The sequence below is a fragment of the Schistocerca cancellata genome, chromosome 6 (assembly GCF_023864275.1).
Source record: "Schistocerca cancellata isolate TAMUIC-IGC-003103 chromosome 6, iqSchCanc2.1, whole genome shotgun sequence".
In the NCBI taxonomy this organism is placed as follows: Eukaryota; Metazoa; Arthropoda; class Insecta; order Orthoptera; family Acrididae; genus Schistocerca; species Schistocerca cancellata.
In genome coordinates this window covers 613,481,484-613,542,431 of record NC_064631.1, presented here as the reverse complement: position 1 = coordinate 613,542,431, position 60,948 = coordinate 613,481,484, and the positions used below count along the sequence as shown (strand labels likewise).

Below are 60,948 nucleotides of genomic sequence, written 5' to 3'. Positions count from 1 at the left end.
GTGTTGTGTAGCTAAAAGATTGGGGAATAACCTGGTGTATTTCAATGCTGAATAAAACAACCCCTGTTTCAGAAAAAAAATGTGTTGCATTACTTATTGAACTGCCCTCGTATATAGCATTTCACTGCTTTAATTTCAAAGTTCAGTTAAAGTATTCATAGCTGGCTACAATATTTATATTACACAAGCACGAATTAAGAGTGCGAGTTTTGTTACCGTATTTTAGCTTACCTGTGACTGCAGCTCAGCTTGGTACGTACTAAATTTTACTATTGTTAATTGTTCAGAATCATTTAATTCAAGTTCAAAGTTAAATCTCTTATTTCTAAATTGCGTAGATTCAAGTAGCTTTTGAAATGATTGTTGAGGTAGTCCAAGACTAACCGCATTTTACTGAATTTCGTTGTGCTTCAGAAACAAAGCTCACTGTTAACTTCAGTCACTAAATTAACTTTCAATTTTTCGGTTTTATTAATTCTTTTGCTAAATTAAGTCAGAGTGTAGCGAAATTTATTACTTCTGACAAACTTTCAGTTTTCACACTACACGTGTCAACCTTCAGTTGCCACGCTTCTCCTGCTAATTATATGTGTAATAAGCTTTCTTTTTCAGTTACTATAGTAATTGTCCTTAGGACTGGCGACCGTAATTTCCCCCAAATCTCAAATACCTAATTACCACTAATTAATTGTTAACGTAATGTCCGCACATTTACTTTCTATTTCAAAATTAATTTCCACCAGTTTCATTAGCATTTTTCCTTTCATTTAGATGTAACCCTTTCCTCTCTCTTTACCGACAAATTAACCTCGATGACGATTGCTTTTCCCAAATTTCCATTAGGTACACGCAGTTTAATTTTTCACTGTCATTAAGGTCGGTAAGTGAGGGGGATGTTACAAGGCTAACCAGCTCTCAGACCGAACACGCTGAGCTATCCTGCCGGCATCCATCAGAGCCACCGAGGACACAGAGGATAGTGTGGCTGCAGGGACTTACCTCTGGCACGCCTCCCGTGAGAAGCACATTCGCAACTTATTGTCCCGCACTATATCCATAGTGCCCCTGCCCATCATACTCATTACTCGCGGTTTTTCTGCTGATTCCCATAAGAGTTCGGGCGCTGTTTGTGCATCGGAACAGACGAGGATGGTCAAATGGCTGGTGAGCCATAACTATATACATGTGAAGATGGTATCTGTTCTTTCGGACATGTGGCCAGTGTGTCGGATTAAATGAGTAGTTTCATGAAAAAATACTGTCGAATTATTCAATATTTTAACAAGTGTTCTCACCGATGAAAGCATTTTGATAGGTCAAATATTGTTTTTTATTTCAGATTTTGAAACAAAAATTGGAAAAATCTGTTGAAGTAATTAGTGAGTAAATGCTTAACTCCATTTACCTGTATATCATTTACCTAGACTGGTTTATTGGTTTATTTCAAAACATTATGAGACAATACGGCAATTTGAGACACAGGGAAGTTTATTATTAAATTAAGAGCTAAATAAATATCAAGTACATGTCAAACAATTAGTTTCAAGTAACGTGTAGCTTGAAAGGGTACAGTACCGCCCGACATTGAAAATAGGTACAACATTCTTCGTTATTCTTGTCAGAACAACATATTTTTTGTAATAATAACTCAATTTCACTTAATACACCGAACCCGGATACCAGTGTAGGAAAGAATGACAATTTATTTATTTAATTGATCACATGTGCACTCCCACAAAATAAATCCCTACATCCAGTTTGGGCAGATCTGCGAAATGAATGAATGTATGGTCGTCTGCTAACCACAGACAGTAAATGTGCAATATATGATCATCTTTGAGACGGTCCTTCGGTCACCTTTGGTGGAACCAAAGAGATGAAATTTACCTGAGCTTTGAGTGCCTGAAATGTGGCTGACCAATACGGTAACACGGTGCGCCCCCACCTCGACGGAGGTGCGAGCTGACCTGAAGAACGACCATGTTTTCGGCACTCTGCCGCTGGGTCTAGTGTTGGTAAGACCTGTCTTAGGTGTGCTCCGTAAAGACAAAAGAGTGGAGACGTGGTATGCATGTGAAATACTTAAGAGTAGTTTGGAATATTAATTTCTCTATTTCAGGAACTTTTGTGGGGAGAATTAAATGTCAGGCAGGTAATATTAATGGGATCGTAGTAATCTTCGGAAGTGACCAACGGTCACAATGAAACCACGTGTAGCAATAAGTTGAAATACTTCCGAGTGCTTAAGTTAAGCTGAATTACTAGCGTGTGCACTATAAGTTGGAAATATTTAAGAAATGGCGTGTGCAGGACTTGAAATTAGAGACGAGTACTTCCACGTGGTGAGTACTGTGTGAGTCTCAATCTGTGTATGAGACAAAGGATAAAGAGAAGTACTCACCCATGGTATCAGTTGAGGACTCTCGTGTGTGATGAATATGTTCCTAATACTACTTTGCGTGTTATGTTTCCGTGTGATGCTTGATTCAAACTATAATACTCTGAGCGAGAAGCAAGGTGAGTCAGCCGTCTATCCAGCAACGCCACTTGGCTTGCATTGGACAGGAAGACATGCATAAATCCTCCAGAGTTCATAGTAGGAAAGAAAAGTTACGAAGTGGGGCAGTGTCGTGTGAAACTGGGATAAATACTAATTGAAGTGGGAAAGCTGAAAGTGATGTGATTATAATGTTGTGACTATTCTTTGTATTGTATGTTGCCAGTGTGATGTATTTCATGAAATTTAAGTATGTGTGGTTGGCATGGAAGAGTAACAAGATAGTTTCAGAGGCAGTGGGTTACGCATGTTCCTTTTTGTACCACTCGGTCTGGAGGAAATTTTCGTGATGATGGGTGTGAGAGTAGAAGTGTGAGATATACCAAAGATCCGCCATCCTATCCAGAAAGTGCAGTGTAGCGTTAAATAATTACGAGAACATAAGATAGAGAATCACCAATGTAAAACCATGCCCTCTGGGCGGAATTTCTCATGTGTTATTGTTGTAGGTTATAGAATTTGTGTGTTTAGGTTATAGAATTTATCGGAATAAATAAGATAGTGAAAAGAAACAGATTGGTGGCCTTTTCCTTCGAATAGTATGTTGTCATGATACCCAGGATTTATAATGTGTGCGCCATTCATATTCAGTGCGATGGCCACGTGTTGATCAAAGCCGTTAAATAAGAAAGAAAATGTGGTATTTCCAGTGCGTAGTGAACAGTCAGAGTTCTGTAAATTACTGATAGTCAGATGTGCGTTTCCGTTTCCGTTGCGTAGTATTCAAACAGGAGAATAACTTGTAACTTAATTGTGAGTACTAGAGTTCATGTTACTCGATAAATAAGAATGAGTCCACTCGCTTGGCAGACCACTCACCTTGCAGGCCTGACTCCTTGATGCCACAGTATGAGCAAGGCATGTGGGTGCCTCTCAAGCTTTCAGTTATTTTTAATCTGTTGTCATTGCTGAAGATCTTAAGGGACATTAGAAATTCGGTGCCTTTGAAAGAAGCTGATAACCAATGTTTATTATAGCCTTTGGACAATCAGTAACCTGTCAACACCGATTTAATGTAATGACAATTAGAGTAGAATGAGATTTTCATTCTGCAGCGGAGTGTGCGCTGATATGAAACTTCCTGGCAGATTAAAACTGTGTGCCGGACCGAGACTCGAACTCGGGACCTCCTTTACCTTTCACAGGCAAGTGCTCCACCAACTGAGCTACCCAAACACGACTCACGCCCCATCCTCACAGCCTTACTTCTGCCAGTACCTTGTCTCCTACCTTCCAAACTTTACAGAAGCTCTCCTGCGAACCTTGCAGAACTACCACTCCCGAAAGAAAGGATATTACGGAGACATGGCTTAGCCACAGCCTGGGGGAAGTTTCGAGAGTGAAATTTTCACTCTGCAGCGGAGTGTGCGCTGATATGAAACTTCCTGGCTGATTAAAACTGTGTGCCGGACCGAGACTCGAACTCGGGACCTTGGCCTGGTTGAGCACTTGCCCGCGAAAGACAGAGGTCCCGAGTTCGAGTCTCGGTCCGGCACACAGTTTTAATCTGCCAGGAAGTTTCAAAATTAGAGTAGTTTGAAAGAAGGTAAACCGATGAGAGGGTTTAAAGAGAGGAGTAAAGTTACTGGTTCCGTATAAATAACTGCCTTTCGTCTCAAGTAGAGGAAAATAATATCCATAGTTCTGAAGGTTTATATTAAATTCATTTATTAAAAATCCTTTTAACAATGTGGAAATATACGTAAAAATTGAGAAAGAAAGACAGTACTGTGAAGAACTTAATATATAAATAAATAGTTAGTCTAAGAGTCGTGTATTGCAGATTATATCGATGAGATATGCGAATGAGAGCACCAGCAAGGCGGCAGCTGCCCGCGATGGAGCGGTGAGGCGCGTCGCCCACTTCTCTCCACGCGCCGTCCGACGTCGCCTCACGTGGGTGGCGCGGTGGCTCCCACCGAGTTCCCTGGCACAATCACCACACGAACCGCGGCTGGAACACGACACCACACACCGCCACTGAGACAGGCAGCTGCACGCAGCATGTAATAATTAATTCTGGCTTTCATCACACAATGCTGGAAGACACCGTCAGAGGCTGCAAGGAGATCGTTTGTCGCTTTTCAAACTCAAACTCAAACACACCGAACTGAAATTAGACAAGTTTTGCACATTAATAGACCAAACGGCACTGACTGTTGTGCAGTACAACGTCCGTAACACACGGCGAGAGTATGTCGATGAATTTACAGCCCGAAGCTGAGAAGGGATGTCGTTGCCACATTAAAAGCGGTGGATCGTTATTTTAAGGTTACTATTTCTTGATGTAAGGGCTGTGATTTTTGATATTTTGTCTAAACCAGCAAGGTAAAACAGAGGCCACTACTTCCACCACATCAAGTGGATTTAGTGTTCACACTGAGCCGTGAACACTTCCCAGTTTATCAACGGGGAGTAGTTGAACATGATTACTACTGTTATCGGTGCGATGCGTGCAATGGTCGTGCCAGGCGCGCGATATTGAATCTTCATCCTATCGTTAATGGCGCGAGACCTGCACGACCTTATAGCAACCGTTGTAGTTCTGCATTATTCTATGACACTAGGGGTGATTTCACGTAATGAAAGGGTGAATGTAAGATTATAGGACTCATTTATTAAACAGTTGAAAATTGAACAATAATATAACCAGATGGAGGGCGGGGGAAGAAAGATTTGAGTTCAGCAGCCTGCCCCAACGTTCGTTCATAACAAGCCACGATAGCAGGAGAAAAGGAATTTTAGCAACGATCGCCGTATTATCAAATGGGGTCCAATTTACTAAAGGAAGGGGTTGCAAGCATGCAACGACCACCACCACGAATCAGCCAAAGACTAAGAAAGATGCTAATGTGCGTGAATCGCTAGGTAGCCTCCCGTACTAAAGGAATAAAACGCGAAACTATTCACAATGACCAATAAGGTTCCCTCTGGGCCGCAGGGCGCGAATCTACAGAGCACATCGGCGCTCATCTTGCCGAACTTCATCTGCTGGAAGCAGCGCGTTCAGTCTCTGGCACGGTTACACTAGGACTGTCTTACTGCCCCTTTGTCCGCTATCCACCCGCGGAGGGCGGCTGGCGCCTACCCGTGCGCACCTGAACTGGCCAATCAGAGGGTCGGAATCTCTCAGGGAGGCGACCTCGCGACGTTAAAATCGAGCACAAATAGCGGTTGCTAGGTTGGTAAGGCAGATTGGGGAACTGAGAACAGGAGAAACTTTGGCCACTACTGAACTTTCAAACGACACCACGTGCTACCATGGCGATCGGAAACGGGAAGGCATCATGGCTGCTAGGAAGACTACTGCCCTCGCCCATAAATCCCATAAATAAAGAAAATTCCTGGCGCCAAGCACCTGTCACAGATCAGTGTGAGACAAACTGTAAAAATCGTCAAATGAATCAGGCAACCCATAGAAATTATTAATATTGCCTGAATTATTATTTTACCGAATACCACAATGCTCGGATTAGATATATGAAATGAGAGAACTGAATGGTGAGTGAAGTACACGTCTTTCAACATAGACTCGAATGGTCCGGTGTTTAAGATCATTTATTTGCGTGTAAATAATATGAATTTAGTGGGATAGTGTTTATATATCTATCTAGTAAAAATACGTTGCTACCCAGATTTACGACTTGAAAGACAAAGATTTTCGGACAGCACTATGTTAATGTCTAACTCATTACAAGCATTTTCCCGACAAACAGCTTTTTCTAACGAATTATGCGTCTTCAGGCGACGGTTTTCCAGTCGTCTAGGTCCCAGACGATATGGTCACGATCCCAGAAGAGGCATGCGGGCGATGTCGTACTGCTGGAAAAGGCACTCGCAACATTCGTCTGCCGCCATAGCCCATAAACTTCAAATTTCGGCGCACTGTCCCAACTGATACGTTCGTCGTACATCCTACATTAATTTCTGCGCTTATTTCAAGCAATGTTGCTTGTTTGTTAGCACTGACAACTATTCGCCAGTGCCACTGCTGTCGGTCGTTAAGCGAAGGCTGTCAGCCAATGCGTTGTCCTTGGTGAGAGGTAATGCCTGAATTTTGGTATTCTCAGCACAGTCTTGATACTGTGGATCTCAGAACACTGAATTTCCTAACGATTTCCGTAATGGAATTTCCCATGCGTCGAGCTCCGACTACCATTCCGCGTTCAGAGTCTGTTAATTCCCATCGTGCTGCCATTATCAGGTCTTCACCCTTTTTACATGAACCACCTGAGTATATATGACAGCTCCGCCAATGCACGGCCCTTTTATACCTTGTGCACGCGGTACTACTGCCATCTGTAGATGTTCATATCGCTATTCCATAACTTGTCACCTCTGTGTAATAGTCACACTATACCCAGTGAAGATCTCAGTAAGTTCGTGTCTAGTGTAAACAGCCGTGGCAGACAAAAAAAGCTTCGCGTTCTGACCCTGATGTCTCAGTCGGGACAGACCGACCGCCGTGTCATCCTTTGCCCGTGGCCTCATTGGATGCACTATGGAGGCAGGTGAAGCCAGTCACCGCTCTCCCAAACGTTGTCGCCTTTCTTGACTTTGGAGCCGCTACTTCCCACTCAGTTAGCTCCTCGACTGGCATTACGAGACTGAGAGCATCGCGTTCGAATCCTCCCACCAAGGAAAAACCGCTGACAATATCGTGAATCGAACTTGGGTCCCTCACATAGAATCCAGATACGCTGCACACCGAGCTACGGAAATCAGGCGTATGTAGGACTTCAAAGTTTTTCTATTTTTGACTTTTCAGTTCAGACTATTATCTTCCGCTAATTTAATCAGTACAGATGGGTCCAACAACATGCCGAATGGACCGCTCAGGATTGGCATCACGTTCTCTTCACCGACGAGTGTCGCATATGGCTTCAACCAGACAATCGTCGTAAACGTGTTTGGCGGCAACCCGGTCAGGCCGAACGCCTTGGACACACTGTCCAGCGAGTGCAGCAATGTGGAGGTTCCCTGCTGTTTTGGGGTGGCATTATGTGGGGCCGACGTAAGCTGCTGGTGGTCATGGAAGGCGCTGTAACGGCTCTATGGTACGTGAATGCCATCCTCCGACTGATAGTGCAACCACATCGACAGCATATTGGCGAGGCATTCGTCTTCATAGACGACAATTGGCGCCCCCATCGTGCACATCTTGCGAACGATTTCCTTCAGGATAACGACATCGCTCGATTAGAATGGCCAACATATTCTCCAGAAATGAACTCTACCGAACATGCCTGGGATAGATTGAAAAGCGTTGTTAAAGGACGTCGTGCTACCACTCTGAGGGACTAACGCCAAATCGACATAGAGGAGTGGGACAATCTGGACCAAAAGTGCCTTGATGAACTTGTGGATAGTATATATATATATATATATATATATATATATATATATATATATATATATATATATATAACATTACCGCTGGATATATTTCGTAAACCACATCAAATACTGACGAATCGATTCCCCAGACCATACTTGAGGAGAGGGGCTAGTGTAATTGGTTAATACAAACCATAAAAAAATGCGCGGAAGTATGTTTTTTAACACAAACCTACGTTCTTTTTTTAAATGGAACCCCGTTAGTTTTGTTAGCACATCTGAACATATAAACAAATACGTAATCAGTGCCGTTTGTTGCATTGTAAAATGTTAATGACATCCGGAGATATTGTAACCAAAAGTTGACGGTTGAGTACCACACCACTCCTCCGCTGTTCGTTCGTGTGTATCGGAGAGCTCCGAATTACGTAGGGATCCAAAGGGAACGGTGATGGACCTTAGGTACAGAAGAGACTGGAACAGCACATTACGTCCACATGCTAACACCTTTTTATTGGTCTTTTTCATTGACGCACATGTACATTACCATGAGGGGTGAGGTACACGTACACACGTGGTTTCCGTTTTCAATTACGGAGTGGAATAGAGTGTGTCCCACATGTCAGGCCACTAGATGTTCAATGTGGTGGCCATCATTTGCTGCACACAATTGCAATTTCTGGCGTAATGAGTGTCGTACACAACGCAGTACATCTGGTGTAATGTCGCCGCAGGCTGCCACAATACGTTGTTTCATATCCTCTGGGGTTGTAGGCACATCACGGTACACATTCTCCTTTAACGTACCCCACAGAAAGAAGTCCAGAGGTGTAAGATCAGCAGAACGGGCTGGCCAATTTATGCGTCCTCCACGTCCTATGAAACGCCCGTTGAACATCCTGTCAAGGGTCAGCCTAGTGTTTATTGCGGAATGTGCAGGTGCACCATCATGCTGATACCACATACGTCGACGCGTTTCCAGTGGGACATTTTCGAGCAACGTTGGCAGATCAAACGCGATGTATGTTGCAGCTGTTTAGGTCCCTGCAATGAAGTGAGGACCAATGAGGTGGTCGCCAATGATTCCGCACCATACATTTACAGTCCACGGTCGCTGTCGCTCTACCTGTCTGAGCCAGCGAGGATTGTCCACGGACCAGTAATGCATGTTCCGTAGATTCATTGCCCCGTGGTTTATGAAACACGCTTCATCGGTAAACAGGTAGAACTGCAACGCATTCTCTGTTAATGCGCATAGACAGAATTGCACTCGATGATTAAAGTCATCACCATGTAATTGCAGATGTAGCGACACATGAAACGGGTGAAAGCGGTGACGATGCAGTATGCGCATGACACTACTTTGACTCAGTCCACCGGCTCTCGCAATGTCCCGTGTACTCATGTGTGGTTTCATGGCAACAGCAGCTAACACACCAACTGCACCCGCTTCTCCTGTGACGGGCCTGTTACGGACCCGTTTGCGTGCTACGACCATACCTGTTGCATACAGTTGGCGATAGATGTTTTGCAATGTGCGGCACGTTGGATGCTCTCTGTCCGGGTACCGTTCTGCATACACCCTGCAGGCTTCAGCTGCATTTCGTCGACACTCGCCATAGATGAGTATCATCTCCGCCTTTTCAGAGTTCGAATACACCATGGTCACAGTTCCTACAACACTGCACTATCACAGACGTCTGGTAACACGGTGTACTACAGTTGGTCTGCGTGCGGAGACGAATGCAGAATAACAATAGCAGCAAGCGCTACATGCGGACACTGCGACAGCTAGACCAAACCACAACAGTGCACTACAGCCACACTCGTAAACACGGTCGTCAACGTAAACATGTCCCTGCAGATGCTGCTCGCCGACCGTGGCCCGTGTTTGTTACAACACGCACCTGAACGTCGGAGGTTCCAAGCGTCAACTTTAGGTTACAATATCTCCGGATGTAATTAACATTTTACAATGCCACAAACGGCACTGATTACGTATTTGTTTATATGTACAGATGTGCTAACAAAACTAACGTGGTTCCATTTAAAAAAAACGTAGGTTTGTGTTAAAAAACATACTTCCGTGCATTTTTGTATGGTTTGTATTAAACAATTACACTAGCCCCTCTCCTCACGTTCGGTCTGTGGAATCGGTTCGTCAGTACTTCATATTTGATGTGGTTTACGAAATATATGCAGCGGTAGCGGTAACTTTATATATATATATATATATATATATATATATATATATATATATGTTGTATGCAGATGACATTGTTATAGTTAGGATAAAAAGCTGGAACGTGAGGAAACTGTAGTCAAATGATGGGAGACGTGCAGGTGATTGATGATTGTTTAAGGATTGGCGGCTGCCCTCAAACGTAAATAAATGTTCAAAAATGGGTTCAAATGGCTCTGAGCACTATGGGACTTAACTGCCGTGGTCATCAGTCCCCTAGAACTTAGAACTACTTAAACCTAGCTAACCTAAGGACATCACACCCATCCATGCCCGAGGCAGAATTCGAACCTGCGACCGTAGCGGTCTCGCGGTTCCAGACTGCAGCGCCTAGAACCGCACGGCCACTTCGGCCGGCCGTAAATAAATGTAACGAACTGTACACAAAAAGGTGACAAATCATCGGAATGAGTAATAATTGGAGTAGCCAGCCATCTGTAGCAACCTAAAGCGGGGCTATTACATAAAATTAGTTGTAGCAAAACCAAATAGTTAAGCAAGTAAGTCAGGGTAGTTCAACGGGACCGTTTGTCATACAGTCCCCCATCTAGCACCGATGGGTCCGAGGGTGGAACTGGACCCTTTTGGCCAGCGTCCTCATCTGTCGCTGGACGTCGACAGCCAGACGCAAGGGGTCGGAGTCGCTGCCCGCATGACACCGCCTTCGCCGCAAGCCGCTGCTGCGCAGGCTAGCGACCCAGTTTACTTGTCGTGTGACCGTGAAGCATGGCTTACCCGCTGTAACGACACCGTGATCGATAAGCTTACCAGCTAGTGTCCTAGCAGCAGCCTCTAGCTGGTGATCGTTAGCTTCAAGAACAGTGTTTCGGTTATTATCCACTCACAGGGAAAATTTAATTTTGTGAGTCGTTTTGGCCGAGCGGTTCTAGGCGCTTCAGTCTGGAACCGCGCGACTGCTACGGTCGCAGGTTCGAATCCGGCCTCGGGCATGGATGTTTGTGATGTCCTTAGGTTAGTTAGGTTTAAGTAGTTCTAAGTTTTAGGGGACTTATGACCTCAGATGTTAAGTCCCATACTGCTCAGAGCCATTTTTTTGACAAAAGGGTTCAACTGTGTATTCGTCAAGAAACTAAACTATTTTTAAAAATCTTTACTGTCGTCTCAGTTCCGTAAGTCTGTAATAGTGATTACAAAACTTACCAAAAGCTGCATTTTTTTAAAGTACTGCTTTTAGAAATGACACAATGTGGTGGAGGTTACAGCTTGTGCAATGAATGTGTGAACAACATCTTCCTCAAACTGTCCACCAACTACACATATACTTTCTACCGCGTATCTGAATGACAGTTAAACTGGGACATGTAATTATGTCACATATGCTTACATGTGTCATAAATGGCTTCTCCAAATTGTAGGTAGTTTCCAACAGAAACCAGAAATTGCTTCATTATTCACTTCGTAATAATAAACGAACTAACTGCCAGCACAATACAAAAACTATGTGACGGGTACTGGCTCTGAGCACTATGGGACTTAACTTCTAAGGTCATCAGTCCCCTAGAACTTAGAACTACTTAAACCTAACTAACCTAAGGACATCACACACATCCATGCCCGAGGCAGGATTCGAACCTGCGACCACAGCAGTCGCGCGGTTCCAGACTGTAGCGCCTTTAATCGCTTGGCCACTCCGGCCGGCTGTGACGGGTACTACACCGGTGTTAAAGTCTACAGTGTATTGTTCGTACTTCTGCTACCACATTGCAAACCTAGAAAGAAATGATGCTGGCAATGTTATTGAACTGTAAATTTCAACACATCCGCCATATCTTTTTTTTCTTTTGTGACTAATCTTCCATCCGTATAAGCTGTTTGAAAGTGACGCGGAACAAAGCTCACTGATAGGTGATCAGCGCTCCTTTCAGAATCACACACTTTTCTCAAATTAAGCTCCTGGAATTCAGCCTTGTCATTCAGGGTTTATTTATATAACAAAAACAGAGGTTCCGTACGCTTTGTCGTACTTGATACGACGCTTTTTGAGCCAGTGCCAGTTGCTTCCATTTTCAGCAACATTGTACTTGGTGGTTATAATTAATTACGGCCTTCAGAGCGTTCCAGTGCGGACTATGCATCGCAGGATTCTGAAACATCGTAGTTATGTTCATTAATCGGTGTGCTCACGGCGTATACTGAAAAAAATAATAGTTCCACTTTCTACCACCAGGTGAAAATATGGCGCTGCAAGCAGTCAGAACGTTGTGTAGATACAGGAAAAGAAGAGTCACGATTAAATACAAGATAACGGTCGTTCTGGCGCGTTTATCAGGATAAGAGTACGAGTTACAACATGTGTTCAATACGATCTGCCGACTCAGCAACATGCTGCATCCATAATCTACATCTGCATCTACATCTGCATCCATACTTCGCAAGCCACCTGACGGTGTGTGGCGGAGGGTACTTTGAGTACCTCTAACGGTTCTCCCTTCTATTCCAGTCTCGTGTTGTTCGTGGAAAGAAAGATTGTCGGTATGCGTGGTGGTGGTGGTGGTTAGCGTTTAACGTCCCGTCGACAACGAGATCATTAGAGACGGAGCGCAAGTTCGAGTTAGGGAAGGATTGGGAAGGAAATCGGCCGTGCCCTTTCAAAGGAACCATCCCGGCATTTGCCTGAAACGATTTAGGGAAATCACGGAAAACCTAAATCAGGATGGCTGGAGACGGGATTGAACCGTCGTCCTCCCGAATAGCGAGTCCAGTGTGCTAACCACTGCGCCACCTCGCTCGGTGTCGGTATGCGTCTGTGTGGGCTCTAATCCCTCTGATTTTATCCTCATGGTCTCTTCGCGAGATATGCGTAGGAGGGAGCAATATACTGCTTGACTCCTCGGTGAAGGTATGTTCTCGAAACTTCGACAAAAGCCCGTACCGAGCTACTGAGAGTCTCTCCTGCAAAGTCTTCCACTGGAGTTTATCTATCATCTCCGTAACGCTTTCGCGATTACTGAATGATCCTGTAACCAAGCGCGCTGCTCTCCGTTGGATCTTCTCTATATCTTCTATCAACCCTATCTGGTACGGATCCCACACTGGTGAGCAATATTCAAGCAGTGGGCGAACAAGTGTACTGTAACCTACTTCCTTTGTTTTCGGATTGCATTTCCTTAGGATTCTTCCAATGAATCTCAGTCTGGCATCTGCTTTACCGACGATCAACTTTATATGATCATTCCATTTTAAATCACTCCTAATGCCTACTCGCAGATAATTTATGGAATTAACTGCTTCCAGTTGCTGACCTGCTATCTTGTAGCTAAATGATAAGGGATCTTTCCTTCTACGTATTCGCAGCACATTACACTTGTCTACATTGAGATTCAGTTGCCAGTCCGACATGATGAACTGTTGCTCGCGGAATACCCAGTGTACAGTGTACATGTCGTCGTATGCTATCCTTCAGATCAGGAAGAGTCTGGATACATCGTTGATAGACGAGATCATTCAGATATCTCCACAACCAGAAGTCACATGGATTTAGGTCGGAGGATCTGGAATGCCACACATCTGGAATTTGCCTAGAGGTGATGCGGTCGTTACCAAAGTTTCTTCGAAGCAAGTGTTACACCTGGCAAATGACAGGTGCTGTCGCCCCATCTTGCATGACAATAGTGGTGTGGACGCATGTGTTCTTGCAAAGCTGGAATCACGTGTTGCAAAAGGAATTCTTTGCAACCTGCAGGTGTCACTGTACACCCAACAGAGTAGCGAGGTGACATCTTCTCTAAGAAAAACAGACCGAGGATGAAGGTGTTTGTGTGCAGTCAATTAAGCCGAGCGCAGTGGATGTTTCCTGACGACATGAGGCGAAGTAGAACCCCACATGCGACAGTGATTCGCATCCGCGACACCGTGCAGAGTAAACTGTGCCTCGTCCGTCCAAAGAATATCTCAAGTCGCATGTCACACATTTCCATGAGTGGAAAAAAACAAAGAGCATAGTCACGGCTTCGTAGCCTATCTTGGGGGTTTATTTGGTGCACATTCTGAGTCTGAATAGCAGTGTAAAATGTGTGCAGCACGGTCGGCTGTAGTTATAGCAACTTCATCAACAACTGCCATGAGAATGGGCCTCCTCCCTCTCCCGCTGCACAACATACTTCAACTGTTCCTTCAAATTTCTTGATCGTATTCCTGAACCGTTTTATTGACATGGGACCTCTTGGCAGCAGTTTCTGTCGGCGGTATTCCCGCATTGCAGCGCTTTTATTGCTGCTGTTCTGATAAAACAATTTTACCAGCAGCGCACAGTCTTCCTTCTTAACAGCCATTGTTCTTCGTACGGAAAAATTCAATAATCAATAACTGGACGTATAAGTGTTTGTACAAGTCGCTTTTTCAGGTCGAAAGGGTAAAGCTTCCTACACAGAAGAGCCAAAGAAACTGGTACACCTGGGTAATATCGTGTAGGACCCCAGCGAGCACGCAGAAGTGCCGCAACACGACGTGGCATGGACACGACTAATGTCTGAAGGAGTGCTGCAGGGAACCGACGGCGCGGTCCTGCAGAGCTGTCGGTAAATCTATAAGAGTACGAGGGGATGGAGATCTCTTCTGAACAGCACGTTGCAAGGCATCTCAAATATTCTCAATAATGTTCATGTGTGGGGAGTTTGGTGGCCAGCGGAAGTTTCTAAACTCAGAAGAGTGTTCCTGGAGTCACTCTGTAGCAATCCCAGACGTCTGGGATGTCGCATTGCCCTGCTGGAATTGCCCAACTCCTTCGGAATGCACAATGGACATGAACGGATGCAGATGACCATACAGGATGCTTACGTACGTGTCACCTGTCAGAGTCGTATCTAGACGTTTCAGGGGTCCCATATCACTCCAGCTGCACACGCCCCACACTATTACAGAGCCTCCACCAGCTTGAACGGACACTGCTCACATGCAGGGTCCATGGTTTCATGAGGTTGTCTCCAGACACGTACACGTCCAACCGTCTGATACAATTAGAAACGAGACTCGTCCCACCAGACAACAAGTTTCCAGTCATCAACAGTCAAATGTCACTTTTGACTGGTCCAGGCGAGGCAGTCATCAAGGGTACGCGAGTGGGCGTTCGGCTCAGAAATCCCATATCGATAATGTTTCGTTGAATGGTTCGCACGCTGATACTAGTTGATGGCGCAGCATTGAAATATGCAGCAATTTCTGGAAGGGTTGCTCTTCTGTCACAATAAACGATTCTGTTCAGCCGTCGTTGGTTCCGTTCTTGCAGAATCTTTTTCCGGCCGCAGCGTGGTCGGAGATTTGATGTTTTATCGGATTCCTGATAGTCACGGTAGCCTCGGGAAATGGTTGTACGGGAAACACCCCACTTCATCGATACCTCGGAGATGCTGTGTCCCATCGCTCGTGCGCCGACCATAACACCAAGTTCAAACTCACTTAAATGTTAATAACCTGCCGTTGTAGTAGCAGTAATCGATCTAACAACTGCGCCAGACACTTGTTGTCTTATATATTGGTTGCCGACCACAGCGCCGTATTCTGCCTGTTTACAAATCTCTGCGTTCGAATACGCAAGACTATACGGGTTTCCTTGCTACTTCATTGTATATTTTTGTAGGACATGGTGAGACGCTGATGCCTTCTTGCTCATTGCAGTTACGTCCTCAGTGTAATTTAGATTTTCGACTGTTATTACTCCTCGACTCTTTACTGAGGGAGGGAAGTTGGTATTTGTCCCATTTAGGGTTAAGTTGGTATGGATTCCCAATATTGCAGGCTAATGAACCTAGAGTGACCAGCTAACACCGCTTGGTTTTTGGATGGTTTGAGCTTTAACCGTATACCCTGCGCCCACTTTGATAGCGCACACAGGTCGGATATCGAGATCCTCGACAGCTATCTTCAGTTTTATTGGTTTCGCACTTAGGTCTCTTTCAAATTGTTACGTTGTGGTGTAGAAATTATTAACGTAGTCCTTGGCTGAGACTCTAGAAATACGTAAATTAATAACGCCAGTATGCAACTTTGATGTACTGGGAAGTATACTGTAGGAAATCTCAGCTTACAGAGTTGACTTACCTTTGGACTTCTTGTGCTTCCAGATCCTGATGCCGATGGCGAGGCCTATTATCAGTAGGATTGCAATCACTATGCCCGCGATAGCTCCGGCACTGAAAATGAAGATGCACGAAATGACTACATAAAACCAACGGGTAATACTAGTGATATATTTAATCATTTTCATAAAGGTACGTCCAACCGCACTTGCACAAGGTCAGAGAAAGAAAAAGATGATTAAGGTTCAATATCCCGTCGACGACGACATCGACAGACGGTAAAAACGCTCAGATCCGGGAAGGAGCCACCTCGCCGTTTGCCAATTTAGGAAACCACGGCAGTTCTCATTCTCAATCTTGATGGCTGTACGAGGATTCTAATTACCCCCCCCCCCCCCCAACTGCCCATCCAATGGTGACACCCTATGATATTGGCTGTCACTGGATACGTTAAATTATCCCTCTATTTAGCACGAATGCATTGTTTCAAGCCGGCTGGGGTGGCCGAGTGGTTCTAGGCGCTACAGTGTGGAACCGCGCGACCGCTACGGTCGCAGGTTCGAATCCTGCCTCGTGCATGGATGTGTGTGATGTCCTTAGGTTAGTTAGGTTTAACTAGTTCTAAGTTCTGATGACCTCAGAAGCTAAGTCCCATAGTGCTCAGAGCTATTTGAACCATTTGAACCATTGTTTCAAGCCGAGATCCATGCATATTATAAAAATGGACATACTTTTCTATATGCGTATGTATGCTCCACATCACCTCCTAAACCACTGTGCCGATTTCAACCAAACTTGGTGCACAGATTACCTACTATATGGAAAGAACTGTTTTGGGGGTAAAAACCTAATAAAGGGGTGAGGGTAATAAAGGTGTGTTGCGCACCACAGATGAATATCCTCACTTTATTCAGCCATTTTTTGTGAATAAGAACATTTAGTGACTGGCAACAAACTTCACACATAATTTCAAACCTTTATGAAATTTTCTCTAGCTCACAACCCTTACAAAATGATGAAAGGAAAGAAATTTCTTGCTTATTCTATTTTCGATTTTCATGCAGCAAAACTGCCCCATAAAGCATGACGTCTTAATTTATTATTTCTTTACTTCTAACTGTATTCGCGACACATTTTGCACACAGTATTCACCACTGAATGCACCAGCAAAATTATATCATTGTACGGCACATATTTCAGCAGATACGATGTAATAAACATTAAGATGTGTGAAAAACTGCCGCATCGTGCATCCCATTTTGATTTATTACTTCCTTACTACTATCCACATATTCCGCTGCATGTACGCAGAAAAATGTATCATTCTAGGAGACATAGACTATGTGATCAAAAGAATCTGGACACCTGGCCGAAAATGAGTTAAAAGTTTGTGGCGCCCTCCATCGGTAACACTGGAATTAGCCTTGACGACAGTTTTCACACTCGCAGGCACACGTTCAATCAGGTGCTGGAAGGTTTCTTGGCGAATGGCACCCCATTCTTCACGGAGTGCTGCACTAAGGAGAGGTATCAATGTCGGACAGTGAGGTCTGGCACAAAGTCGGCGTTCCAAAACATCCCAAAGGTGTGCTGTAGGATTCAGGTCAGGATTCTGTGCAGGTCAGCCCATTACGGTGATGTTATTGACGTGTAACCACTCCGCCACAGGCCGTGCATTATGAACAGATGCTCGATCGTGTCGAAAGACGCAATCCCACCCCCGTATTGCTCTTCAACAGATGGAAGAAAGAAGGTGCTTAAAACATCAATGTAGGCCTGTGCAGTGATAGTGCCACGCAAAACAGCAAGGGGTGCAAGCCCCCTTACACGAAAAACGAGACCACACCGTAACACCACCGCCTCCGAATTTTACTGTTGGCACTACACACGCTGGCAGACGACGTTCACCGGGCATTCACCATACCCACGCCCTACCATCGGATCGCCACATTGTGTACCGTGACTCGTCATTCCATACAACGCTTTACCACTGTACAATCGTCCAATGTTTACGCTCCTTACACCAAGCGAGACGTCATTTGGCATTTACCAGAGTGATGTGTGGCTTATGAGCAGCCACTCGACCATGAAATCCAAGTTTTCTCCGCTCCCCCCTAACTGTCATAGTACTTGCAGTATATCCTGATGCAGTTTGGAATTCCTGTGTGACGGTCTGGATAGATGTCTGCCTATTACACATTACGACCCTCTTCAACTGTCGGCAGTCTTTGTCAGACAACAGACGAGGTCGGCCTGTACGGTTTTGTGCTGTACGTATCCCTTCACGTTTCCACTTCACTATCACATCGGAAACAGTGGACCTAAGATGTTTAGGAGTGTGGAAATCTCGCGTACAGACATATGACACAGGTGACACCCTATCAGCTGACCACGTTCGAAGTCAATGAGTTCCGCAGAGCGCGCCATTCTGCTCTCTGACGATGTCTAATGATTACTGAGGTCGCCGATATGAAGTACCTGGCAGTAGGTGGCAGAAAAATGCACCTAATATGAAAAACGTATGTTTTTGGGGTGTCCGGATATCACATAGTGTAGCTCAGGAGGTATGACATCATAAACAATGAAATACATGAGAAACTGTCTCATCATGCATGAAGTTTGAATTTTTTCTATTTTTCATCTGACACTATTCACAATACTTTTCGCATGCAGGTGCCACATGCACCGTTGGATTTACCTACAAAGTTACGTAATTGAAAAGATACGACGTCATAAACATTCACCTGCGTGAAATGGAACTGCAGGGCGAGATTCACTACAGATAAAACTGAAATATATCTGAAAATACTAGTGAAATATGTTAAATTCATTTGAAACATATGTAACGTGTGCATGGGCGCAAAGCCACTGGTAAAATGCTCGTCCTAAATCTTTGGAACGATTTCAGTGAAATTTGGTTCGCACATTAGATATAATCTGGAAAGAAATACTGTGGGATAAGAACCACTAGTTGAGGTGGGAGTGATGCCGTAGAGAGTGAAGGGAGGAAGAAGATGCGGAAAAAGAGAGGGGAGAGAAGGAGTTGGACACAGATATTGGGGAGGAGGAGATGGCCAGAGGGAAGGGAAGGGAAATGGAAAGAGAGAAGGAAGAGGAGAAGGTGGAGAGAGAAAGGAAAGAGGAGGAGATAAACAGAGCAAAAGAGAGGAAGAGCTGTATAAGGAGAGGGGAAGAGAGGATTCTCAGAGAGAGAGGAAAAGAGAAAATGGAGAGAAAAGGAAAGATGAAAAAATGGACAGAGACAGGGGAGGGGAAGACATGGTCAGGGAGAGGGGAGAAAGAGATGGATAATTTTACAGGGAGGAGAAGATGGGAAAAGTGAGGGGCAGTAGGATATGAACAGAAGGGGTGGAGGAGATGGACAGAGGGGAAAGGAAAAGACAGACAGAGGGAGAGGAGCAGATTGACAGAGGGAGAAGGGAGGATCAGATGGACAAAGAGAGAGGTAGGACGATATGAACTGAGAGAGGGGGTGAAGGACATAGACGGAGAGTGTGGGTAGAGGAAATGGGCAGTGAGAGAAGGTGGAGATGGAAAGAGGGGGGAGTAGGAAGGCGGAGATGGACAGAGAGAGGGAAAGGAAGAGATGGACTAATAGAAGAGTGGAATAAATGCATACCTGGCCAACGCCTTGTACGTAACTGGAAAGCTTATAAAGTCCTCACAGACGTCCAGCCGCGTTGAGTGGTTTAAATCAAAATCCCAGCTTTCTACAGAACGGCCCTCAACCGCTGCCAATTGGAAACTGGAGCTGTTACTGCTGCCGTCCTTGTACTGATCTCTTTGCTGCAAAATTTGGGCAGTGAGACCACTTTCATGTATGTGAACAGTACAACCCATCAAAGTGGACGTGCTTAGGTTTGTAGTCCGTGCACTAATCAAATAGCACAATCGTAAAAGCTTAGTGGGTTTATTGGACTTCACTACTGAAGACATAGCATCAAGTCAGTCCACAACTGCAGTGTTGTAGCATACCACTTAGGAGTAAGACAATGTCCCGGACTACGTACAGACACATCTCGCGGCTGTCTGGTTCGATACGTCCCTGTACGTAGTAAATACACTCCTGGAAATGGAAAAAAGAACACATTGACACCGGTGTGTCAGACCCACCATACTCGCTCCGGACACTGCGAGAGGGCTGTACAAGCAATGATCACACGCACGGCACAGCGGACACACCAAGAACCGCGGTGTTGGCCGTCAAATGGCGCTAGCTGCGCAGCATTTGTGCACCGCCACCGTCAGTGTCAGCCAGTTTGCCGTGGCATACCGAGCTCCATCGCAGTCTTTAACACTGGTAGCATGCCGCGACAGCGTGGACGTGAACCGTATGTGCAGTTGACGGACTTTGAGCGAGGGCGTATAGTGGGCATGCGGGAGGCCGGGTGGACGTAAAGACGAATTGCTCAACACGTGGGGCGTGAGGTCTCCACAGTACATCGATGTTGTCGCCAGTGGTCAGCGGAAGGTGCACGTGCCCGTCGACCTGGGACCGGACCGCAGCGACGCACGGATGCACGCCAAGACCGTAGGATCCTACGCAGTGCCGTAGGGGACCGCACCGCCACTTCCCAGCAAATTAGGGACACTGTTGCTCCTGGGGTATCGGCGAGGACCATTCGCAACCGTCTCCATGAAGCTGGGCTACGGTCCCGCACACCGTTAGGCCGTCTTCCGCTCACGCCCCAACATCGTGCAGCCCGCCTCCAGTGGTGTCGCGACAGGCGTGAATGGAGGGACGAATGGAGACGTGTCGTCTTCAGCGATGAGAGTCGCTTCTGCCTTGGTGCCAATGATGGTCGTATGCGTGTTTGGCGCCGTGCAGGTGAGCGCCACAATCAGGACTGCATACGACCGAGGCACACAGGGCCAACACCCGGCATCATGGCGTGGGGAGTGATCTCCTACACTGGCCGTACACCACTGGTGATCGTCGAGGGGACACTGAATAGTGCACGGTACATCCAAACCGTCATCGAATCCATCGTTCTACCATTCCTAGACCGGCAAGGGAACTTGCTGTTCCAACAGGACAATGCACGTCCGCATGTATCCCGTGCCACCCAACGTGCTCTAGAAGGTGTAAGTCAACTACCCTGGCCAGCAAGATCTCCGGATCTGTCCCCCATTGAGCATGTTTGGGACTGGATGAAGCGTCGTCTCACGCGGTCTGCACGTCCAGCGCGAACGCTGGTCCAACTGAGGCGCCAGGTGGAAATGGCATGGCAAGCCGTTCCACAGGACTACATCCAGCGTCTCTACGATCGTCTCCATGGGAGAATAGCAGCCTGCATTGCTGCGAAAGGTGGATATACACTGTACTAGTGCCGACATTGTGCATGCTCTGTGGCCTGTGTCTATGTGCCTATGGTTCTGTCAGTGTGATCATGTGATGTATCTGACCCCAGGAATGTGTCAATAAAGTTTCCCCTTCCTGGGACAATGAATTCATGGTGTTCGTATTTCAATTTCCAGGAGTGTAGTTGCTCCTCCTAATTTTAGGCTAGAATTTTTTCTCAGTGACACTCTACCTGTCAGCAGTGAAAAGCTTGTCTTCTGGGTCGCTATTACGAGTTTTGTTATCTGTGTACCACAGATGAACCATTGCTAGAACTTTCGCGAATCTTGTGGGGATCCTTGGTAATGCGTTTGCTTTCCTTTAGCTGCGCAGCCTGTGCTTAATAACACGTCCACAACAGTATTCCATGTGACAATTGTGTGTGCTACGACTTTCTTGAAGCAACTGTCTACACCTGTCAAATACCTGAAATAATTCATTGTAAATTACCAGCTGCACCAACACGACTTTATTCTTCCGGCGATTTCGGTTCACAAAACCATCATCACTGGTGGGCTATAGCAACGCGATAAACGCAATGTTGTATGCAGAGAGAAACATAGAAAAAGATTATGTCATAAGGTTACTTACAAAGGTGTACATTGGTGTTTTATACGTACATATCGCTACCATGGCGCCTCACTATGAACTTATCTCTGGCTTGGCTCACGCAATATTTACTAATATTTACAGCGACTTATGGCAGAAGATCACAATCTCAAACTTGAAGTACATAAAAGTAATCGTCAGGCTCGTCTTATAACATAGACCGTATTGACAGAGAGCGACGTACACATATATAAGATTTGCGACTAACTGGTCAAATAATACGTCTATCATAAACTGGAGTAGTGACTAGCTGACATATTGCATTCTGTTAAGTACTGGTTTCCGTTTACAATCTGAAACGTATTGGTAGCCTATTTGTAGCCTAAAAACGGGTTATTTTAGGTTAAGACGACTGCACATAGGACATTTTTTGTTACTCTGTTATTTCGTTTTAGAAGGACAAATAGCTACTTTAATGAAATAAATCTTGTGTATGAATAACACTCTGTATTGTAACTGTGTTCTTTAACTGCATGCGTATATACTGATTAGTAAAAATATATGTGTGCCGTAATTGTTGTCATGTACGGTCTATATATGCAGCCATTATGAATTAACATGTAAATGAATTCCAGACCTCGGCTGCGAGAGGTCGTTGATTGAAATCAGCGGGGAAAGTTGAAAATTTGTGCCAGCCTGGATTCGAACCTGCTCACTAGGCACATCCTTTGCTCACTGAGCCATTCGGACACAGCGATCATCTACACTGTACGGACTATCCCAGCACGCCTCTCGTCAGACCCAAATTCTCGACTTATCCACGCACTACAGATGTATTTCGGTTGCCCATTAATCCTCATTACTCGTGGCATTTCGCCGAGTCTCGTAAGAGTTCGCGCCTGGTGTGCATCTGCACTGAAGAGATCAAGCAGGAGAACCACGTTTGAATCCCGGTTGACACAAATTTTCAACTTTCCCCATTTATTTGAATGACTGCCAGCTCTCAGCCAAGGGCTGTAATTCGTTAGAGTATACGGTCTATGGTCGTTCCTGACAACGCCATTTGATGCTTGGTGATCGTATGTTCTTGTTTGTTCTATTTATACTATCTTTTGGCACTGGCCACGGTGCAAGATGTAGCCTGACGATTATATCATATTTCAAGTTCGTGATCGTGATCTTCTGAAATAAGGCGCTGTAATGATGAGCAAATGTTGCGTGAGCAGTGACAGAGGTGAGTTTATAGTGGGATACAATTGTACTGATAGGTATATATAAATCCATAATGTCCATTTCTGTAGGTAACCTTACAACTGCAAATTATCAGAACACGTTTCTGTATTTGTTTATGTTTCTCACACTGTCATCATAGCCCTCCTGTGATGATGGTTTAGTGACTCAAAACTAATAGAGTAATAAAGTTGTGTTGATACAGGTGCAGATTTACAATGCATTATTTCAAATTTCATAACAATTTCGGAACTTCAGAATCTCTTAATCGGGTGGCCATGTCAAGGCACCAGCAGTTACGAAAGGGGCCTATAATGTCCACAATTATAGCACAATATACACGGGCTTCGTCCATCGCGTATTAATTGCATCAGGCGACCATAGCAGCCTATCAGAATCTGTGGTGTCCACCAATATAGCAGCTGCTTATTTCCTTGTGGCATCGTCTAACGTAGACATAGCTCTGTTAATTGCTTCAAAGACGTTTTCCCCTTTCTTAATATAAATGACTGCAGTGCAGCTGGCTAAACTATGTGTGTGACTAAATACTGTCACAGAACAGCTTGTCCTGGACTTCAACCAGAGTATTCGTAAAGGGTCTGGGGGTGTGATGCATCTCTATAGTCTCCTAACAATAACTGATCTTGATATCTTCCAGATCTCCAGAAGATGGACTTACACATATTAGTGAACTGATGATAGGTGTTCCACTATCTATGCAACTGTATGATCTAAGGTCTTCGGATGAATGTTGTCAGGAACTAAAGCTTTTTTTTTTTTTTCATTTCACAAGAGGACCACACGGTGGTCAAATTTCTGTAATTTTTTGAAATGTATGGCACATGAAGTTCGCAGCTCACGTATACATCTCCCCAAGCGGATGGATGTAAGTCTCAAAAAGACTTGAGACAAATCGACTTTGAAATTTTTCGACCATCCTAAACTAAGGTGGTGGTCTTTCGAGAAGGAATGTGACTACGTAGTAGAGAGCTCGCCTGACACATGGAACAAATACTGACGAAAGCAAATTTTTAAACAAAGGTGCAGGTTCTATGAGCATTTACGTGAAACAGAAAATACAAAAAGGTAGACAAAATTTTATTTGTAATTTTTTTTAATTATACAGTACTGTTTAACAGTCTTTCACAAGTGATCGCATATTAGGAACTTTTTGCAATTAAAATTAGATTTTTGTGTGCAGTGTATTACTTGAAATAAGAATAAGCAAAGATTTCATAAAATTGGAAATTAGATGTGCTAATTTACATGTATTAGATGAATTTTAAATTTAAATGACCTAGGTATTCTAACTGAACCAAAAAGAACGAAAAAAATAATGACGACACGAAACTCAATCTAGAGATTACGAGTCTCGTGGACTTTGTGCGTTCTACGGTTTACGGAAATGCTCGTAGAACATGAACCTTTGTTTAAAAATTTGATCCCACTTGGAACCGAACCAAATTGCTCGTCAAAACCTTATTTTAGTGTATTAAACATGGTTGGAAAACTTGAAAGTCGATATTCCCGATAATTTTTGAGAGTTGCATCTAACTGCTGTCGGAGTGGTATATTTAAGTTCTGAACGTCACGTACCATAAGTACAAAAAATTGTTGATATTAACTCATCTATTTCTTCCTTCCGAAAAAGAATGTACAGCGCCGTTGATAAAATACTCGTATTTAATATGAATATCGAAGACGAGTGTGGTTACCGTTTTCGGTAGCAATTGAGTCATCAAGGAGAAGTGCCTGGTGAAGTTGTTCCGCTGTCTGATGATGTGCACCGCCAGGAAATGAAATGTGTCCGGGAAGAAGAGCCACGGGTGAAGTAACTGCCTACAAAATTTCTGTTTGAACCTCATCATTGCGACAGAGCAAGGTGGCTCTCTTGGGGTCATCCGGCCATACACTTTTAGGTGTTCCGTGATGTCCCTAAATCGCTTAAGACAAATGACGGAATGGCTGCTTTGAAAATGGCACGCCCTATTTCCTTCTCCATCCTTCCCAAATCCGAGTGTTTTATCCGTCTCTAACGATCTCGTCGCTCAAGATACTACAAACTCTAACCTGCCTTTCTTCAGCACTGTGCAACTGGCTGAGGAATACACGAGTAACTTACCTGAGGTAGTAGCAGCAGTAACCATCGTTGCAGCAGTAGTACCCGTCTTGGCAGTACGAGATGGAATCACACCACACCACTGAAACGAAACACAGGCCGTTATGAGAGTAAGCAAAGGAAACCCTTCACTTAAAAAAAAAAAAAAAGGCGGGCGGGGGGTGGGGGGTTTGGGGAAGGAGGGTGGGGGGAGGGGTGTTTCAGGAGGCCACCGAAAGGCGGAATCAGAAACTGGACGCTGTGTCACAAAGGATCACTGAAGTCGGGTAATGGTTGGCTACTGAAAATAAATAGAGTTACACATCTTACAGATTGCGCCCTAAAACCACAAAAAAAAAAATCTTACAGAACACGAAAAGTTTTAAATGATTTTTGTTAGACGGGCAGCAAAATAACCGATGGTGACCGAAGTAGGGAGGGTACAGGACGCCGACTGTTGACAGCAAGAAAAGCAGTTCTGTGAAAGATGGAAATATAAATATCTAATATCAATTTACTTGAATATCTGGATAAGCGGACACTAATGTCATTGACAGCCGTACGAAATTCATTCGCTGACTGTGATGTATCTTGGCGTCAGCTGTGTCAAGTAGAGATACAGCACCTATTGGTAACTTCTGAAAATATATGCCGAACCAGGAATCGAACCCGGGTTTCCCGTTTATCGTGAGCGGTCACTTTGACCACTTGAGCTCTCCGGGCGCACTTCGCGGACCGACCCAAACTTCCGTGTGTCACACTGTCTACATACCTATATGACAGACCCCAACATTAATCACTTGATGCTCGGAGCTTTACCCTGTGTTCCCACACCACTCAGCATGAGACTATGAGGAGCTCCTTCATTCATCACTTAATGAAGGTAGCTTAACTCTTGTATTCCAACACTAGTGAGAATGAGACTATGAAGACTTGTGTCTCACATTTTCGCATGATGGAAATACTCTCTTCGAAATTCTGAAGGTAGCAGGGGTAAAACACAGGGAGCGAAAGGCTGTTTACAACTTTTACAGAAACCAGACGGCAGTTGCAAGAGTCGAGGGAAATGAAAGGGAAGTACTGGTTGAGAACTGAGAGAGAGAGACAGGATTATAGTCTATCCCCGATGTTATTCAAACTGTACACCGAGCTAGTAGTAAAGGAAACCAAAGATAATTTTGGACTAGGAATGAAAGTTCAGGGAGAAGGAATAAACACTATAAGTATCCATCTTTTGATATGCAGCTCCTTGTATTGGCCGTGTTTGCAGTTAAAAATTTTTGGATGTCAGGTCCGCCAGACGCACCATTTACACCCAAAAGGAATACCATATAAAAGCCAATACACACTGTTAATGAAGCACACAGAAAACACAAACACACAAATAAAATGCAAAAAAAAATTCAAATTTGGCGCCGAACTCTCTGGTGAACAAATGAACACTGCCTGGGCTGGGACACATAACAAACCACAATCACATTGTGTTCTGGTGTAGTGAAAAAGTATTTTACTACGTTATTTCTGGAAAATACTTATTACAGTTACGTATGCATCACAACATCTCAGCATGATGTGGAGAATGGAAGCACTTGCCACACGAAAACGTAAGTAAATACGAAAATAGGCGCGAAAACATCGCGAAAAACTAAATTACATTCTAGAAGATAGCTTAACTCCCAGCAAAAAGCTTTCTCATCAATATCGTTTTGGTTGCAGATGACAAGCTACCTGTAGAAATTGACACAAAAGTGATCCAGAAAGTTCATGTACACCAAATGTAAAGATATTTACAAAAAATAATGATCTGTTGTTTGGAGTAAGAATGCACATAATTTTATAATTATTTAACAAAATGTTCACATTACAGAATAAATAAAAAAACGAAAACCCACTGATGATGGCACAGTGGTGCCGAAACATGTTTGGGTACTGATAAACACGGTGTTTTGCATAACTGGCGAACCTCACATCCAAAAAAATTAAAAACTATGAGGTTTGCCGATGACATCGTAATTCTGTCAGAGGCAGCTAAGAACGTTGCAGAACAGTTGAACGGAATGGACAGTGCCTTGAAACGAAGATACAAGACGAACATCAACAAAAGCAAAACAAGGATAATTGAACGTAGTCCAATTTAACAAGGCCATGCTGAGGGAATTAGATTAGTAACCGATAAACTTAAAATATTAGATGAGTTTTGTTATATGGCTAGCAAAATAATTGATCAACGCCGATGCAGAGATGATATTAAACGCAGACGCAATGGCAAGAAAAGCATTTATGAGAAAAAGAAATTTGTTAATAGCGAATATAGATTTAAGTTTTAGAATACCTTTTCTGGAAGTATTTGTATGGAGTATAGTCACATATGCAAGTGAAACATGGACGATAAATAATTAAGACAAGAAGAGAATGAAGCTTTTGAAATGTGGTGCCGTGCGGGGTAGCTGAGCAGTCTAAGGTGTCTTGTCACGGTCCGCGCGCCTTTCCCCGTTGGAGGTTCGAGTCCTACACAAGAATGCTGAAGATTAGGTGGGTAGACCATGTAAATAATGAGGAGGTACTGAATAGAACTGGGGAGAAAAGAAACCTGTGGCAGAGCCTACCTAGAAGGAAGATCGGTTGATAGGACACAATGTGAGAAATCAAGGGATCACCAATTTAGTATTGAAGGAATGTGTGTGGGGTTAATATTGACGAGGGAGACCCAGAGATGAATACAGTATGGAGAGTGGGAAGGTTGTAAGCTGCAGCAGTGATGTGCAGTTGAAGAGGTTTGCACAGGATAGATTAGCATGGAGAGACGCATCAAATAAGTCGTCTGACTGAAGACCACAACAACGACATATTCGAAGTCAGCGAACTTATTTCGAATTGGTTTCGGGCGGCTGTCAGTCGTCAGTAACGTCTGTTCATACAGATATCCAAGCAAATGTTATATGCAGAAGTGGGCACAAAACGATAGTATCGTGGGTCGCGAGTCTTCATAGTCTCTTTCTCACTGGTGCACGGTAGAACTACGAGCATTAGGTGACGAATGTAGGGGATGTAGACAGTTCGGCATATGGAAGTTTGGGTCGGTCTGGGAAACGTGCACTGGTACCCGAAGTGGTTAAGGCGAGAACTCGTCATAAATCGTAGATGCGGGTTGAGTCGCGGTCCAGCGCAAATTCTTATACACTAATAGGCAGTATACCGATCTTTAATTCAGCTTTTGCCATGATATTTTCAGCCAACGAATTTACTTCGAATGAATGTAAATTTCAGTTACGGGAAGGCTTTTCGAGAGTGTAGCCTCATATGGAAGTGAAAGGTGGGCGACAATGCGTAAAGAGAAGATGATAATAGATGTTTTTTAAATTTATTGCTACGGAAGATTAGATGGGTAGATCGGATAACTGATAAGAGGTTCTACATCGAATTGTCGAAAAAAGAAATTTCTGGAACATCTTCACTAAAAGAAGGAACAGAAGGATAGAATCTATCTTGAGGCATCAAGGAATGATCGATATGGTAATGGAGGAATGTGTGTGCGGTAAAAACTGTAGAGGGTCTCCAAGGCTTCACGACGGTAAGTTCAAGTGGAGGTAGGTTGCAGTGATCAGTGAAGAGATTTGCTCAGGAATAACTAGAGAGACCAACTGCATCAAACTAGCCTTCGGGCTATTCAGTCCGCAACACCACCACCACCAACAACAACAACAAAAAGTAACACAAATAATAATGGTAGACTACTAAACAAGATTCAGTGCCACGCCAGACAACTGGGATCAACATAGAGCTTCAACAGACTATTGGAAGGAGACGCGCTTATTGAATCAGCAGGGAGTACTGGTTGCGATCTTCCACTTTGCATCGATGACACAATTATCTATCTGATAAAACTGAAGTAAATATCCCTTAGATGTTGACAAAATATCTCCTTACTTCAACGTCTACACGATATTCTGAAATTTGGAGTTAACTCTTTGGCAGAGTGTACAACACATCAGTTTGTAACTGTATATCTTCCGTTACACTCTCGAGCAGAGGATGGAAAAAATATATACCTAAAGGGTTTCGCTTGAATTCTGATTTCCTTTATTTTTCGCTATATTCCTTCGTCCCTAAGCAATGGAGTAGCAACAAAATATTTTGGCTTTGGGAAGCGAAAATGGTTGATTAAAATTTCTTGAGTAGGTTACGCTAGAAATGAAAACTCCTTTCTTTTAATGATTTTCATTCCAATTCGATTATCACTGTCGTGACAATCTCTCCAGTATTTCGCAATAACACAAAACGGGCAGACCATTTTTGAAATTTTTCGATATCTTCCGCTAATCCTGTCTGGTAAGGATCCCATACTCTGTAATAAGACAGACAAAGGTAGTGTTAGCTCTTTTTTAAGTGTATTTGTTGCACCTGCTAATTTTTCTGCCAAGAAAATGCAGTCTTTATTTCGCCACCTTTTGTATGAACCTTCCAGTTCAAATTGTTTCGAACAGTAACTGCTATTTATTTAGTTCAACGGACAGTCTTTAAATTTATGACACTATATATGCAACAGTAATTCAACGGAATTCTCATAGTACTCATGTAGAATACTTCACACTTTTTATTGTATACGTTCAATTATCCCTTATCTCGACACTATAAATAATTTTCCAATTCAACTTGATCTTCGGTCACCTAGGGAGCTGCTCAGATTTTCTCCCAAATTATTTGTATAGATAAAAATCATAATGCCTGGTACACCTCCTTTTGAAGCGCCAGATACAAGTTCAGTTTCACTAGATTTGTTTGTTTATATCTCCTTTCTGTTAGGAAATTGCGAATCCATTCGCAAAGCCGAGATGATCTTTCATTGGCAATTTCGTTAGAAGCCGATTGTGTGAAAGCGAACAATATGAAATCACCTTGAAGTCCGCTGGTGGTAATACTCATTATTCCGTACGAATAGATACCCTCTGGTAATTCATGAGAACGATATTTTATTAATTCGTGCTAGTTCCGTGAAACAGACAGTTTTATTCGCGGTATATGATCCTGTTTGAACAAAACATATATTTCAAAATTCTAACACAAATTAATGTTAACTAGTGGGTCTATAATTTTCCCTATTGCTTACGTTTCCCGTTTTTGCGTATTCCTGTGACCTTTGCAACTTTCCAGTCTCTCTGTCGTCAATCGAGAGGTTGTACATGATTTTCAAAAGTCCAGCTATTTCGTCAGCATAATCTGAACGGAAACTAATTGATACAAAGTCTAAACGAGAAGACATTCCTGTATAAATGCGTAAGTTGCTTGGCTATAACAAGCGGATTTACTTTTAAATTAGTCATGTCCACAGTTGTTCTTAATTCAAATTCTAGAATATTAACTTCATTTTCTTTGGTGAAATTATTTGCGCACATTTTGTCCAAGAGCTCTGATTCACTCCTGCTCTCGTCTCTAGCGCTACTATTAGTCTCATGCAGTGAAGTTATTACTTTTCTCTCAACGCTCAAACAGACTACTCAAAAAGATGTTTTACGATAAAGGCAACCTGTTCGAAAGTTCACATTTTGTCACACCAGGGAGATCAAAATCTGCTGCTGGGTAACATTCAATATCGCATTGCTCCACCCAAGCAATGTAACGCGTTACTATGTGATTGGAGCCTTCTTGGCATGCTGTCCATCACGATTACGTTGATTCTTGCCTGTTGCGGAAGTTGCTTGTGTCGTGAGTGTAGTATAGCCGTGCATTATCGCCTTGAAAAATGAAGGAATAGCCGAAATATACGGCTGGGCGACAGTTTGACGAAACCTGTTGCGATATTTCACGGACCTCAAATTACCCTCGTTTGCGACACCAGCACAAAACATGACTGGCTCGCCCGCCTGTTCAAACCGTAGGACTGCATGCCTCAGATGCACAGGGGAGATTCAATAATTAAAGATACAAACTGATGTAAAAATGAAACAGTTTGTGAAGAGTTTTGTCCTTTCATGACTAAACTTAAAGAACTGAGAACAGCTGACCGACCGTCTTTTGAGATGCCCATGGTGCCGTCTTTTGTAATTATTTGGAAGACCATTGTACAAATAACCAATGCCTACAACTCTGACATGCTAATGAACAAAGCAAAGCCAACAGTGAGAGAAAAACGTGACGGATCTCCAAGAAAAGGTGTGATATTGCTCCACGACAACACTCGCCCTCACATCGCGCAGCTGACCGAAGGAGCCATATTTGGTTCCCTCGGATTTACATCTGTTTGGTCCACTCAACGAGGCATTACGTAGAAATAAGTTCAGCAATAACGATAAGATCAAGAATTTTTCGAGGCAAGTCGCTCAAACAATAAAACAAAAACTTTGAATTATCTATTAAAAGCTAGTTCATCGTTGGGACAAGTATATTAATGCTCGTGAGGATTTAGTCGAGAAGTAGTAAAAGTCCCATTTTTAGAAGTATACAGTTTTTTCTACATCAGTTTGACTCTTTATACTTTGACTCTTCCTTGACATACTGTTTTGCCATGACCGTTAGGGGTTTGACCAATCCTAGCTGTCGTCGGTGAAGAGAACACGATACCATTGATACAGATTTCATCCCCGACGTTCTCGTGCCCTCCTGCTTCGCACACGGTGATAGGGAACTTATAACGTTCGTAATGAAATTCTGGAGACCGACGTGATCGTGACCAGACTTTTGTGAGCTGTCGCTATTGAGACAACGCTTCAAGTTGTCCAGAGAACATGCGCAGCCTTCTCAGCTCCATCTATCGAACAAACCAGTCACAAGTTGCGCCATATGCTACCGAGCATGTTCTGCAAAATGCCGGGTAGACCCTGCAGAAAGCGTAGCCGCTTCATTCCCTGAGCTGCTCGCAGCTGGATCCCAACGGCCTCGTATCACTAGCAGTCGAGATGACAGGTATCTTATCCGCATGGCTGTAACGGGTCATGCAGCCACGACTCGATCCCTGAGTCAACAGATGGAGACGTTTGCAAGACAACAACCATCTGCACGAACAGTTCGACGACGTTTGCAGCATCATGGACTATCAGCTCGGAGACCATGGCTGCGGTTACCCTTGACGCTGCATCACAGACAGCAGCGCCTGCGATGGTGTACTCAAAGACGAACCTGGGTGCACGAATGGCAAAACGTCATTTTTTCGGATGAATCTAGGTTCTGTTTACTGCATCATCATGGTTGCATCCGTGTTTGGCGACATCGCGGTGAACGCACATTGGAAGCGTGTATTCGTCATCGCCATACTGGCGTATCACCCGGCGTGGTGGTATAGGGTGCCATTGGTTACACGTCTCGGTTACCTCTTGTTCGCATTGACGGCACTTTGAACAGTGGACGTTACATTTCAGATGTTTTACGACCTGTGGCTCTACCCTTCATTCGATCCCTGCGAAACCCTACATTTCAGCAGGATAATGGACGACCGCATGTTGCAGGTCTTGTACGGGCCTTTCTGGATACAGAAAATGTTCGACTGCTGCCCTGGCCAGCACATTCTCCAGATCTCTCACCAATTGAAAACGTCTGATCAATGGCGGACGAGCAACTGGCTCGTCACAATACGCCAGTCACTACTCTTGATGAACTGTGGTACCGTGTTAAAGCTGCATGGGCAGCTGTACCTGTACACGCCATCCAAGCTCTGTTTGACTAAATGCCCAGGCGTATCAAGGCCGTTATTACGACCAGAGGTGGTTGTTCTGGCTACTGATTTCTCAAGATCTATGTACCCAAATTGCGTGAAAATGTAATCACATGTCAGTTCTAGTACAATATATTTGTCCAATGAATACCCGTTTATCATCGGCATTTCTTCTTGGTATAGCAATTTTAATGGCCAGTAGTGTACCAACGCTCGTACGTTGCTAAGTATTCTGTTGCAATACACCTTGCAGACAATTCATTAATCAAAACTAACCTGATAGCACTTGTTGCACTTGGAAGCACAAAACAAGGAAAATCACAGGCGAGACAGCAGCGAGGGCGGCCATCTTCATCAGCGGTCCTTAGGTGCGGGCGAGACACTGGGTAAGTCGTACGCCACGCGTGTTTCTTTTATGGACGGTGATGGTTATCTGCGGCGGAAAAAGAGTCTGTTGCCACACCAGCCGAATTCGTTAAGCTCCGGGAACTAGTGATACGACACAGACGAAACAACATCTCTTGCAAAATATGACGCGCGTCACTTACGACCAATCCAAAATTATCGGGAGATAAAATTGCAGTGCTTCATTGTTCACAGCCTTTTTTCCTCAACTGCAGCCCGGTGTGTTGGGACGCGAATATGTAGGATGCACAACATAACGTGCGCTATCTCTTTCAAAGGCGTTGTTTGTACGTCCTAGACGAGTAACATGTGTCATCTTCAACAGTCAAGAGAAGTCAACAGATGATCAAAACGAATTAATAAATTAATGACGCAACATATTCGCATTTTGCAAAAAGTTGCAGTAGAGGCTTAACATTACGTAGCCTGCGGTCCTAACGTGAGCACTAAAGGATTGTCGTTGACAAAACTAAAATTTCAACGGCGCGCTTTAGATTTTTTAGTTTTGCTTATACTTTAACACCATTTCCAAATTTCTGTTTGGTTTAGTTTAGTGGGTGTGCATTGTACAGTGTGGTCAGTGGATGTGAGATGGTGCTTCTAATACAAAAATAAATGGATAAACAGAAATTTAGTTGCAAGTGGTATGCGATGGAAGAGGGAGAAACCTCAGAGGCCGCGTTACAAACTTTGAAAGTAGCAGTAGAGGCTTAACATTACGTAGCCTGCGGTCCTAACGTGAGCACTAAAGGATTGTCGTTGACAAAACTAAAATTTCAACGGCGCGTTTTAGATTTTTTAGTTTTGCTTATACTTTAACACCATTTCCAAATTTCTGTTTGGTTTAGTTTAGTGGGTGTGCATTGTACAGTGTGGTCAGTGGATGTGAGATGGTGCTTCTAATACAAAAATAAATGGATAAACAGAAATTTAGTTTCAAGTGGTATGCGATGGAAGAGGGAGAAACCTCAGAGGCCGCGTTACAAACTTTGGAAGGATCCATCTTCGATGCAACGCATAGTTTTAAAATGGGTAAGGAGTCATGCGGCATATCAAACAAATAGAGAATTGTGCGAGAAAGATAATCTGTCTGTTTGATATGTCAGCACGATCTGCTTTCCGTTTTAAAATTAAGAGTGGCATCAAGATGGTGGCTTCCCTCAATGGACATCACACTGGTACCGCGGCATCACAGGTTATCCCCATCTCCCGTCTCACACTGCTTGGCTTTAAATTTCTGTTTATCCATCTGGTTTTGTTTCAGAATCGTGGTTCTCCACCTATGAACAACCCCGTATAGGCTGACCAGCGTGAGGGACAGGCTACAAACTAGTCTCACTCCTTCCTCAACTATTGACTCGATTCTACGTCCTTCAACTGTTATAACTACAGTTTGGCATATGTACAAGTCGTGGAACACCTTTCGCTCCCAATATTTTACCCTGTTGCCTGCAGAATTTCAGTGAGTGAATTCCGTTCAACACTGTCAACGGCTATTACTAAATCTAAATGTAGCTTTTCCTTTTTTACGGTTAGCCTTCCAAGATGGATGTTAGGGTCAATATTGCCTCGTGTGTTCCTATATTTCTCCAGACTTTCCATTCTTCTGTAAGTATTTTGCAATGATGACCTATTATACTGTTGGTTTGCTATTAAGTATACCTGCCTCTTTTATAAATTGAATTATTAGATTTTTCTTGAAGACTGAAGGTGTGTCACCAGTTTCATGAATCCTTCTTACAATGTGGAATACTTTTATCATGGCTGATTTTCCGACAGATAATTTTGAGGAAATATTGTCTACTCCAGGTCTTTCAGCGCTGTGCCAAATTCTTCTCACAATATCATATTTCTCATCTCATCGTCATTTACTTTCTTTTCGCTTTCCATAATATTGTCTTAAAGTTTTCCTTTACATTGCATTCCATATATCAGTCTGCAGTTCGTTGCTTGGTACAGGTGAGCTGTTTTTTATTCATGCAGCAGTTTCCTGTTCATCCAAAGGTTTGTTTAAATTTGCTCTATGTGTGGCATATATGTTTACCTTACTCATGTATGTTTTTACAGCTATCATGTATTCACCACAATTATCTACCATCGTGAATCTTTTTATCTCAGATGATATTTTTTCCCCAACATTTAGATACAACACGTGTCCTAAATTTTGTTTATAACTTAAAAACCAGCTGTCATATATTGTTTCAAGTTGCAACCATCTTTTGTGTTCTTATTACTTCGTTATTAATTCACTGTATCCCCATCTTCATTTGTAGTCTACTATTATTTTCAGGTTGAAACACGGAGGAACTGAAAAATCGCTGATTGAGATTGAATGTGATCTCTAGTCTATACATGATACAGACAGTGATGCTGATTCTGAAGTCGACACTTGCCATGAATCATGCAGTCATAAAGGGTGAACATTAATAAAACCAATAAACTGCGAGGAGATTAGATTAGATTAGTTTTTCGTTCCATAGATCCGTGCTGAGGAGATCCTCGTGGATGTGGAACATGTCAATTTTTTTAAGCTGAAATAACAATACTGATAGTATGAATATATACAATACATCATTTGTTTCTATTAAAAAATTCGTCTATGGAGTAGAAGGAGTTGGCCACTAGTAAGTCTTTCAGGGTCCTTTTAAACTGATCTTTATTTGTAACTAAATTTTTTATGTTTGCTGGCAAATTATTGAAGATGAGTGTTCCTGAGTAGTGGACCCATTTTTGAACTAAAGTAAGTACTTTTAAGTCCTTGTGCAGGTCGTTTTTGTTCCTGGTATTGTATGTATGAACTGAGCTGTTTGTTGGAAAAAGAGATATATATTATTTAGGACAAATTTCATTAAGGACTAAATATACTGAGACGCAGTAGCTAGTATACCCAGTTCTTTGAAGAGGTTTCTACAGGTCGTCCGTGAATTTACTCCACAGATAATACGTATTACACGCTTTTGGACTCTTGAAAACTTTTGTTTTACTTGAAGAGTTACCCCAAAATATTATAACATATGACATTATGGAATGAAAGTAGGCAAAGTATGCAAGCTTTTTCATTTTTATGTCGCCTATGTCAGCTAACATTCGAATTGCAAATACAGATTTGTTAAGGCGTTTCTGCAGTTCTGTGGTGTGCTCCTCCCAAATGAATCTATTATCAAGTTGTAATCCCAGGAATTTAGGACTGTCAACCTCTTCTATCTACTCTTCTTCATACTTTAGGCATATGCTGGGTGGAAACCTCTTACAGGTTCTGAATTGAATATAGTGAGTCTTTTCGAAGTTTAATGTCAGTGAGTTGGCTTTAAACCATTTATTAATATCCATGAAAATATCATTAGCAGATCTTTCTGGAACTACACTCGACATACTATTTATTGCACTACTTGTGTCATCTGCAAACAAAACTAACTCTGCTTCTGGCAGTGTAACTGATAAGAGATCATTAATGTACACAAGAAAAAGCAATGGTCCTAAGATGGATCCTTATGGGACACCACATATAATTTCTTCCCATTCTGATGATGACTGATGACTTAATTCACAAGTCCCTTGCACTGACACCCTTTGTTTCCTGTTACCGAGCTATGACTCGAACCATTATGCAGCACTGCCTGTGACACCATAGAATTCCAACTTATTTAAAAGGATGTTGTGGTTCACACAATCAAATGTCTTTGACAAATCACAGAAAATACCTGCTGCTTGTAATTTGTTATTTAATGAATTAAGTACATTTTCACTGTAGGTGTAAATAGCCTTCTCGATATCAGAACCCTTCAGAAATCCAAACTGTGTTCTTGATAATATGTTATTTCTGGTCAGATGGTTGAGAAGCTGCCTGTACACTACTTTTTCAAAAAATTTTGAGAATGCTGGCAAAAGTGAAATCGGTCTGTAGTTTGATGGTATCTTGCTGACTGAAAATGGAGATGAAAAGGTCCTACGAACATGTGTCCGGAAATGCATCGTTGTCACAACAGATGGCGCTGAACAATGAAAGTTCCATTCACCATGTGCCACGTCTGTAGCCCACAGATAACAATTATGCAAATTGATGATGTCAGTTCTAGTAAAGAGGACTGACGACAGAAATTCCATAATTGTGATGGTGTGGTGCAAAAACCATCGACAGAGTCTTCCTGTAGAGGGAAATTCGCTGACGATAATCCTTGCACTCGTTGCAGGTGATATGTATGCAGGTAGTAGCGATAGTCATGCAGGATACACCGAATCGTACACCGTGTTAGCATGCCGCTTGCCTGGAGCTTCTACTAGGGTCGTCTCAATATCCTGTACGACCTGGTCCTCCAGATGTGGTACACACACAGTCCGCACCTCCCTGTCAGAAAGGACACAAAACGGGCATGAAATGTTGTGTGATGTGGTTGGCATCTGTGAGGGTACTTGTTTTGGTGTAGTCGTGCTACCTTTCGACCGTTTCCATCCTCTTGGCCGTACGCAAGCAGCATCTCGGCTTGTTCCCGACGTGAATACCGGGCCATTCCGATGCGTTCCAATGCGCTACGTCAATCACACAGCCTTCAACACAAAAGGAACACACGGCTCGTGGTCAGAGGAACTAGCGCCATCTACCGAGGCAACGACGCATTTCCAGACACCAGTTCATAGAACTTTTTTTCCTCTAAATCTACATCTACATCTACATGGTTACTGTGCAATTCACACTTAAGTGCCTGGTAGAGGGTTCATCGAACCATTTTCATACTACTTCTCTACCATTCCACTCTCGAATGGCGCCTGGGAAAAAGGAACACCTAGATCTTTCCGTTCGTGCTCTGATTTCTCTTATTTTATTGTGATGATCATTTCTCCCTACGCAGATGGGAGTCAACAAAAAATTTTCACATTCGGAAGAGAAAGTTAGTGATTGAAATTTCGTAAATAGATCTCGCCGCAAAGAAAACCGCCTTTGTTTTATTGACTGTGGCCCCAACTCACGTATCATATCAGTGACACTCTCACCAATATTGCGCGATAACACGAAACGAGCTGCCCTTCTTTGCACTTTTTCGATGTCCTCCACCAATCCTACCTGGTAAGGATACCATGCCGCGCAGCAATATTCCAGCGGAGAACATACAAGTGTAATGTAGACTGTCTCTTTAGTGGGTTTATCGCATCTTCTAAGTGTTCTGCCAACAAAGCGCAGTCTTTGGTTCGCCTTACCACACAATATTATCTATGTGGTCTTTCCAATTTAAGTTGCTCGTAATTGTAGTGCCCCTACATTTGTGCGATTTATTGTATATCCAAAATTTATCGGATTTCTTTTAGTAGCCATGCGGATGACCTCGCATTCTTCTTTGTTTAGTGGCAATTGCCACTTTTCACACCATGCACAAATTCTCTCTAGATCATTTTGTAGTTGGAATTGATCGTCTGATGATTTTACTAGACGGTAAATTACAGCGTCATCTGCAAACAATCTAAGGGGGCCGCTCAGATTATCACCTAGATCATTTATGTAAATGAGGAACAGCAGAGGGCCTATGACACTACCTTGCGGAACACCAGATATCACTTCTGTTCTACTCGATGCATTACCGTCTATCACTACGAACTGTGACCTGTCTGAGAGGAAATCACGAATCCAGTCACACAACTTAGACAATACTCCATATGCACGCAATTTGATTAATAGTCACTTGTGAGGAACAGTATCAAAGGCCTTCTGGAAATCTAGGAATATGGAATCGATCCGAAATCCCTTGTCGACAGCACTCATTACTTCATGGGAATAAAGAGCTAGCTGTGTTGCAGAAGAATAATATTTTCTGAATCCGTGTTGGTTATGTATCAATAAGTCATTTTCTTCAAGGCGATCCATAATGTATAGTATATGCTCCAAAATCCTACACAAATTGAGGTCAGTGATATGGGTCTGTAATTCAATGGATTCTTGCTATTTCCTTTCTTTAATATTGCTGTGACCGGTGCTACTTTCCAGTCCTTAGGAACAGACCTTTCGTCTAATGAGCGGTTGTATATGATTGCTAAGAAAGGCGGTATTGTATCTGCATACTCTGAAAGGAACCTGATTGGTATACCATCTGGGTCGGAGGCCTTGCCTTTCTTAAGTGATTTGAGTTGTTTCGCAAAACCTAAGATATCTACTTTTATGTCACTCATGCTAACGGCTGTTTCGGTTTCGAATTCTGGAATATTTACTACGTCTTATATCGTGAAGGAATTACGGAACACTGTATTTAGTAACTCCGCTTTAGTGACAGCGTCATCGGTAACATTTGCATCGCTATCGAGCAGTGACGGTAATGACTGTTTCTTGCCTCCATTTCCAGTCAGGCATCCGTCCCTGCATTTTGTCGGTTTTATTAACGTTCACCCTGTACAAGGACGGAGACGTCAGTCGGTTGCCACTAGATAACTGTCCCAGGATGTCTCGGTCGAAAGTTGGTGGGAGTTTAACCATTTGACGTGGCAGGAAGCTCGAGAAAATTTTATTTATTTATATTATGCATTGGTAAATTATATAGAAATTACAGTTCCTTCCAAACCAGTAGCACTGTATTCGACTCTCTTTCCCTAAATCATACTCTGGCAACAGATATACACAAAGCGTATTTGCAAATATAAGACGCATTCGGAAAGTAAGGTCCGATTAGGTGCGAAATGGGAACCACTGTGAAAATCCGATGGAACTTTGCACAGATGTATTGGGCAATTTCGTTAGTGTGCCTGTCGATCGCTTACGTCGCTCTTTTCAGTTGAGAGTGCAAAATAATCACATATAAATACCTAAAACAATAGTGTCTCCCACCAAATATGTGGATCTGGTGAGAGATTTGGCCTGAAGCTATGCAGCCCACATAACATGAATGTCATGCGTTTCTTTCTTCAAGAGAATTTTCAGCCGCATTCTGGAGGAGCAATTAAGACGCTCCTCCACCGATTCCGATGGGAAATGTTTGATCACACACAATACAGCCTGTAATTGGCTCCCTCCGTTGTTCATCTCTGTTCACATGAACCGCTGGTTACGAAGACAACATTTTGGCGCAAACAACGAAAGGCAGACCAGCGTAGAGAATTGGAGGAAAACACGGGCGGTTGCTTTCTGTGACGAGGGAACTGGAAAGTTTGTACAACGCCACGACAGATCTCTAAGTCGGAGCGGCGATTGTGTGGAGAGGTAGCTGGAAGGTGTGGCTAACTGTTGCGAATAATTTTTTTTTTTTATTTTCACTGTAGTTTTCATTTCGCGACCTTTCATTTCGGACCTTATTTTCCGAACAGGCGTCGTACCTAAGATAATATACTTATAACCTAATGTTATTTACTGTTTACCATTCCATCGTCATAAATAATACACTCTTTCCTTGATAGTCAGCGAAATATCTGTGCTTTAAAGATTTAATACTTTAACCAGTTGTAAATAAAAACCCACAATTTTCTCCTAACTTTATTTCTTAAATCATTTATACCACAAAGGAAATTAATCTTGACGCTTCTTGTGTAATTCAACTAATTAATTCTGTCCTGCAACAAAAAATCACCTTGCCTAAAGCAGAGAAACTTGGAAATGCTGTGAACTGTTCTTTCTGGCCAGAATTTTTTTTTATTCGTTGATTCACAATCAAAAGCTCTTCTTTTCATCCTGGTAAGTTCTGACTCATTGTCGATTTCTTCAGTACCCGCTCAAGCACCAAAAAAATATTTTTCAAACTCCAAAACTTTCCTGAATACCTCTAAAGTTTCTTCTGTCAAATGGTTCAAATGGCTCTGAGCACTATGGGCCTTAACATCTGAGGTCATCAGTCCCCTAGAACGTAGAACTACTTAAACCTAACTAACCTAAGGACATCACACACATCCATGCCCGAGGCAGGATTCGAACCTGCGACCGTAGCGGTCGTGCGGTTCCAGACTGATGTGCCTTGAACCGCTCGGCCACAACGGCCGGCTTTCTTCTGTCATTTTCACATCATTTACGACTTCCTGAACAGCACAACGCCTCTCTTGTTGAATGTTGCTGATGAGTTTAGTATAAAATATTATGCAGTATCGTATAAGGAGAACGACAAAAATCTTCAAAGAATCAATAGCCTTAAACATACTTTTGACTTCTGTATTTAGCGCATTGCTGTACGAATTTCTAAGGGCCAAACCTTTTGCCGTCTTACACATAACATGATACACGTATCTAATATGAGTAGGGTTGTCTATCCAGTTCGATCACTGTAAATTACTCTAAAGCTTTAAGCCAGTGATGTTACAAATAATTAAACATTTAAAGAAAGTGGTATAAGCTTACTGCAATGGAAAACGGAAGGTGAAGCTGAAGACAGATTAAGAGAGGACCACATTGGCTTTAGGAGAAGTAGACGCAATAGAAGAGTACTTTGAACACTGCGGTTAATAGCAGAGGGATTATTTTTAAAATAAAGTAGCAATGTACACTGCATTCGTTGATCTGGAGAAGGCTTTTGATAACGGAGTGTGGAATAAAAGTGTTCCATTGCTAGGCGGTGACGTGTTGTCTGTAGGGAGACAGGTGGTCTGTTCGCTTTTTGAGTGGCAGACTGGTTTAGTCGGGGCTGACTGAGTGAGACAAGAAGCCATAAGAGACAGAGGGATGGAAGGTTGTTCGTATTTTATTGCTGTAATTAATTCGTATGCTGACGAGGCAAAGAGCGAAGTACTCGTAGCTGACAACTTCAGTTTAGGGGTTGTCTGCTACGAAAAATAAACAGAAACAAAAAGAAAAAAGAAACAGGATGATACAGTTCGCTGATGACACATTAGTAGCCGCCGAAAGCGATCAGGAAATGAATCTAGTCGTTTGAGAAAAAGAGCGAGCGTGAGCTGAAGGCTACAGCCCTCAGACAAAGAATAATTTGGTGCTGAATGACTAAATGTTAAAATCGCAAGTGAAGCTCCTGAATATTTATATGAGTTCAAAACAGATAAGGAAGGAAAGGTGCAAGAAAGATACAACAGCAAGGACTGCCCAAGGAAAAGGGACTCACCAGTAAAAGCAAAAAGTTGTTTGGACCACAGCTTGGTTCACACACTTGCTTACTTCCGTTCCGTATAACTGGATAAAAAAACTAACAGGGACTGCAGACTACTCAGACAGGTAACATGAAGGTAGTCCGAAAGAGTTACCTGTTGTGTTCATTCCACTTGCTTACACCTCGGCATTAACCAGCCATAAAATTGTCATCTGACAACGGTATCTAGCAATAAGGAGATACTTTAACAAAATTATTTAAACGCTCGGTCTGACAAACGGTCTGTGTATTATCTGTTCTTTTGGCCAAAACAGTTTACTCTTACCATCTGGCACTATGCAGGTCCGAAAAGCCTACCAAACTCCCAGATTTACTGTACTTAACAAATATCTGGCGCTTTATTGATAAATATGCTCGCCTCATAAAGTGGAAAATCTAATGCCCCACTCGTCGCGCGGAATTTAATTACAAGCGGCACTCAAAGGCGCTAATACCGAAAGATCTAAGGTAATAACGCCAAATAGTCTCTCAAGTCGTTCACAAATGGAGACGGAATATTAACATAGCCTCGTTCGTGATACGAAAATTCATGTGGTGCTCACCGGCCTTGTGTTAGAGTAAGGAAGGAAGGAAGATCAGGTTTAACGTCCCATCGACATCGAGGTCGTTATAGACGGAGCACCTTTGTGGCACACACCCGGCTTACCGCAGTTGCAGCTTCAGTCTGGTCTGCTCGCTTCATCTGACCGCAGCAGACAGTGTTCACTGCCTACAACGGTACTGCTTTTGTGACTCGCTACTGAGTACATTGTAAACACACGACTTTTCGCAGCTACCGCTTCCATCTGCTCAAGAAGGAAACTGGAGCGGCATCAAACCTGAAATGTTATTCCCAAGTGGGGCTCTACTTTAGTGCCTTTTTTTCATAAAAGAGGATGTTCCTAAACACACTGACAAAATTTGTGGTATATTTAAATAATTATGGCAACTACAAATTTTGGAACAAAACAATTTGTAGTCCTTCTCCTCTTAACTAGGTGCCTCCAAACCTCTTTACCATGCAGAATTACCATTATTATCTTGCAAACTGTTACATATTCCTGAACTTGTAAGTGAAGGACGGTCCTGAATTTTGTAATCGTTAGCTTCTCTCTTGGAAGAGCAGTTGAATGGAATGGACAGTGTCTTGAAAGGAGGATATAAGATGAACATCAACAAAAGCAAAACGAGGATAATGGAATGTAGTCAAATTAAGTCGGGTGATGCTGAGGGAATTAGATTAGGAAATGAGACACTTAAAGTAGTAAAGGAGTTTTGCTATTTAGGGAGTAAAATAACCGATGATGGTCGAAGTAGAGAGGATATAAAATGTAGACTGGCAATGGCAAGGAAAGCGTTTCTGAAGAAGAGGAATTTGTTAACATCGAGTATAGATTTAAGTGTCAGGAAGTCGTTTCTGAAAGTATTTGTATGGAGTGTAGCCATGTATGGAAGTGAAACATGGACGATAACTAGTTTGGACAAGAAGAGAATAGAAGCTTTCGAAATGTGGTGCTACAGAAGAATGCTGAAGATAAGGTGGGTAGATCACGTAACTGATGAGGAGGTATTGAATAGGATTGGGGAGAAGAGAAGTTTGTGGCACAACTTGACTAGAAGAAGGGATCGGTTGGTAGGACATGTTTTGAGGCATCAAGGGATCACAAATTTAGCATTGGAGGGCAGAGTGGAGGGTAAAAATCGTAGAGGGAGACCAAGAGATGAATACACTAAGCAGATTCAGAAGGATGTAGGTTGCAGTAGATACTGGGAGATGAAGAAGCTTGCACAGGATAGAGTAGCATGGAGAGCTGCATCAAACCAGTCTCAGGACTGAAGACCACAACAACAACAACAACAGCTTCTCTCTAAGAGGTTGATAAACGGCAACGTTTTCACTTTTTGTGTCAAATTTTACATTTTCTGTAAAAAGTCGAAAAATAGTAGAAATACCGCAACAGGGACTTCAGGATGCTGATATAACATATACTGAAGCGCCAAAGAAACTGGTACAAGCGTACGAATTCAAATACAGAGATATGTAAACAGGCAGAATACGGCGCTGCGGTCTGCAACGCCTGCATAAGACAACAAGCGTATTTCGCAGTTCTTAGATCGGTTACTGTTGGTGCACTGGCAGGTTATCAAGATTTAAGTGAGTTTGAACGTGGTGTTATAATCGGCACACGCGAGTTAGTAATAAAAAAGTAGGGATTTTCCCGTACGACCATTTAACGAGTGTACCATCAGTATCAGGAACCCGGTAAAACATCAAATCTCCGACATCGCTGCAGCCGGAAAAAGATCCTGTAAGAACGGGACCAACGATGACTGAAGAGAATGGTTCAACGCGACAGAAGTTCAACCCTTCCGCAAATTCTGCACATTTCATTGCAGGGCCATCAACAAGTGTCAGCGTGCGAAACATTCAACGAAACATCATATGGGCTTTCGGAGCCGAAGGCCAACTCGTGTACACTTGATAACTGCACTACACAAAGCTTTACGCCTCGCCTGGGCCCGTCAGCACCGACATTGGACTGTTGATGACTGGAAACATGTTACCTGGTCGGCCGAGTCTCGTTTCAAGTTGTATCGAGCGGATGGACGTGTACTGGTATGGAGACAACCTCATGAATCCATGGACGCCGCATGTCAGCAGGGAACTGTTAAAATTGGTGGAGGCTCTGTAATAGCGTGGTGTGTGTGCAGTTGGAGTGATATGAGACCTCTGACACGTCTAGATAGGACTCTGACAGGTAACACATACGTAAGGATCCTCTCTAATCACCTGCATCCACTCATATCCATTTCCGACGGACTTGGCCAATTCGGGCAGAACAATGCGACACTCCAGACGTCCAGAATTGCTACAGAGTTGCCCCAGGAACACTCTTCTGAGTTTTAACACTTCCACTGACCATCAAACTCCCCATACATGAACATTATTGAGCATCTCTGGGATACCTCGCAATGTGTTGTTCAGAAGATACCTCTACCCCACTGTACTCTTTCGGATTTATGGACAGCCCTGCAGGATTCATGGTGTCAGTTACCTCCAGCGGAAATCGAACGCCTAAGAAACCCTTGAAACGTGATGTTATAGGAGACTGTTGAAGTTCAGGTGGAGTGACCGAATAAGGAATGAAGAAGTCCTGCAAACGAATGAACGTGGAACAAATCCTTCAAACGGAAGAGGATGAATCCAAGAGAGAGCACGATTTGGCTCGTATTAATACATGTGTCATTGGTTGAACGTGCAACTGGGTGGATGTTGAAAAGCCATGTATGAGGATATAACGACTGCTTTCGTAAATTTAGGACGTGTAGGCTGTGTTCAAAGAAGAAGGTGGCTGGGAAGCGGCAAGACTGTGCAAATGCGCCAGACCACCTTCACGACTATTGACTGCATCAACAACGATACACTGGCGCTTTGATACACACTACCGTAACGGAGAATTTGGGACACTATATAAAGAGACGTTGAACAATGTCAAAAATGCTGTCACCTCTACGAAGCATCAATCTTCTCGCGAGTTCAAATTTGAAGGCTGGAACGGTATATAATCCACAGCTGTTTATATGAGGGTCATCCAGAAAATAAGTCATCCTATTTCTTTCATTTCTGTTTTTATATTTCTTTTAGGTTAACTTATTTAACCGGACATACAGTGCACACGCATGACGTAACAATCATATGACGGCCGACAAGTCTCGGGTGTTGTCGGTAGCGCTGCAACAGGGCTAAAAATATCGACACTTACTCTTTCTCCCGCCAACTGCAATGTTAGGTCTGTGATCAAGTTCCTCGGTTCACAAAACTTTGCGGCTATCGAAATTCACCGCTAGCAGTGCCAGGTGTAAGGGCCGAAAATCATGAACAAGTAGACATTTGTGTCACTGACTGAGACAGTTTTCCGGAAGTCGTCAAAGTGACGAAAGGATGGCCATGGACGACCGTCCCTCAGCCATTACGACCTAGTGGAGAACACACGCGCACGATTATAGATCTTAGCTGCCACTTTTCGTAGATATCCCGATCCTTTCTGCTTGAAATTGTCGCTAAGTAGCTGCTGTTCAAGTACCGGCAAGTGTGTACCGCGCTGGTTCCATTCCCAAGGCGCAGACAATATCAAAACTGGAATACAAAAGGTGATCCCACGACGTGAAAAGTACATGGTTAAATTTCGAGCGGAACGCGTCGAAACAGCGTTCCGGCGTCTCCCTGGGAATTTTTTCTGAACTCACTGGAACAATTCGGCACAGGACATTTGAAATAATACACGTGTATTAAATCGCGTCGTAAATATAATTTGCCGCTACGATGGCACCAGTGAACGTGACAATGGGTAAACAACGTGACGCGATTCGTAGGGGCGTGGGGCGAGGTACTGGAAATGGGAATGAGCGTTTGGGGTCATTGGCCGGGAGGCCCCTTGCGGGGCAGGTCCGGCCGCCTCGGTGCAGGTCTTATTACATTCGACGCCACATTGGGCGACCAGGGGGCAGGTTGGGGATGAAATGATGATGAAGACAACACAGCACCCAGTCCCTGAGCGGAGAAAATCTCCGACTCACCGGAAATCGAACCCGGAGCTGTAAGACGGCAATCCGTCAGGATGACTACTCAGTTATCGGGGGCGTTTGACCTTCGTTCCGAAATTCTGATCGGTACGTATCAGTACTGAACGTTGCGGCTGACAGAAGTTGAAAATACGTCAAGCAACGAAGACTACCGAATTGTGGCGATATGTATCGAGAAGAACCAGGAAACAAGGTGACACTACTTCGGGAACAGATGGCAGCACTTGTTGTTTATATTAAATGTTGTATATTTATTGTTTTGATTATAAAAAATTATTTCCCACAATAGGTTTTACCACAGATTTAAAAAAAATCGTGACCTGTGATTTTTATCACTGTGAGGAGGTCGGCGGGGCGTTGGTTGTGTGGCTGAAGAGGTGCATCCCAGGACCCGAAATTTTGGATATTAAGCACTGGAGAACTGTATCAATGCTGTTGATAATTATATAGAAAGAAAGCTCAAACGTTGCTGGATCTGTTGCCAATGATGTTTTTTCATGTAACTAAGTTTTCGTTTCTTAAAAAAAAAAAAATGGGAAAACTTAATTGCTAGATGACCCTCAAATCTACAAAGAATTTTGCAGTGCGGTGTACTTTCCCTCTGTTGCCCTCCCATTACTATCTTCGTCCGCATAGATTTTCACTTAGCAAAGACATTAATCCTGTGGTTATTTTGTGTGTCATTAGCTATGGATACTAGTACAGTTCCGCTGAGAGGTACAAACGGTAACAAATGTTCTCTTACTATCACACGAAATCTATCACGTTTCCTTCCTGACTGACCAGTTTTTTTATAGATGATCATTTCATTATTCATTTACCTATTACAGTGTAGCCTGTTACCTGCAGTTTTAACGCAAGCTGTATTCTTATCGACCATATCGATAAACTGAATGAGCATTTTCATTTCCTCGAAAAGATTAACATAAGCTGGGCTTTAAGGAATAACCGAAACAAATATTTCACTATATGCGCTGAGGAAACGATTTCTCCCTTATCTTTTCGTTATGATACCTTCGCAAGATTTACGACAGTGACAGCGGCATTATCGTATACTCTTCCTTGTAATTTGCCCAACGAAGTTTCGCGAGAATATCGTCGTCTTTCTTGCAAAAATTCCTATTTGACTTCCACGAGTACCTCAGTTTCACTTTCTTGCGAGTTACACTGACCTTTTTCCATTTTAGCAATTTCAATTGCTGTCATGTCTACTTCATATAGACTCGGAAGCTGAAGCAATACTCTACAACCGATTGCATTAGAGCTATGTATGCGATTGCCTTCACAGCTGAGCTGCACTTAACCACAACTCTTTCAGCCCACAGTTGTAAGACAACTGTCGGATTCGGGAAGACGACAATTCAATAATCCCTCCAGCCGTTTGGAATTAGATCTTCCATGGTTTTCCTACATCGTCTAAAGCAAATTCCGTGGTGGAAACCCTCTGAAAAGGACATGGCCGATTTTCTTGCCCATCCAATTCGAGGTCACATTCCGTCTCTAATCAGTTGGTCGTTGACAGGGCTTTAAACATTACTGTTCATATTATACCGCTTTTTATAGTTACCGTAAATATTTAAACGATATCAGGTGTTCCAGGAAGTTCTCTCTCTTTGTTAGAGGCGTTTTCTTGCAATCGTCTACATTTAAAGAGGACTTTCATTCATTATATCAAAATGAAGTTTTGTCCAATGCTTTCAGCATTTCCTTGTGACAACTCTACTTTCCTGGTGAATCCGGCAACCCTGCCTGATAAATGAGTTATGTGTTACTTATTTGTTTCTGCTGAACTTTTGGCATACATTGTAACGTACTAGGTTCTATTACTCAAAAATTCTTCGAGCCAATCTGCGGATCATTGGTTACTGGTCGACTACATGATACTGTGTTGAACGCGTTTCTACATCTCTTCTCCATGATTACTCTGCAATGAGCAATTAAGTGCCTGGCAGAGGGTTCATCGAACCATCTGCAAACTATCTTTCTACCGTTCCACTCTTGAACAGCGGGCGGAAAACAAACACTTAAATCTTTCTGTGCGAGCTCTGATTTCTCTTATTTTATTATGATCGTTCCTCTCTATGTAGACGGGCGCCAACAAAATATTTTCACACTTTGAGGAGGAAGTTGGTGATTGGAACTTCATGAGAAGATCCTGCCGCAACGAAAAACGTCTTTGGTTTAACAACTGCCATCTCAGTTCACGTAGCACAAGACGAACTGCCCTTCTTTGAACTTTTTCGATTTCCCGGTGATCCTATTTGATACAGAGCCGACATCGCAATAGCCGTCAATACTATTTCTTTGAATTTAAACCACATCTGGTCCATGCTTACATGTTCAGAGTGGAAGGAATGGAGACTGTCTCTTATGACGACTTGAAGCGAATTTGTATCTGCTTTTTTAAACACATGTATTTTGCGTTTATTTTTGGTGGGTTTCCATGTTCCGGTATTCAGTCTCGCTACATCAAGCTTGTGGTCACTGATCCCTTTATCCGTCAAGTTGTGCCACATTTGCTCAGGATTATTTGTTGCTAAGACGCGATGTATGTTTCCGCAACCATTTACATTTCGAGTGGGCTTCTGAACTAATTTGTTCAAAATTACTTTCTGAGAAGGCATTTAGGACAATTTCAGACGACATTTTATGTCTACCTCCAACTATAAACATGTATTTTCGCCAACACATTGAGGATAGACTCAAGTCAACACCAACTTTTACTGCATGAGTGGGTACCTATTTGAAATGAGACTCAAGTTTTCTTTGAACGGTTGAGTAACTGTATCATCTGCAACGGGGCGTCAGTTGTCAAGTATAGATTCTATCCATACTAACTCACAGGAACTATCTACTACGATTTCACTACAGGTAAACTACTACCGAAAGCAATAAACACTCCACCATCAACTGTATTTAATTTACTAGGGTTGCCAAGAAAGTAATGAACCGCATTTTTTCTCTCAGCTGAAAACAAGGCTACGAATGCGAAACGTTACCTATGTGGTATTTCAAGTCTCCCGAGTGAGCGAGCCAAGTTTCCCTCACTTCCGACAGAAAGCTTAGCTGCAGTACAGTTTCAAAATGGCGTCTGTAGCTGCTGTGCATTAAAAGCAACGTGCCGTCCTTGGAAAGAAACTGTGTGGAATATTCACAAACGCTTGTGCACAGTCTATGGAGCATCTGCTGTCGACAGAAGTACAGTTAGTCGCTGGGCATGGAGGGTGAGGTCATCAGAAGGCGGTTCGGCGGAGCTCCACGTTTTGCAGCGGTCGGGGGACCATCCACGGCTGTCACATCTGACATGTTGCAGCGAGATGATGTTGTCATCTGCGAGTAAAGACGCGTTATGACTCGGCAGTCGGCGCTGCATCTACAATCAGCAAAGGAAGTATGGATGCAATTATCCGCACTCTTCAATATTCAAAAGTGTGTGCAAGATGGATCCCACGGTGTCTAACAAATCGCACAGAAAAAACGTTTGTCTTGATTTGTGGGAACGTTTTGAAGCTGAAGGGGAGGTCTTCTTGTCCCAGATTGCGACAGGTGATCAAACCCGTGTTCAACATTTTGAGCCCGAAACAAAACGACAGTCGATGGAGGCGCCATTCCCACACCCCCACAGAAGAAAAGATTCAAAGCAACTGCTTCCGCCAGTACGGTCATCATCGTGTTCCGGGACTATGAAGGTGTGATTCTCATCGATGTGATGCCAAGGGGTGGAACCATTAATTCAGAAGCGTAAGTCAACACATTAACAAAACTCAAGACGTGCTTGCGGTGACTTCGGCGCCACAGCAACCCAGGAGATGTTAAGCTGCAACACGATAACGCTCAGCCCCACAGAAGTCTGAGGACTGCGGAACACACCGCAAGACAGGGTTGGACAGTGTTAACCTATCCACCCTACAATCCTGACCTAGCCCCCTTGGACTTCTACTTATTTGGGCCACTAAAATATTCTGTTCGTGAAAGACATTTTCAGGATAACGAGTAGGTGATTTACACAGTGACGCACTGTCTCCACCACCAGGACAAACACTGGTACTGACAGGCCACACAAGCCCTTGTTTGGCGCTGGAGGAAGGCGACAAAACGGGTGGAGATTACCTGGAAAAAGAAGGTGTGTAGATAAAACACTATTTTTTATGTGTGTAATCCTCATTATGTTCAATAAAGAATTGTTTAAGAAAAAAATGCGATTTCTGGGCAACTCTCGCACCCTTTCTGACGACAATTACGTCTTTTGTAAAAATTTTGGCTGATATTATTTTCGGTTTTAGCCAGCTTTCTATAAAGCAGCACTTCGTCTTCAGGCCATAAGTGGCCCATCGGGACCATCCGACCGCCGTGTCATCCTCAATGAGGATGTGGATAGGAGGGGCGTATGGTGAGCACACCGGTCTCCCGGTCGTTATGATGGTTTTCTTTGACTGGAGCCGCTACTATTCGGTCGAGTAGCTCTTCAATTGGCATCACTAGACTGAGTGCACCACGAAAAATGGCAACACCCATTGCGGCCCAGATGGTCACCCATCCAAATGCCGGCCATGCCCGACAGCGCTTAACTTCGATGAACTGACTGGAACCGGTGTATCCACTGCCACAAGGCCGCTGCCCCAGCTTTCCGTACCTATAACGATTTGAGCTTCAGTGTTTTCTATTAGCGCTTGGAGCTCTCGTTGTTTTGCAACACAGCTGCGAAAGTTTACAACTACAATACCGATTGAATCTAGGTCTACTTTCCTGTGTTTGTCCTGCACCCTTTTGGACTGACTCCCTTTCTGTAGCTTCCCGCGACCCTCTAACCTAAGAAACTTCCCCTCCACACAACCCCCACTACTCGTGTAGCCACTTTCTGTGTGTAGTGGACCCTTGACCTCTCAAGCGGAACCCAGAGACCCAACAGCATACTGTGCAAGTCGCGGAACCTCCAGCGTAAACGGTCGCAAAACCATATGTGCCACCCTCCACTCGGCTCTGCACCAAAGGACCACAGTCGGTTTTGTCGACGATGCTACAGATGGCGAGCTCCGCCTTCATCTCGCAAGCAAGACTGGCAGTCTGTACCACTTCAGCTAGCCACCCAAAACCAGAGAGAATCTCTTCCAATCCAAAGTGACACACATTATTAGTTCCGATATGAGCCACCACCTGCAGTTGCCTACACCCTGTGCTCTTCATGGCATGTGGAAGCACCCAATCCACATCTGTAATGAGACCTCCCAGCAGGCACACGGAATGCACACTGGATTCCTTCCCCTCCTTCGCAGCCATGTCCCTATTACATCAGTACTCCGCAAGCCACCTGACGGTGTGTGACAGAAGGTATTTCTGGCACCATTAACCGTTCCCCCTTCCCTTCTTAACTAGCCATGGCGCGTGGGAGGAATGATTGTCCGTAAGGTGCTGTATTAGCTCTAATTTCTCGAATTTTCTCGATATGGTTATTTGGCGAGAGATATGTTGTAGGAAGTTATACATTCTCGGTCTCTTCCCAGAATGTATACTCTCGAAATTTCATTGGGAAATTTCTCTGCGATGCAGAAGTCTCTCTTGTATAGCCTGCCACTGGAGTTCGTAGCGCCACTCTTCGTTGGAGCTTGGACTCTCTCTATGGGTGCTATCTAATAGGAATCGCAGACTGATGAACAACACTCAAGAATCGGTTGGTGGATGAATTACATTTTCATAAATTTCTTCCTATCAATCTCAATCTGGTTTCTGCTTTTCCTACTGTTTATTTTGAGTAATCTTTCCACTTAAGACCACTCGGGTTAGACACTCCTAGATATTTTACGATAGTTACTGTTTCCAGTAATTTGTCATCAGTAGTGTGGTTGTACGAGGTGCGAGAATACAGTAATGACACTGATTTTCTTTGCAACATGTAGCAGCCTCGCAGGCTTGCGTAGGCACAATATCTTTGACCTTGGTCTATAAGCTGCTTCTAGTCCAAGTGGCACATCGATGCAACTGCTCAGTCTTGAGTTGTTCTGTAATAAGTTAACACGTGTTTGTGTCTCTCGTCACGGAAACAGAACTGCACAATATTTCGCAACGGTATGCCATTTCTTTTTGCGTTAAATTGGGTGAAAACGCGATGAGAACTTACGGTAAGCTTCAGAAGGCTTTTGGAGAGGAGGTTATGTCAAGAGCTCAAGTTTTTCGTTGGCATAAAATGTTTAGTGAAGGCAGAACGAATGTTGAAGATGAAGACCGCAGTGGACGACCATGCATGATTGTGTCATTTGTTCATAAAGATTGGGTGCCTCCTGGACGAACAGTTAACCAATATTACTACAAAGAAATTTTAGAAAGACTTCGTAAAAGAGTTCTTCGTGTCTGTGCCAACATTGCTGATAATTGGATTCTGCATCACTATAATGCGTCATCCCATACTGCTCTGTCAGTACAGCAATTTTTAACCTCAAAACAAATTTCAGTACCACCACAGCGACCTTATTCACCAGATATCGCTCCGTGCGACTTTTTTCTATTTCCCAGAGTCAAAACGTCGGTAAGGGACACCTTTCAAACACAAGATTTCCAAAAAGCTGTGACGAGGGTCTTCTAGGGTATTACAGAAGATGAATTCCAGAAATGTTACCATCAATGGCAGAAGCGTCAGAAAAAAGTGTGTGCAATCAGAAGGGAACTACTTTGAAGGAGACAACACTAACCTTGACTATAATGGTAAGCAACTTTTTTTTCACGTCAGTCTCACTACTGTATTGTCGAACCTCGTACATTAGATGGTTCAAATGGCTCTGAGCACTATGGGACTTAACATCTATGGTCATCAGTCCCCTAGAACTTAGAACTACTTAAACCTAACTAACCTAAGGACATCACACAACACCCAGCCATCACGAGGCAGAGAAAATCCCTGACCCCGCCGGGAATCGAACCCGGGAACCCGGGCGTGGGAAGCGAGAACGCTACCGCACGACCACGATATGCGGGCGTACATTAGATGATTTCTTTTCCTATCTAAGAGCAATATGTTACATTTATTTACGTTCAGGATCAACTGCGAGTCCCTGCGCCATTCACCAGTCCTCTGCAGGTCGTTCTGCAAATCGGTACTCTCTTCTGGCGTTGCTACCTTCTTAAAGACGAGCCCATCAGCTGCGACCAGCCTTAAAGAGCTTCCGACAAGTTCCACTACATCATTTATGTGCACATTGTAAACCGTAACGGTCCTATCGCACTTCCTTGGAGTACCACCCAAGTTATCTTTATACGTCTGTAGATTTTGTTCTGTTAAGAGCGACGCGTTCAGTTCTGTCTGCAAGGAAGTGTTGAATCCAGTCGCAAATCTGGTTCGATCCTGCGTAGGATCATATTTTTCTCACTAAACAATGAAAGTTATTTAAATAAATAAAACCATGACGGAAGTGCTGTTTCTGATTGTAAGATCTGAGCTGTAATAATTAGTGAACTGGAATGAGATTTTCACTCTGCAGCGGAGTGTGCGCTGATATGAAACTTCGTGGCAGATTAAAACTGTATGCCGGACCGAGACTCGAACTCGGGACCTTTGCCTTTCGCGGGCAAGTGCTCTACCAACTGAGCTACCCAAGCACGACTCACACCCCGTCCTCACAGCTTTACTTCTGGCAGTACCTTGTCACCTACCTTCCAAACTTTACAGAAGCTCTCCTGCGAACCTTGCACAACTAGCACTCCTGAAAGAAAGAAGATTGCAGAGAGAATGAGATTTTCACTCTGCAGCGGAGTGTGCGCTGATATGTACCTTCCTGGCAGATTAAAACTGTGTGCCAGACCGAGACTCGAACTCGGGACCTTTTCCTTTCGCATGCAAGTGCTCTACCAACTGAGCTACCCAAGCACGACTCACACCCTATCCTCACAGCTTTACTTCTGCCAGTACCTCGTCTCCTACCTTTGCCTTTCGCGGGCAAGCCCGCGAAAGGAAAAGGTTCCGAGTTCGAGTCTCGGTCCGGCACACAGTTTTAATCTGCAAGGAAGTTTCAATAAGTGAACTGTCATAATGAATCTTGTAGTTTCATAATGTGAAGGTAAAGCTTGTAAGGTGTCAGGTAAATCCAACACCTTCCATGAAAACGCTGACATGATAGCAAATCCGGCAGTATGTCACATAGCTCCGAATAAATCCTGACATTAAATTAACCAAAGTAATACGATCAACGAGTGAGCAAATGGAATACCACAGACTAACACAAGAATGCCTAGATGCATGTCATACCTTCCCAACGTGAAACAGATGCAGTTCCGAGGGGAGAAACGAGAACAGAAGCCGAGAGCAGAATAGTGTAAGCTAGAAGGCCCTACGATAAGGGACGGAGACCCACGTCGCCAGCCGACCGCCAAGACCACCCCTCCCCCTCAGCCCACGTTTAAAGATAGAGCCCTCCAGAAGAACTGTATAGATCTTACGATAACACTAAAAGGGCCACACCAGCTGCAAGTTTTAGCGTGAGAATATACGCGTCTCTGTTACGTTGCAAACGTTAAAAACATTGCCCCACCACGAAAAATATAATCTTTCTCATTGGATAGACAGAATTTTTGTAGGTGGAGCTTAAGGTTAACATTGAGACCTTCATTGGTTAGTTGAAAACACAGCCAGATATCTGTTTCTTAAACCAACTTCGGTAAATTGTAGTAAGGAGAAGTTAGAGGGAATTGCTTCCGAGACGGCGAGGTGTGTGGAGCTGCACCGCCCGCTGCCCCCTGATGCTGCCTAACCAACGACAAGGTAATGAACGCACGCGATACCGCTCTCAGAACTACAGAAGTCTCATCTGTTACACCCCCTTTTTACGTAATACTAGTGTCGATAGTGAATTAAACTTCGTGGTATTCACATTTGCTATTAGAAGTTGAAAATCTGAAACGCGATGATTTTTCTGTTATATAATTATTGAGAAGCCACATCAGCCACTGTAATTTATGACAAGTTAAATAAGTAATTAAAGATAATTGAGGGTCTCTGTAGACAATTTTTGATAGTTTTCTCTTTTATGAAACTTAATTTAAACCTAGATTATTGATGTGATATAACATAGGTCATCCTTCGATCCATTATAGAACTTGGAAACCCATTTAGGGAATCCAGAATGAGATTTTCACTCTGCAGCGGAGTGTGCGCTGATATGAAACTTCCTGGCAGATTAAAACTGGGTGCTCGACCGAGACTCGAACTCGGGACCTTTGCCTTTCGCGGGCAAGCGCTCTACCATCTGAGCTACCGAAGCACGACTCACGCCCGGTACTCACAGTTTTACTTCTGCCAGTACCTCGTCTCCTACCTTCCAAACTTTACAGAAGCTCTCCTGCAAAGCTTGCAGAACTAGCACTCCTGAAAGAAAGGATATTGCGGAGACATGGCTTAGCCACAGCCTGGGGGATGTTTCCAGAATGAGATTTTCACTCTGCAGCGGAGTGTGCGCTGATATGAAACTTCGTGGCACATTAAAACTGTATGCCGGACCGAGACTCGAACTCGGGACCTTTGCCTTTCGCGGGCAAGCGCTCTACCAACTGAGCTACCCAAGCACGACTCACGCCCGGTACTCACAGTTTTACTTCTGCCAGTACCTCGTCTCCTACCTTCCAAACTTTACAGAAGCTCTCCTGCAAAGCTTGCAGAACTAGCACTCCTGAAAGAAAGGATATTGCGGAGACATGCCAGGAAGTTTCATATCAGCGCACACTCCGCTGCACAGTGAAAATCTCATTCTGGAAACATCCCCCAGGCTGTGGCTAAGCCATGTCTCCGCAATATCCTTTCTTTCAGGAGTGCTAGTTCTGCAAGCTTTGCAGGAGAGCCTCTGTAAAGTTTGGAAGGTAGGAGACGAGGTACTGGCAGAAGTAAAACTGTGAGTACCGGGCGTGAGTCGTGCTTCGGTAGCTCAGATGGTAGAGCGCTTGCCCGCGAAAGGCAAAGGTCCCGAGTTCGAGTCTCGGTCGGGCACACAGTTTTAATCTGCCAGGAAGTTCCATTTAGGGAATATTCGTTCACATTTTTGTTGAACGCAGTTGGTTTTTATCATCCTGTATTAAAATATTTCCTTTTATCAATAGTGCATTTATAAACAATGTTTTGTAAGTAGAATAAAATTTCCAATGGTAAACTTAACTGCTTTTTCGACGTTATTTTACAAGCTAACTAAAAATAGGAAAGCCTTGAACCCCTTCCACTAATTTTAGTTAGTGTTACGATTCTTTTACAGGGAGTGCAGTGGAGCTGACGCTGAAATCATTAAGTATTTGATTATATCACCGCTAATCTCACTGAACTCTTCTGAACTCTACATGTCATGTGTGGTCTGGCGTTTCCTTACCAGCAACAGGTCCCAGGTTCAAACTAGTCAATTTCCTAAAAAACACGCTCAGAGCGTCGTTGTGCGAAAGTGGTAGGGAGACACGACTTAGAACAAACAGACACCACGTAGAATGTTAGAAGCTGAATTGCAATAATAATTAATTGTCGCAATGTAAAGGGAAGTCTTTCATACTGTGAAAGTTAACAGTCTGACTGCATGTATTTTGAACAGTATAAACTGCCTGAATAATGAACTTTGACATGAAACCTACGATAATTAGTTTTGCAAAACTGATCACAGACCCCAGATCTAAAAGTGCCACACACCACAGAAAATCTAACTGTCTCTGAATGACATAAGTTGGTGCTGATTGAATAAAAAAAACATCAAGATATTTAGTCCTTACCTCTGTTCTGCGCAAATGTAGATAACATGTTGCAATACTGCTGTCTTGCGCGCCGCTATGGTAAAGCTGCATATTACTGTATCTACACAGAGACACTCGAGAGGTGCAATGAGTTCTCTGTAGGTAGCAAATTGAAGTATTTTCCAAATACACTTGGTTCCTTTTCTGTTTCTGAAGAAACCATGATCAATTAAAAATTGCAAGAGGAAGGTAGGTAAAAAATGAAATATGGGCGTAAATGACAACACTAAGTCTTTTTGTACACCGTGAAAAAGTGCTGAAGGTTGATTTTCAATTAAGTGGTCGTCTTAAGATCAAAACAATACACTTTCCTATGTTTCAAATCTAGCAACTCTCAGTACAATAATCAAGTTAGTCCGATCTCACAGCAATAATGAAAAAAAAAATAACGTCAATATAATATTTACCTCTGATATTCCACTTCTGGTATATGCTTAGTTCCATTAAACTTCCTTCTCCACCAATCAGTTTGTCTTACAATCTTGATATAATCATGTTAATTAAACACACTAATAAATTGAGCCTTTACCTATGAAACATATCATTACAATTGCTTCCTCAGTCTGACACAGCTTAACACTATCTGCTACTGCGCCTTCGGGCACACCAAAGATAATAACGTAACTTCTGCGATACAGTTTTACAACATCGCTGCTCGCTCACAATGTATTCAGATCCAAAAATTATACATGACACCTATCAACATTGTTGCGGGACATCGTCAAATGCTTTCCTGAAGTGGAAGAATACGACATTAACAAGAGCAACGAGTCTATAGCGCTGTGGATCTCAAGGAGGAATATAGCGAGCTGTATTTCACAAGACCTCTCCTTGCGGAATCCACGTTGGTTTTTATAGAGGAGATTTTTAATTCTCCAAAAAGTCATAATACATAATCATAAGACATGTTCCATAATCCTATAAGAGATTGACGCAAACGACATAGTCCTATAATTATGACCATCTGCCGTACGACCCTTCTTGAAAACGGAAACACCTGCGTTTTTTTTTCAGTGGCTAGGTACCCAGTGCGCTTGTGCTCCTATGTCTGCTGTTTACAAGATCTCACACAGACTATGTTTCACACGGATGGTTTTCCTGAATCCGTACTCAATCTCTGAGAGATGTTCCTCTTCTTCCAGAAGTTTAGAATTTTCTGTAGGACCCTGCAGTGGTATTTATGTTCGATGCAGAAATACACTAACTGACCAAAGGTATCCGCAGAAATGTTAGTAGACATTTATATGGGGCGTCTCGATCCTCCGCATTTTTGACGGTTTGAATGCTACTGCGGACACTCATCATGAGGTGTCTGTATGTCTGCAGAGGAATGGCAGCCCATTATTCCTCTTGAGCACAAACCAGAGGAGAAGGTGTGGTTGGACGTTGGAGTCTGGACTGAAATCGCCGATATAACTCATCCCAAAGGTATTCCATTGGGTTCACGTCGGGACTCTGGGAAGAAGAGTCCATTTCAGGAATCTTTTTGTCCACAAACCATTGTCTCACAGATGCTGCTTTTTGACAGGGTGCATTGTTATGCCGATACAAATAGTCATCGTTTCGAACAGTTCCTCTTTGTACACAGTAAACAATGCTGAAACATATCCTTCCGCATTTAGAATTTTCTTAGGCGAGATAAGGAGACCACACCTAAACCACGAAAAATGCCCCCTCTTCCGTACTTCACTGTTGGTACTATACTGAATAGTCAAAGAAACTGGTACACCTGCCAAATATCGTGTAGGACCCCAGCGAGCACGCAGAAGTGCCCCAAGACGACATGGCATGGACTCGACTAACGTCTGAAGTAGTGCCGGAGGGAAGCGACAACAGAATCCCACAGGGCTGTCAATAAATCCGTAAGAGTACGAGGGGGTGGAGATCTCTTCTGAACAGCACGTTGCAAGGCGTGCCAGTTATGCTCAATAATGTTCATGTCTGAGGAGTTTGGTGGTCAGCGGAAGTGTTTAAACTGGGAAGAGTGTTCCTGGAGCCACTCTGTAGCAATTCTGGACGTATGGAGTGTCGTATTGTCCTGTTGGTATTGCCCAAGTCCGTCGGGACATGAATGGATGCAGGTGATCATACAGAATGATTACGTACGTATCAACTATCAGAATCGTATCTAAGCGTAGCAGGGGTCCCATATCATTCCAACTGCGCAAGCCCCACACCATTACAGAGCCTCCACCTGCTTGAACAGTCCCCTGCTGACATGCAGGGTCCATAGATTCATGACGTTCTCTCCATACCCATATACGTCCATCCGCTCGATACAATTTAAAACGAGACTCGTCCGACCAGGCCACATGTTTCTAGACATCAACAGTTGAATGTCGGTATTGACGGGCGCAAGCTAGGCGTAAAGCTTTGTGTTGTGCAGTCATCAACAGTACAAGAGTGGGCCTTCGGTTCCGAAAGCCCATATCGATGATGTTTCGTTGATTACTTCGCACGCCTACACATGTTGACGGCCCAGCATTGAAATCTGCAGCAATTCGCCAAAGCGTTGCATTTCTGTTACGTCGAACGTTTCTCTTCAGTCGTCGTTGGTCCTGTACTTGCAGGAACTTTTTTCCGTCCACAGCAGTGGTGGAGATTTGATGTTTTACCAGATTCCTGACAATCACGGCACACCCATGAAATGGTTGTCCGGGAAAATCCCTACTTCGTCGCTACCTCGGAGATGCTGTGTCCAATCTCTTGTGCGCCGATTATAACACCACGTTCAAACTCACTTCAACCTTGATAACCTGGCATTGTAGGAGCAGTAACCGATCTAACAACTGCGCCAGACACTTGTTGTCTTATATAGGCGTTGCCGACCGCAGCTCCGTATTCTGCCTGTTTACATATCTCTATATTTGAATACGCGTGCCTATACCAGTTTGGCTCTGAGCACTATGGGACTTAACTTCTGTGGTCATCAGTCCCCTAGAACTTAGAACTACTTAAACCTAACTAACCTAAGGACGTTACACACATCCATGCCCGAGGCAGGATTCGAACCTGCGACCGTAGCAGTCCCGCGGTTCCGGACTGCGCGCCTAGAACCACTAGACCACCGCGGCCGGCATATACCAGTTTCTTTGGCTCTTCAGTGTATATACGACGATAGGT

General features: G+C 43.5%; 1 protein-coding gene and 2 non-coding genes across 3 annotated transcripts; all 3 read right to left on the bottom strand.

The window, feature by feature from the left end:
- Positions 1-4,199: 4,199 nt before the first annotated feature.
- On the bottom strand, positions 4,200-33,434 carry LOC126191577 (uncharacterized). The gene is made up of 4 exons (XM_049932506.1): positions 33,332-33,434; positions 25,435-25,513; positions 16,194-16,285; positions 4,200-4,511 (listed from the first exon to the last, which is right to left on the bottom strand). The coding sequence occupies exons 1-4, from the start codon at positions 33,408-33,410 to the stop codon at positions 4,450-4,452; spliced, it is 312 nt and encodes a 103-aa protein (XP_049788463.1). The 5' UTR covers positions 33,411-33,434; the 3' UTR covers positions 4,200-4,449.
- Positions 33,435-54,595: 21,161 nt separating this feature from the next.
- Trnas-cga (transfer RNA serine (anticodon CGA)) lies at positions 54,596-54,670 on the bottom strand. The gene has a single exon. It is a non-coding gene; the product is annotated as a tRNA-Ser (tRNA).
- Positions 54,671-56,554: 1,884 nt separating this feature from the next.
- On the bottom strand, positions 56,555-56,629 carry Trnas-cga (transfer RNA serine (anticodon CGA)). Its single transcript has one exon. It is a non-coding gene; the product is annotated as a tRNA-Ser (tRNA).
- Between the last annotated feature and the right edge of the window lie 4,319 nt (positions 56,630-60,948).

Excerpts from the sequence above, each read along its gene's own strand:
- LOC126191577 (XM_049932506.1), bottom strand. The coding sequence starts at position 33,410 with ATGAAGATGGCCGCCCTCGCTGCTGTCTCGCCTGTGATTTTCCTTGTT. Across the intron at positions 16,286-25,434 it reads TACTGCTGCTACTACCTCAG|TGCCGGAGCTATCGCGGGCA; the intron begins GTAAGTTACTCG and ends CTTCATTTTCAG. Across the intron at positions 4,512-16,193 it reads GAAGCACAAGAAGTCCAAAG|CCGCGGTTCGTGTGGTGATT; the intron begins GTAAGTCAACTC and ends GTCGTGTTCCAG.